The following is a 70,643-nucleotide window of genomic DNA, read 5'->3' on the forward strand; positions in this document are numbered from 1 at the left end:
CGTGATGACGAAACTCTTCCCCGACACTTTGCTGGATCGGAGTCCGGGGATCGTCATCGAGCTGAACGTGTGCTCGAACTCGGAGGTGCCGTAGTTTCGGTGCTTGATCGGTTGGATCGTGAAGACGTACGACTACTTCCTCTACGTCGTGTCAATGCTTCCGCAGTCGGTCTGCGTTGGGTACATAGACAACACTCTCCCCTCTCGTTGCTATGCATCACATGATCTTGCGTGTGCGTAGGAAAATTTTGAAATTACTACGAAACCCAACAATTTGTTCACCCACCGTAATACTTATACTATCTTGAGAGAAGCCACTAGTGAAACCTATGGCCCACGGGTCTATTCTCCATTATATTAATCTCCCCTCAACTAGCTATTTATGGCGCCATTTATTTGCAATCTTTATTTTCCAATCTATATCATAAAAATACCAAAAATATTTATCTTATTATCTCTATCAGATCTCACATTCGTATGTGACCGTGAAGGGATTGACAACCCCTTTATCGCGTTGGTTGCGAGGTTCTTGTTTGTTTGTGCAGGTACTAGGCAACTTGCGTGTAATCTCCTACTGGATTGATACCTTGGTTCTCAAAAACTGAGGAAAATAATACTTACGCTACTTTGTTGCATCACCCTTTTCCTCTTCAAGGGAAAACCAATGCAGTGCTCAAGAGGTAGCAAGAAGGATTTGTGGTGCCGTTGCCGGGGAGATCTACTCACAAGTCAAGACATACCAAGTACCCATCACAAACTCTTATCCCTCGCATTACATTATTTGCCATTTGCCTCTCATTTTCCTCTCCCCCACTTCACCCTTGCCGTTTTATTTGCCCTCTCTTTTTGTTCGCCTCTCTTTTTCCGCTTGCTTCTTGTATGCGTGTGTGTTGGATTGTTTGTCACGATGGCTCAAGATAATACTAAATTGTGTGATTTTTCCAATACCAACAATAATGATTTTATTAGCACTCCGATTGCTCCCCTTACCGATGTTGAATCTTGTGAGATTAATACTGCTTTGCTGAATCTTGTCATGAAAGATCCGTTTTCCGACCTTCCTAGTGAAGATGCCGCTACCCATCTGAATAGCTTCATTGATTCGTGTGATATGCAAAAGAAGAAAGATGTGGATAATGATATTTTTAAATTGAAGCTATTTCTGTTTTCACTTAGAGATCGTGTTAAAACTTGGTTATCTTCTTTGCTTAAAAATACTATTGATTCATGGAATAAGTGCAAAGATGCTTTTATCTCTAAGTATTATCCTCCTGCTAAGATCATCTCTCTTAGAAACGATATTATGAACTTTAAGCAACTAGATCATGAGCATGTCGCACAATCTTGGGAGAGGATGAAATTAATGATTCATAATTGCCCTACTCATGGTTTGAATTTATGGATGATCATACAAAAAAATTATGTTGGCTTGAATTTTGCTTCTAGAAATCTCTTAGATTTGGCCGAAGGAGGCACTTTTATGGAAAGCACTTTAGGAGAAGCTACCAAACTCCTAGATAATATTATGGTTAATTATTCTACTAATAAAAATGTTCATGCTATAGAAGAAATTAATGTTTTGAGTGGGACGATGGATGAACTTATGAAATTGTTTGCTAATAAGAGTGTTTCTTATGATCCTAATGATTTTCCTTTGTCTACTTTGATTGAGAATAATAATGAATCTATGGATGTAAATTTTGTTGGTAGGAACAATTTTGGTAACAACGCGTATAGAGGAAATTTTAATCCTAGGCCTTTTCCTAGTAATTCCTCTAATAATTATGGTAATTCCTACAACAATTTTTATGGAAATTATAATAAAATTCCCTCTGATTTCTAATCTAACATGAAAGAATTTATTAGTTCACAAAAGAGTTTCAATGCTTTGATTGAAGAAAAACCGTCTAAGATTGATGAGTTGGCTAGGAACGTGGATAAAATTTCTCTTGATGTTGATTCTTTGAAACTTAGATCTATTCTACCTAAACATGATATCAATGAGTCTCTCAAAGCCATGAGAATTTCCATTGATGAGTGCAAAGAAAGAACAACTAGGATGCGTGCTAAAAAAGATAGCTTTATAAAATCATGTTCTTCTAGTTTTGATGATAATAAGGATGAAGATCTAAAAGTGATTGATGAGTCTCCTATTAAATCTTTGTTTTGTAATATGAATCTTGATAATGATGGGACTCGAGATGAGTCAACTTTAATTAAAAGGCGTCCCGGTGAGTCGGAGTTTTTAGATCTTGATGCAAAAATTGGTAAAAGTGGGATTGATGAGGTCAAAACTTTACGTAGCAATGAACCCACTATTTTGGATTTCAAGGAATTTAATTATGATATTTTTTTTCTTTAATAGATTGTATTTCCTTATTGCAATCCATGCTAAATTCTCCGCATGCTTACAATCAAAATAAAGCTTTTACTAAACATATCTTTGATGCTTTAATGTAATCTTATGAAGAAAAGCTTGAATTGGAAGTTTCTGTCCCTAAAAAACTTTTTGATGAGTGCGAACCCACTATTAAAATTAAGATTAAAGATCATGAATGATATGCTTTATGTGATTTGGTTGCCAGCGTTTCCACGATTCCAAAAACTTTGTGTGACGTGTTAGGATTCCGTGAATTTGATGATTGTTCTTTAAATTTGCATCTTGCAGATTCCACTATTAAGAAACCTATGGAAAGGATTAATGATGTTCTTATTGTTGCAAATAGGAATTATGTGCCCATAAATTTCATTGTTATTGACATTGATTGCAATCCTACATATCCCATTATTCTTGGTAGACCTTTCCTTAGAATATTGGTGCAATTATTGATATGAAAGAAGGGAATATTATATTCCAATTTCCATTAAGGAAAGGCATGGAACACTTTCGTAGAAAGAAAATTAAATTACCTTATGAATCTATTATGAGAGCCACTTATGGATTGCATACCAAAGATGATAATATATAGATCTATCCTTGCTTTTATGCCTAGCTAGGGGCGTTAAACGATAGCGCTTGTTGGGAGGCAACCCAATTTTATTTTTGTTCCTTGCTTTTGGTTCTGTTTAGTTATAAATAATTCGTGTAGCCTCTGTTTAGATGTGGTTTTATGCTTTTAATTAGTGTTTGTGCCAAGTAGAACCTTTCTGAAGACTTGGGGAAAGTCTTTGCGATTTTGCTGTAAAAAACAGAAACTTTAGCGCTCACGAGATTTGCTTCCATTTTTTTACTGGAGAGTACGATTAGGTTGATTCTTTTTGAAGATGATCACTAGATAAATTCCTCACGTCCAGCAATTTATTTCAGAATATTTGGGGTTACAGAAGTATTCGAAACGTACAAACTACTACAGGTTGTTCTGTTTTTGACAAATTCTGTTTTTCGTGTGTTGTTTGCTTATTTTGATGAATCTATGCCTAGTATCGGAGGGTATGAACTATAGAGAAGTTGGAATACAGTAGGTTTAACACCAAAATAAATAAATAAATAGTTCATTACAATATCTTAAGTGGTGGTTTGTTTTCTTATACTAACGGAGCTCATGAGATTTTCTGTTTAAGTTTTGTGTTGTGAAGTTTTCAAGTTTTGGGTAAAGATGTGATGGATTATGGAATAAGGAGTGGTAAGAGCCTAACTTTGGGGATGCCCAAGGCACCCCAAGGTAAAATTCAAGAATAACCAAAAGCCTAAGCTTGGGGATACCCCGGAAGGCATCCCCTCTTTCGTCTTCTTCTATCGGTAACTTTACTTGAGACTATATTTTTATTCACCACATGATATGTGTTTTGCTTGGAGCGTATTGTATGATTTGAGTCTTTGCTTTTTAGTTTACCACAATCATTCTTACTGTACACACTTTTTGGGAGAGACACACATGAATTGAAATTTATTAGAATACTCTATGTGCTTCACTTATATCTTTTGAGCTAGACAATTTTACTGTAGTGCTTCACTTAGGGTCACCGCAACCATGCATGCGAAGACGACAACGACGACGGAGTCGCACTCCGCATCCATCTGCTCCTCCGCCAGGCGATGCTCCTCGAAGAGGGACAGATTATGGTCTTGCTCTGCCAATAGTTGTCTGAGCTCCTAAAAGAATTGCCAATTTCATGCGTGCATCTTACTATTGACGGATGATGGCACTGTCATCGCTTCCTAGGACTTGTCTTCTACCTCAAGAGCATATACCATTTTTTGTCTTGAACCGAGAGGGCATCTCAGCGTTTTGGAGTTCGTCGTTGGAAATGGCGGATTCTTTCTTGTTTGAAATCTCCGGCGCATGCATCATGACTACGTGTTGAACTACGCCATCTGACAGCAATTTCGTTCCCGCAAAAACAACCTGCCCATGCTCGCCTATATATTCCGACATTCGTCTTCAGCTCCAGCTCCAAGTAGCAGCAGTCAGTGTCATCTTAACACTGATCCCTCTCCAATGGATTATTTGGCCATAGTCGTGGCACTCGTTGTTGTCACCGCCTCGTCCATTGCCATCCACCTCCTCGCCAGAGCCAAGAAAGCACGGCCGGGCAACCTTCCCCCGGGCTCCCTCGGCCTGCCGGTTATCGGCCAGAGCCTCGGCCTCCTTCGGGCCATGCGCGGCGACGGCGGCAGCCGCTGGATCCAGGACCGGATCGACAGGTACGGGCCCGTGTCCAAGCTGTCACTGTTCGGCAGGCCGACGGTGCTCCTGGCCGGGCCGGCGGCCAACAAGTTCCTGTTCTTCAGCGGCGCTTTCTCCACCCGGCAGCCCCGGTCCGTGCAGCGGATACTCGGGGAGAAGAGCATCCTCGACCTCCACGGCGCCGACCACCGGCGCATCCGCGGCGCCCTGCTCGAGTTCCTCAGGCCGGACATGCTCAAGGCGTACGTGGGCAGGATCGACGGCGAGGTGCGGCGCCACCTCCAGGAGAACTGGGCCGGCCGCGCCACCGTCACGGTGCTGCCGCTCATGAAGCGGCTCACGTTCGACATCATCTCAGCGCTGCTCTTCGGTCTCGAGAGGGGCGCCGTGCGGGACGCCCTGGCCGCCGACTTCGTGCGCATGGTCGAGGGCATATGGGCCGTCCCGGTGAACCTGCCGTTCACGGCCTTCAGCCGGAGCCTCAAGGCTAGCGGCAGAGCCCGCCGGGTGCTCCAGGAGATCACCCGGGAGAAGAAGAAGGCCAGCCAGGTGGAGGTGGAGCACGGCAACGGCAAGGCGTCGCGGAACAGCGACCTCATCACCTGCCTGCTCAGCCTGAGGGACGGCCATGGCGAGCGGCTGCTGACCGACGAGGAGATCGTCGACAACGCCATGGTCGCCCTCATCGCCGGCCACGACACGTCGTCCATCCTTATGACGTTCATGGTCCGCCACCTTGCCAGCGACGATGCCACCCTCGCCGCCATGGTTCAAGGCAATTGACTGATTGGTGAATCAAACTACCAACCCGCCATGGTCATGAACACATGAACTCATGATGTGTGTTTCGTTTCGTGATACAGAGCATGAGGAGATCGCCAAGAACAAAGGTGACGGCGAGGCTCTCACCTGGGAAGATCTGGCGAAGATGAAGCTCACATGGCGGGTCGCGCAGGAGACGCTCCGCGTCGTCCCTCCGATCTTCGGCAACTTCAGAAGAGCACTCGAGGACACCGAGTTCGATGGCTACCTCATCCCAAAAGGATGGCAGGTCAGTCCGTACCAATCACCATAGGCAGCTAGTAGAAACCTGATGCAAAATCTTGACGTTTTTCAGGTGTTCTGGACGGCAAACGTGACGCACATGGACGCGAGCATCTTCCACGAGCCGGCCAAGTTCGACCCGTCCCGGTTTGAGACCGAGAACCAAAGGGCGTCGGCGGCGCCGCCGTTCTCCTTCGTCGCCTTCGGGGGCGGCCCGAGGATCTGCCCAGGGATAGAGTTTTCCAGGATCGAGACGCTGGTGACGATGCACCACCTTGTGAGGCAGTTCAGATGGAAGCTCTGCTGCAAGGAGGACACCTTCGTGAGGGACCCCATGCCGTCGCCGCTGCTCGGCCTGCCCGTCCAAATCGAGCACAGGGCCTCTCCTTGATCCTCACCAATCCTCAAAAGTTACAACAATCTCCATATCATGATCGGTCGGTCGGTCAGTCGCACCACAGCATTGCAGACTTGCAGTAGAATAGAGAGATAAATGAAAATGTAGCGGGAGATATGAGAGGAGGCATATACGAATAACAAAGTAATCAACTATTTGTCTCACAAGAATAAAATGGGCAACAACAAAGATGATTTGCTTCACGGTTATTTGGTGTTCGTAGAGGCAGCATGTACACCACATCAATGGAGATGGTATGGATCCAGCAGGCTCACTCCGCAGTCATTGGCAAGTAGACCTCGTTTTGTTTTGTCTATATAGCATTGTTTTGCAGCAAAATGATTTCAAAATGTAATTTCTTTATAGCATTGCTCTTGTGTTTAGGCTCAATGGCGCAAAATCAAGAGAAACACATGAGGTGGAGGTCAGCATATCTGTATTCACTAGATTCCAAAGGCATTATGGTTTTGAAATCATGAGAGAGGTCCTGAATAAAGATGGAAAATCATAACTAGTAGTCTCGGTTTAACACAGTTTCTAAAGTCATCTGAAATCGTTTGCCTGAGTTCAAACTCTGAAATCGTTTGCCTGAGTTCAAACTCTGAAATAATTCTCTCTAGTAACATACTGATTTACTTCATTTTTCACAGACCGCTGATTTCCCGAATTAGATTTTCTTTTTGCTAAGCCATCCTGCCACATACCTTCTGTCCAAGACCAAACCTCGTAGGCTGGTCATAGCTTTCGAGCACGGAAGTGGATCAAGGAGCAACACACTCGACGGCAGCGGCACAGGATGCCTACGGTCCACCGCACCTTCCTTCCGTGCCGGTGCACTCACCGTGGAATATTCAGATCAGGGTTCTATCTGCAATTCTGCATCACTAATCATGCCAAGTTACATATGGTTTCCTAGGCAAAAACATACATAATCAGAAGTTCATAACCAGAACACAGCAATTAGCACACAAGATGGTTGAAATCTTCAAAAATAAAGGATTAGTCCACTTGGTTTGATTGAAGCACTCACGCCATAAATAAATCATGCTCAACACAATAGCATCAAACAAGTAGTCATCCTGAACACAACAAAACATGCATTAGCAACATTTCGTTCTCAGGATTAAACAAGCACTCATCCACACCAAGCAAACAGAATCCGGCGGGGCTCCGTTCTCATCAGGGACAGCCCCGGGCACCAACGCCAGCATCCCTCTCCGGTACTCTTCGGTGTTGCTGTACTCATCCATGAAGTTATCCATGCCTATGTACAAGGCCCTGCCCATCTCATGCCACAAGAAAAGGGCCATTGAGATTGGCGGCCTGGCCTGCTTGAGCTCCTCCGGCAGCTTATCCCCCACCTTCAGGCCAAGGCCAAGGTGGTGCTTGACGTAGGCGGCGGCGTCGCGGCGCTGGAAGGCGACCCGGCTGACCAGGCGCGCGGCCAGGCACCTCCGCCGGAACAGAAGCTCGTCGTGGTAGTCGCGCAGCTCCTTGTGTATGTCCATCAGCTCGTGCAGCTCCTCGGTCCCTGACGCGTGCAGCTCCTTCAGGCGGTCGATCCTCCACCGATCCTCGTCCGTCATCGGCACCCGGCGGCGCGTCTTCTTCCCTGCGACGACACCAAAATCAAAGACCATGGGATGGTGAACAAAACCTCCAATGGTTCTCATGGGCTGCGGAGATTGGACCTGGATTCGCGAGGTCCGCGGGAGCGGTTGCCGGTGCGGGGCGCGCGAGCGGCTTCTCCTTTCCGGCGCCGGCCGGCGGGAGCGGTGCTCCGGTGAAGGTGGCCATGGATGGTCGCAGGGGTAAGTTACCGGCGAGGAGGGTTTTGCAGTTGCGGCGATGGAGGGAGGTCAGCGATCGCCGCGACGGAATGAGAACCGGACCGAGTTGAACAGAACTACGTACTGGATCTCCTTTCTCGTGATGGGCTGCATGTGCGCAGCGGCAAGTATTGCTTGGTCTACTTTTTGAGATTTATCAAAAAAACTCAAACAAAAAAAAAACTTTTTGAGATTTATTATGGGATTTTTTCCCCTCGGAAAAAATATTATGGGATTTTTGTTCGATTATTATTCAACTTTGCTTTTTCCAAAATGCCTGAAAAACTGCTATATGAAAATGGGAAGAAAATCGAAAAAAACTGTCCCCTCACTATATGGTTTCTACTTAATTACAAGGAGCATGATTACGAAATAAAACTGAAGAATCCCGCCAACGAAAAATTGGACAAAGGGGCAGCTCATTCCAGCAGTTCTTTTGTTACTTCTCCGGTGTTCTTGACCATAGCGTTCTTTCAAATTTCTCTAGTTTCACTTGGTTTCATATTTGGTTGTGATTCTCTTAGGCAAAGTCTTTTGCAAAAATCATTGATGGATTTTATCGGGTAGGTCAACTGGACACGGATAGCCACACCTCTGACGAAAATAGACGTCCATGCGAATTGATTGGAAAACTACCGCAATATCTGGGGAACGATAGTTGGGGCAGCGGGCGATTAGTTTGCCAGGGAACGGCTCAGCGAGCGTCTTCAATCGCTGAAAAGAACCCCAAGAGCAAAACCCTCTGTGTACGAGAAACTGACCCTCACAAGCACGTGCCCCTAGTTGGGCAAAAACAAGGACCTAGTTAAGCTTAAACTTGTTTATTTTGGACCTGACTTAGATTAGCTACTCAAAAAATGACATGATATACAAAATAAAAATGCCACCTGAGTTCAAAAATGGATCACATACAGAAAAATGCCTTGAACAAAATCTAATTTCAATGCCTTAAGATACAAACGACCGGATAGTGGGGGTATGCTTAAACATAAGTTTCCAATGTCTAAATTTAAAAAAAAAACATCTTATTGTACACAAAAAGGTGCCCGTGATATTTGTACCAAAAAATGCCATACAATGGACGGATGGCCATGGACTCGCAAGCTTCTGATGTGATGGTGCCCGATCTCTCACGAGAGAGGTGGGGGAAGCTTGGTGCCTTGCTAGGAGAAGTGTTAGATGTAGATCTGATAGAACTGGCAGGATCCGTAATGAGTTTATTAGAGTGAGAGTGTTGCATGATGTAGATGAACCCCTCTCTAGGAAAATAGAAACAAGAGAGCGTTGTGCTGGAAGCATTTTCGACTATTCTATGGTACATTCACACGGTGTGCCCTCGGTCTTACTATGGTCGAAAAGACATTCATCCAGAAGATCCTTCAGGAGCGTCCAATCTTTGTCCGGGCTCTTCGGGGAGTCCTTGAAGTAAGAATGGGACGTCTTTGGCTGTAGCACTAAGAGAACCAAGTTGTCCTTGTGCAAACAAGTGAACATATTGCAAATATGACCAAGTTTGGAAGTTTGACACGTCAAAGCATAATGGAAAAACTACAAAAAAAAATAAAGCAGACAATCACTTACTCGGGTCGGAAGGGCACGAGTAGGTAATCCTTGTCCTTTGTAGTTTGCATGAACACAAAAAGGTGTTCCTTCATGGACATTATAGTTGAGAAGGTTTTTCTGGTGCATGGAAAAAGCTTCAGCTACTGCGACATTCCTAATCTTCATGCGTTTGGCCTCTCTGGCTTGATAAAGTATCCATAGTATGATCAGGCAAAAATCGAGTAAACAGAAGTTGAACAAATAGAAGAAATCCAAATTTACTTTGTTCGCGAGGAACTCTTCATAATAACCATAGCCCTTTGGCACCTTCATAGTGTAATGTGTTGGATTGACAATGCCTCCAAACTTACGATTGACTACTCCAATTGTTTGATGTTGTCATGCAGAATCTTCATCACAGCCCGGTGGGTTTTGTACACATCCCACAGTACCATTAGTTCACTCTGGATATAACAGGAAGTGGTTGTTTAACACATTCTTTATATAAGGACTTCTTTGTCGAATCCTTCTAACACAATGCTTTATCATTTGAACGGGTGATGGTAAACTTTTCTTGCTCTTCACTTCCACGTTCGTCTGCCATCTCCTATTTTTAATCGGTTCCATGCAATAGGCTGGACAAGACATCATGGATTTGGTCATATCAAGGAGTGTATTTGGAGTAAACTTTGGTTTCTTGCATGGTTGCGTCTTGGACTAGATTGGCGGCATATCCTCAACTAGTGAGTTGTCAGCAAAAATGAGAGCTTTTTCGTCATCATAAAGACTCTAGATATCTTCATGCATGTCATGCTCCACGCCCTAATCCGACACATCCTGATCAGATACGGGTCGACAAAGAACCAAAGGAGATCGTACTAGTTGTCCTACTAGGCCGGCATGTTAAGGCGGTGTTCCATTTTGGCGAGCCCTGGTCCCCAAGCGGAACATCCTTCGCCATCCACTTGAGGAAACACGTCATGCAATCTTCTAGCTAGCCTACAGTTCCTCGTCCTCTTTGAACGGTGCTTGAGACAAAAATCAGGTACTCGTGGCCTGGGAGAACTCTAACCAAAGTGGCCTTCACCATGCCTGTTACTAACTAGCAGATGTGCATGATCCGCCTTGAAAGGAGTCGGTCCCTTGCAATCGCCTTCTTCTCGCTGCCTACTAGGGTGAGGAGAGTGCAAGAAATCTGTTCCTACGAAGCATGTAGAAGTGTGTTAGCTAGATACCTAAAAATGCAATTTGTTGACCCATCGACGCTTAATTATTTTGAGGTCCTCCATTTGAAATTAGAGACTAAGGAGTTGCTGCTCTTTCTAGATTATTTTGAGGTCATCCACTTGAAATTAGAGACTAAGGAGTTGCTGCTCTTTTTAGGATAAGGAAAAAATCGGATAGAGTCATCTGTGACACCAACTGGGTACTATTATTTGTCGATTGTGTCACTCCTAGAATGCCAAGTTTAATCTTCTCGAGCATTATTGGGTATAGTGCGTCAAATTTGGCTATTGACTAAGGCATTGACTCTATCCGATTTTTTCCTTTGCTGGTGTGCTTCCTCTTTCGTTAGCTTGAGATAGTGGTTGTTCCGGTTAGCATTGCCCCGACGTCAAAGTTATGACCTCTAGTCTGGTCCTTTTTCCTGCTGAGAGCCATTAAAATTGTGTCGGATTCTCACCTCGGGCCATCCGCCGAATCCTGGGAGGGACCCTAGGTAATCACTACCTACAATATGAAAGCGTACGGTTTAGAAACATACCTACTTGGTAAAAAAATATATTATGAAAGTTGTCGGGACCCAGGATCGACGATATGCAAATCTAGCTATTCGACTAAAGAATGCATACCATGGTACCATGCAAAAAAAATTAACAAATGCATATCAAAGATTCCAAACTCATCCACATATTGTGCACGTTATATCCATAACGCAACATGCATGCCATGTAGGTCAGAACAATAGATAACACAACACAACTCTACAGCAGATGTGCACCATATATATATAACAACTCTGAAACGAGTAAAATGTCACCCGCAAAAAAGAAGAAACAAGTAAAATGTAACAACTCAATACAAAACAAAGGTCTCGCCATCAAGGCTCTCAGCTAAGGCTCATGGTCGTGGTTGGTTGTGCCACGAGGACTCACAAAGGTGCCGGAAACGGCATGGAGATGGATTGCAATGTTGGCAGGGTAGCAATCGAGCTTAGTCCATCAGAGGTGTTTGAGAGGTGGTGGCAGAAGCTTGGCAAGTTGGTGGCGGCGGGAGAAATCGAAGGGCACATGAGGAGGTTGGGTTGGTGCCACACTCAAGATGTGTTCATAACATATACACTACGATTCGATTTTCTTCAAACTTACTCCTTCTGTCCCAAAACACTCTTATATTATGAAACCGAGGGAAGAGTAAAAAACGCTCTTATATTATGAGACGGAGGGAGTATAAATTAAATGAGATGCTTTTTGGGTGATGTGTAAAATAAATAAATAAATAAATAAGGAATCAGAGTGCTAGAAAAAAAAATCCAGAGAGTGGCTATCTCTACTCCTAATGTCTGAGTTGGTAGGATTGCGTCCACGGTTTATTTTCGTCTGGTTTATTTTCGTCCGGTTTATTTTTGTCTCACATCCCATCAGCATATCTCCTCACGTTGATTTTTTTACCCTCAGAATAAAAACTTTCCTAATCTTTTCAAAGTTTCCTAACTAGACACGTTATAAATGGGCAGGAACTGATAGCGCGTTACCAATCAATAAAATTTAGTTTCATCACAATCAATTCCAAATCCTAATTTTAAATTTTCCTAACTAGGAACGTCACAAACAAGCAGGTAATAATATCACGTTACCAAACAATAAAACCTTATTTTCATAAAAATCAAATCAAAATTCTAACTTTCCTAATGCATCGATTGTTACCTTTCCTAATCTCTACTCTTAGTACGTCGTTCGTTCCTACCCAACGTACCATTGATCGAAGGCATCCCCGCTACCGATTCTTTTACCGCTTCTTTGATGGTCGTCGGTTCGTCCCTGCCCGCGCACACATACATGGGCCAAGCGCTGCAAAAGAATGAGATCCAACCCACGTCTCTGTGTCAACAAAAGCACGACACGCTAGGGTTAGTAGCTGCCAGCCACACCCGCCGCTCGATCGGCTCCTCCGCAGGCGCCATCGTGCTCTCGCGCATGGCGCTGGCCGCTGTCCTCAATGTCCCCTCGCACCCGCCAACACATCACCGGCCCACGTCGCTTTTGCTGCCTCTCCTTACCGATACCTCCTCGCCGGTCTTCCTCTCATCCTCCGTCCTTCGTTGTCGCGCAACACATCATTGCGATGGACTCGAACTTCTGATGCTACGGAGAAGCTGGATCCAATCCCACCCCGAGGGTTCGACCTTCTCGACCTGAGGCTGCGGTGAGTTGCAAAACTCCCCGGCGACAAGCCCAACGGCGATGTACTTCGCCCGCACAAGCACCATTGGGTCAACATCGTTGCCAGCGGCTGCAGCCATGCTTTTGAAAATTCCATGGCATGATGCATATAAATTGGATCTGTAGGTGGATTAGGATAATAGGGTTCATACGATGATTTTCTTTGTATGCTTCCCCTATGGTGGGTTCGGTTTTGCATTATTGAATTTTGCTAATCTGTTGTTTCTGCAATGTACCTTACATTTTTTAGTATACTAATTTCAAATAATTAAATCATTTTCTATTGATCAGATTCATTAAGCTCCAACCGAGCAAGAAGTTTCAGTCCACCTATACTCATGGCCTCCCCTTCTGGTTTGGTAACTCACGTGCCCATTTTGTCCTGAAGATAGCACAAACTAATCTTTTATCAGGCCACAAATGCCATGTCCTAGCACTGGCCAAAATCCTTTTTTCATGTGTGAACCATATACACAAAACTGCATGATACATGCCGAAATCTGGAGCTCACTTTTATAATAGCTGATTTTTTTCACCTAGCAAGTGAACTTAGGAAAGCTGTTTTTTTTTCTTTTGTAATGAATTTTTTTTCAGTCCTTTGGGTTAACAACTGGATTTTTCTTTGCCCTTTAGGTTGCAGAAGTGCAACTGCAACTGTATGCGTTCACTAGCAACAACACTCATAGATAACAATACACGTATATTACATGTTGATGCTGCCCGCTCTTGTTATACATTTATTTTGCAGCAGTCGCTCTGTTCAATCATGGTCCATGCTATGTTTAATGCATATGTCGGATCAAAATCAATATGAGATTATTGCAGCTTGTCTAACCACATTCGGACTCCAAATTTCAAGTTTTTGTCTTGCTGTCAGGTGCAGCCGGGCCTTGGCAATCTGAACAAGCTTTATGCGACTGGCACTCTTGTTGATCCCTTATCACTCTTTCAAGCCGTTTTGAGCGCAAGGTTGAGATAGTTGGGGCCTGTAACTGTGTTTTGGTGAGCTTCTTCCTTTCTTTGAGGGTTTCCCAATCCCTCCTCAATCCTAAGTTTTGGCTCAGGCTGTGATTATAATGCTTATTTGCCTAGATCTGATGGTGATAGTTAGGAATAATTCAACTTTTTTTAGAGTATATTGAACTGCACACATAAGTAATATATATTAACCTATGTTAACACTAATATTTGTAATTTGTTGCACCATGATGTTTAATATCGCTAGGAGAAAGACATGCTGACAGCACATCCGGTTCCAATTATCATCACACTGTGTACTAATATATGCTCTCAATGATAATATGCCAACTTGCGTTGACGACACACATAGCATGTTCTTCTTTAGTATAATTATACACTATAAAATTATTGTATGCTTACCTTTTCTGGAATTTCAGAGTTGAAAGGACATGAAGTTTCGATGTGAGTGGAGTTAATTTTTGTTGTCCTTTGTTTCATAAAAAATGTTGGTAGCATTTAGAACTATGTTTAGTTGGTGTAACAAGAAGTAATCACTGGTTAAAATATACAAGGAGTCTCTCTATTGGAAGGGATAAAAATGTTACACACCATTTTTTTTCTGCTCGCTTATGCATGAAATGTATCATTTGGCCTTGATTTAATGTACTGCACTTTTTTTCGTTGCTCTCTGTTCTTCAATAAGTTAGAATCATATAGAACCTGATATTTTCTTGGTGATGTCTTCAGAACCCATGAATGTCATTTTGCACTGAAGGCTTGTAACCACTGGGAAGTGTTTGCCCTGATGTATCAAGTTGCCATGGGGGGTGAGGAGGTGAAAGCTAGCAAGCCATCTCCTGATATTTTTCTTACTGCTATAAGGAGGTTTGAGGTATTAGAATTATTGTTTTAGAGGTCCTTTTGTTACTAGCAAGCTTAATGCGGAACACTTATATTTCGGTACTTGTTTTTTTAACTGTGTTATTTATCTGCGGGTCTCTTCTTTGTCCAAAGTATGTGGTATTTATATTCCATTAATTGATACACCATTTGATACATGTGTTTACAAAAATAAATCTGAACATCTTTGTAGTAGTTACATTGAATAGCTACCTACTTACCTTTAATTTCTTTGTGAATTACTGTAATTTTATTCCAACAAAGTTTGAGAAAAAATATAGTAGCAGTAAGTACATCTTGATCATTGCTGATAATGAATACTCCCTCTGTCCTAAAATAAGTGTCTCAACTTTATACTAGCTTTAGTACAAAGTTGTACTAAGGTTGAGACACTTATTTTGGGACGGAGTGAGTATGTATGACCATGGTTTAAAGAATCTCTACTATATTCAAATGTGCCAAGTTATTTCTGGGTTATATTGAAGCTTACCTATTCTCCAATTGATATAGACATCAAATATTCTAAGCTTTCCTTTTGTTAGCAAACAACTTCTCAAACAAGTCAGCATTATCATTCACTCAGTAGGTTATTGCAAATGGAGCTGGGAGGAACTTCCTCCTACCGCTCAGAAAAACTCACCTCTCTACGACCCAAATTGGTGACAGATTCTCTATACTAAATTATTTCTTGCGAAGCACAAGTGAATACAGCGGTCAAGGCCTTTTCTAGGTTGTTAAAGATCCTCTTCATAGTTTTTTTTACAATTGGTCAAATTAGGGGTAGTTTTCTTTTTTTTTACCACAACAAAAAATTCGGTTATATGTAGCTTCAATGTAAATTATAACAAGATGTACCTTTCCATTAGCTTTATTTATTGAGAACTATGTATATTTCATATTCATCTCAATATAGTTCTATGAATCTACTAAAATATATTGAAATTTGATTGTTAGCTGGATGTGCCATTGAATATGGTTGCAAGAATGTATTAGATAGGCGGAGATGGTGGGCAGAGGAAGAAGAAAAAGGGTGATGAGTTGGTAAATAAGTTGACAATACTAAAATACATGGTTGACACAATTGTTTATGCCCTATTTGCAACACACGGGCAATAACCTATTTTATTAGAATGCCTCTCCATCTCATGTTGCATCCTGTAAGTTTTTCTTCCTATTTCTTTGTCCATATTGCGATTATGGCTTGGCTCTCCCTTCTTTTACTATGGGGAAAAAGTTGACACTTTAATCCCATATGCTCGAACAATTTTCATACTGTGATGATTTTAGATGAACAACAATTGTACTATACTCGGCATTTTTTTGCCGTTTACTCTAACCCAGTTCAGTCCATTTATGCTTGTTATTGCAGAGAACTGTACTTGACCATGAATAGAAAATGCATGTTAGGATGAAAATCCACCTTCAATCTATAAAATTTTATTCTCACACATACTCTAGGAAAAAAACTGGAAAGAAAATGTCTCAGTAAATGTCTGCGTATTACAAAGGTTAAACTATTTACTCACTCCCTTGGAGGTTATATTCCTTGTAGTTTACACAACCGGTCCCTTTTATTAAGTTGTTGGTATTCTTATCACAGTGCCTCGCTCCACTTGGAAAGCTCACACCTCCATGCTCGAAGAACAAAAATGCTGGTACATTATTTGAAAATATTTTGTGTTCTACTGTTGTGTTAGAGCCCGGGACGAATGGTGGGTCCAATTTAGAATTAGGAGGTACTAGAACTAAGATAGGAAGGTGTCCTTGTCCCTTGTTGTCCTGCTGCGGCGTCATCGATCACTGGCTCACTAAGAACATGAGTTAGTGGATTTTTTTTATAAGAGTGAGGGCTTAGAGTGAGCGGGGCGGGGGTTGGGATTGGTCTATTCAGTTATGAGCGGAATAATTTCCATACTTAAAAAAATATGGCAAATTGCATTTCATTAGAGATTGCTTTGAAGCAAATTGCATGAGCAAGCAATTCATATATTGTTTTTGATCAAGTCATACAATTTTCTGGTTAGGATCGAAAGGTAAATGCATTGGTTGATTACTTCAAGAGTTAATAATGGACATGGTAGCATATCAGTTGCAAGCCCAATAATGGACATCATATTTTGTTTCATGATAATGCACGACATTCAAATGTATCTCGTCCTCGTTGATGATGTTGGCGGATCAGCATGAACACGGGGGGGGGGGGGGGGGGATCAGGGCAGAGAGCTGGGTGGTTGGTGGGGAGGGGGCTCCTCCTTGACGGTCTATGGGAAAGTACAGTGTGAAGGAAAGAAGTGCCATGACGAAGGTGCCGTGGGCGTCATACGGTTTTAAAGGATATGGCTCTAGCGGGAAATCGAGTGGGAAGGAAAGGGTTCGGCAGAAAAAGGGAAAGTGCGTCGTGGGGTTGTGTTTTTGTTGTGGGCACCATGTGTTTGAGATAACATGGTGAATTATTCGATTAACCAGAACCCTCTATATGAGTTTGAATTGGGGGTCCAGGCGGTTGGATTTTGGGGAGTCCACTGGACGCTTATTTGGTGTTCGGACATGCCTGGACGTATGAGGAAAAAATGAGCTTCGACCTTAAAGATGACCTTAATCATTTGTTTATTTTATTTACATGCATTGTAGCCCGTAGCAACACACGGTCATTTTACTAGTTTACTTTAAAAGAACAGTTTTTATGAAAAATACAAGAGGTTTAAAAAGTGTGGCAAAGATGCCTATAGCCCTGCCCCTGCTCTAGTCGACGTCTCCACGAAACGTCGAAACCCCAGAAAAGCCCACGGCGGCCGCCAAGTTCACCCGGGAGCTCAGGTATGGCGGCTGCGGCTGCACGGCTGCTGCTCCCCAGGGCGACCAGGGCTGCGGCCTCCTCCTCCTCTCTTCTCCAGCGCCCTCTCCATTCCTTCTCCAGATGCTTCAGAAGCCTCCTCCCGCGGCCGCCGCCCGCCGTCTTCCCGCGGCACCTCTCCGACGCTGCCTTCGACGCGCAGGCGCTGGACAACCGCGTCCCCGCTACCGTCATCACCGGCTTCCTCGGCTCCGGCAAGGTCCACCTCGCTTACTCACCTTTCCCCTTGTAAAGTCAGTCTTACTAGTTGGAGCGGTAGGCCTATAGAAGCCTGTCTAGTCTGAACTCTGAACTCACTGCATACTCTTTTCTGCTCGACCAATGTAAGATCCGAATGTCCACTCATGGCGCAACTGATGTTAATATGAATTCAGATTTGAGAAACTGACGCGCATCAGTAAAACAGTACGGCCGGCGTGGATTTAAACCCACGAATGTGCTCACTGCCATAGTGCCATGATGCTATAATAATCTGTATAGGACTGATGCTTGTTTATTAAGGTTGGCTAATTGTTTTCAATCTCTCTTTCGCAGACAACCCTCCTGAATCACATTCTAACATCACAGCATGGGAAGAGGATTGCTGTCATCGAGAATGAGGTTAACTGAAGATCCCTGTTTCTCGTAGCACTTTGTTATGCGTGACCAACATTGTTCAATATTATGTTTTGCAAGGGGCCGATATTCGCACCAAATTAGCTCCATTTTAACATGACGAGACTCTGATGGTGCTATGTAGAATAAGCCATATTGTCTTTTTTATCTGTAGTTTGGTGAGGTGGATATCGATAGCTCACTTGTGGCTAACCATTCATCCGTCGCTGAAGACATTGTGATGGTGAATAATGGCTGCTTGTGCTGCACTGTCCGAGGGGATCTTGTAAAGATGCTTCTGAAGCTGGTCAAGCAAAAGGGAGACAAATTTGATCATATCGTCATTGAGACAACAGGTAAATCTCATTGGTTAAAAATCTACCAGACTACCAGTATATGGCTATCATTTTTTAGTCTAAAGATGTGTCAAAGTTCTGGTGCCTGACATAGCTAATGTCACTGTCCAGGTCTTGCAAAGCCTGGTCCTGTTATTGAGACCTTTTGTTCTGATGAATTGGTCTCGAAATATGTGAAACTTGATGGTGTTGTTACTTTGGTTGATTGTAAGCATGCCATGCAACATTTGAATGAGGTGAAAGCAAGGTGGGTTGTGAACGAGGCAGTAGAACAAGTTGCTTATGCAGATCGGATTATATTGAACAAGGTATTTAGTCAGTCTATAGAACTACATACAAGGTTCTGTTGCAAAATTTGTTATTTAAGCACGTCTTTTTTCTGCATTTTCTTCTTCAAGAATACAGTATAAAAGTGCTTGCTTTTCTAATGCTCTATAATTGCTATCTATGCAGACTGATTTGGTTGATGACACAGAACTTGAGGTTTTGACCAACAAGATCAAGGTAGGTTGGTACAATGCCTTCAGAAAACAGTTTTTTTTGGTCAAGTGCAAGCTTATTTTGTTAGTTTTATCGTTGCAGCTCATAAATGGGATGGCGCAAATGAAAAAAGCAAAGTTTGGTGATGTTGACATGGATTTTGTGCTAGGAATTGGCGGTTATGACCTTGATAGGTTAGTATCATTATTTTCTTGTGTGTTAAAGAATATTGGGCTGTAATCCTGAGAGTCAGATGTCATATCTTGTTTCCCTAATTGAGATAAAAATATATCTGCAGGATTGAGGCTGCAGTCCAATTGAATGAAAACAAAGAGACAGGGCATTGCCACTTGGGACATGAGCATGGTATAATGTTCAGGCTCCGGTATCCATGCGTTCTGAATCCCACCATATTAGAGACATGCTAACTTTTATATCTAGGGCTTAAGACAGCAGTTAGTGGCTTCCTTTGGATTTTTACCTTTTATCGAAATTCTGATGGAGACATATAAATGCTCAATAACTGAGATGACACATCCAGACTTGCAGTTTGCTCTAAATTTTCTGTATGCATTCATTTTTATTCAACTTTCTCCTTTTCTCAGCCAGTTTGTTAACTTTGCTGACTTGTAGGACGCCATCATGACCATGTCCATGATACAGCTGTTACCAGTGTAAGTATTGTTTCAGAGGGATTACTTGATCTTGATGAGGTAAACGAATGAAGTTAAGATTTGCTTGAAATATGGTTCTTCCTTTTACCACCAAACTTTTCCTCAGCAAATGAGCTAGTTTATCACTAATGTGCAATGTCTTTTGAAGGTTAATGATTGGCTGGAGAGACTGGTTGAGGAGAAAGGCGAAGATCTGTACAGATTAAAGGGTGTTATATCCGTCAACGAGTCAACTGGACGCTTCGTGTTTCAGGTTTGCCAGCCAAACCTTTCCTCGGCAAAGAAACCAGTTTATCATCTTCTGCTATGCTATCCCTTTGCTTGAATGAAGTCGATCCGTGTGATCAGAGCTACGTGTTGTTCTAAGCTTTTGATCATCCTTTTGTTGCCGTATAAAAGCTTTTGTTCCGGTGCCTCTGCAGTCTCGCCCGTTCTAATGTATGCCATCCTGCTGCTAACTCCTACTCGAAATTGCAGGGCGTGCACTCCATGTTGGAAGGTTGCCCAGCGAAGCCGTGGGAGGATGATGAGAAGAGGATCAGCAAGCTCGTGTTTATCGGCAGGAATCTGGACGAAGGCGCGCTAAGGAAGGCCTTCAAAGGTTGCCTGTTGTGATGAACCCTCTGATCATGTGTTTATCTCATTGGGATCGTGGTTGAGGCTGAGAACGACTACACAAGTAAATCGGGCGAAAAGGGCGAGTGCAAGGCCCTATGTTTTTTTTTGGTGTTGATGTTTGCCTCAGAGTTCTCTGAGAAACCGAGTAGTGTATCTTGTACTAGACTAGGCTAGAAGTAGAGAGTCGAATTGTGTGGTATCCATGTCTTGATGAGAACCATAACTGTATGCTGTTGTACTTTTCTTGCGATTTATATAGGTCAAAAAGGAAACCATGGTGAGTTTCCTGTGATGAAACTAGAGAGAGAATTTCATGTGTCAGCTCAGCCGTCTGAAACTCTGAATACGTACATGCCTTTGCCATGTCTTGGATGTCATTCTGTTGGAATTTGGCCGTGTGACCGGCTCTATTTACCTCCAAAATACCGGATATTTTGCCAAAAAAGAAAGGACCCTCTTATCTGGCTGGCGTTCGCTGTGAGGGGGTGACATTTGCAAACGTTTTCATAGCAGTTTTAGGTGTGTATGTGGTGACGGTTCCTTCAGAGCGACATAGTCCTCCTCCCCAAAAATCCCACGTCGCTCCGAGAAAACAGCCACCTCCGGTACAACTAAAACCGCTAGCAAAAACATTTGAAATGCCATGCTCTCCCAACGAACGTCAGCCAAATAAGATTTCTGAAAAAAAAGAACTTCACATGAACTTTGCCGTGCGACAGACTTGTACACCTCTCCGCCAGAAGTAGTCACGCGTTTCTATCCGCCTAACGAACACACCACAAAATCGAAAACCGAGATTTTGCATGAATTTTGCAAGAAAACAATAAAATTCTGTCACGAGATTTGAGAAAGGAAAATCGATTTCGAATTCGAAGCAAACAACCGAATTCCGCGAGACAATTGCTCGTATGGAATCCCACACGGGAGAACGAGTAATACGGCACACGTGGCGTCCGCTGATTTGCGGTGCGCCCCTACGCTACGCGGCTGCCCGTGCCAGTTCCCCCAACGGCTATATCATTTACACCCTTCCATCTTTGCCTCCCCCCATACCACTATTTCCACCCCACGGATCCTCCAAGAACTCCCCGCCCCGCCCCCGCACAGAACCAACTCCGCCGCCAGATCAACCCGCCGCCCTCCCCCGTCCCCGCGAGCCAGCGAATCCGCCGCGCGCTCGCTCGCTCGCTCGCTCGCCCGGGGGGAAACGCCCGCCGCCTCGACCGCGCTCGGAGCTCCGCAGGACCCTCCTCCTCCTCCCGCGCTCAAAGCTCGTTTCTTTTCTTGGTTACTGGTTGCGATCTCGTTTCTTGGTTCTCGTCCGCGCGCTGCTAATCTCGCCGTGTTCCTTCTTTTGGTAGAAAAATTCCTCTCCGCGTTAGGGCGTCCGTTATTGCTTTCCGGTCCGAGTTGATTTGGTTTGTTATATATACTCGTCTGCCTGCGAATCCGTTGCTCGATTTAGGGCTACTTCCGTGCTGATCCCCGGTTCGAATTGCATTGCTAATCTTGCTCGCATCAGTACTACCGCCGTTTCTTGTTTGTTCTGATCCATGGACGCAGGTTCCGACATGATGTCGCCGGAGAAGAGCGGCAGGCGGGGCGCGCGGCCGCCGCTCCGGGAGGCCGGGTTGACGCCCTCCATGCCGCCGCTCCACGAGCCCGGCTCCAGGCCCAGGCCCTACATGCCGTCCCTCTGCTCCACGCCCCGCAACCCTGCCGTCAAGTGCTATGTGAGTCCCCGATCGATCCCGTTTCCCCCTTTCGCCTGTTGTCCTGTGCGTGCGCGCCACTTGTTCGACGGAATGACTGAACGGGTGTGAATCTGCCTGTTTGTTTGTCTGGCAGGGCGACAGGTTCATCCCCGACAGGTCGGCGATGGACATGGACATGGCGCACTACCTGCTGACGGAGCCGAGGAAGGACAGGAAGAACGGGGCGACGCCGTCGCCGGCCAAGGAGGCGTACCGGAAGCTGCTGGCCGAGAAGCTGCTCAACAACTGCACCAGGATCCTCGCCTTCCGCAACAAGCCGCCGGAGCCTGACAACAGCATCCTCACGGAGCTCCGTGCCGACGTGGCCTCCGTCCAGGCCAGACCGGCGAAGAAGCGTCGATACATCCCTCAGGTACGGCACGCTTAGTTTGTGGTACTGCTCTCATTGGTGTTGCAGTTGTAGTGGTAATTCGTGGTGATGATTACTGATTTGATGTAAATTGGAAATCTGATGCAGTCCGCAGACAGGACTCTGGATGCGCCAGACCTCGTTGACGATTACTACCTCAACCTGCTGGACTGGGGAAGCGCCAATGTGCTGTCCATTGCACTGGGCAACACGGTGTACCTCTGGGACGCCGCAAGTGGGTCTACGTCCGAGCTTGTTACCGTTGATGAGGATGATGGCCCTGTCACTAGTGTTAGCTGGGCTCCTGATGGCCAGAACATTGCTATTGGCCTCAACTCCTCTGCTGTCCAGATCTGGGATTCCAGCTCAAACCGACTGGTTGGTACTTCTTGGCCTCTCTCTCCTGTTATAATTCTCTGTTAGCAGCATTATTATTTGTGCTTTTTAGTTGCTGATCATGATTCATTCTGCAGCTGAGGACACTGCAAGGTGTGCATGAGTCGAGAGTCGGATCACTGGCATGGAACAAGAGCATCCTGACCGCTGGTGGTATGGACGGCAAGATCGTGAACAATGATGTGAGGATTAGGGACCATGCAGTTCAGACATACCGCGGGCACTCGCAGGAGGTGTGTGGACTCAAGTGGTCCGGATCAGGGCGGCAGCTAGCGAGCGGTGGTAACGACAACCTCCTCCACATATGGGATGTGTCCATGGCATCCTCTACACAATCTGCAGGCCGCACCCAATGGCTACACAGGATGGAAGACCACTCGGCTGCGGTGAAGGCGCTCGCATGGTGCCCATTCCAGAGCAACCTGCTGGCGTCGGGTGGCGGCGCAAATGACCGATGCATCAAGTTCTGGAACACACACACCGGCGCATGCCTCAACTCAGTCGACACCGGGTCACAAGTCTGCGCACTGCTATGGAACAAGAACGACAGAGAGCTTCTGAGCTCACATGGATTCACTCAGAACCAGCTAACGTTGTGGAAGTACCCGTCGATGGCCAAGATGGCCGAGCTCAATGGCCATACTTCCCGTGTCCTCTTCATGGCTCAGGTAATCTTTGCTCGCTCCCTATGCTTTGTAGCTAAATTTGAAACACATACTGTGTGCACCACAGATGGCTTATGGTTATCTTTTGTTGAACCTTTGCAGAGCCCTGATGGTTGCACGGTGGCATCTGCTGCAGCAGACGAGACCCTGCGCTTCTGGAACGTGTTTTCCGAGGCTCCGAAGTCTGCGGTGAAAGAGAAGACTTCACAGAGCAGAATGTTCAACAGCTACAATCACCTACGCTAAGGGAGCAGGTCCCAGCAACTGGTGTAACTCTGAGAAGAAGTAGCAGGCTAGGCGCAAAGAGTAACTGCATCATGAGCTGATTTTACTTAGAAATTCTTTGTGTGTATTGAAGTATCTGTGGGTACTTCAGTATGCTGGTAACTCTAGTTGTTGTTCTACATTGATCCAGATGAACATCAAGACCAGTTTGATGTATTATATTTACTACTTTGTCAGTGATATATAGTACTCCCTCCGACCCATACTAATTGTCGCAACTCTCTAGTACAACTTTTGTACTAAAGTTGTACTGAAGCTGCAACAATTAATTTGGATCGAAGGGAGTATATATTTTTCTTATGAACAATGCATGGTCTCAAAATCGTGTGTCGCTTGAGAGTATCTGTATTGTTGCCTCAAAACTATTCTTTGTTGCTTTTGATGTTTCCTGTCGACTGTTTTTGCTGTTGACGTGAGGCTGGTCTGGAGGTGCTTCTCTTTTGGTTGCCTTCTTTATGCAACCTGAAGCCACCACACCACTATTTTACCATGTTATTCTTCTTCTCGGGTCATACATGGACCTGCTTCTCTGCAATGGAACCTGTGTGTGTACTCCCACTGAATCCAGACCTAGCAAAATTGGAGCAGGGTTTCACCTTCAGGTTAGATGTGTGTGTCAGCTTCAGATGTTGGAGGACCTGCTGTCTTGTGCCAAGCTGAAGCCAAAGAAATGTGGCAAACCATATGTTTACCCTCTTGTTCTTCTTTCAGTCAAAGAAATGTGCATCTCGTGGTGGGTTGGTTCAGTTTCAGTGGCAGATGGTGTTTGTGCCGATCAGATCACAACCAAACAAGCATTCGCAAAATCAGATTAGCAGCGCCTTAATCCCATGATGAGATTACCAGTGAAATTTACCATTTCTTCTTCAACCAAAAGTAGCACGGTAAAAGATTAGCGGTGCATTGACACAGACCGTGGTACTACTAGTGCGTTTGCAGCTGGTGCCATATCGGCCGTCAGATCTCGCCAGAGTTGACCCTGGCCGTCAAATGGTAGCACACATGGTTCCTCTTCCTGCCTACCGACCGGCCATCACCCACCTCGCCGCCCACTTCCTCTCCCTCCTTCCCCGCACGCGCGCGCCCTCCGCCCGGCAGGCCGTCGACCTCGCCGTCCGTCGCGAGGGTTCGCCGCTCGCCGGGATCGGGGGAGCCGCCGCCGCGCCTCCATCCCATCCAGACACAGCCTCCTAGGCCACTCGCTCGGCTGCCGCTGCCAGCTCAGCGCCTGAGAGCCCAGATCCCCCGGTATATAGAGTCCCCGGCGACCCTTCGCCGCCGCGCCGGCCATGGATTTCATGAAGGCCTTCGATCAGACCGTGCGGGAGATGTAAGTTTTCTCGATCGGGCCACCCACCGGCCACGATCCCGCTAGCCGTTTTACAAGGTTGCGGCCTTTGCTGAATTTGATCCGTGAGAGGAGTGAGATCCTGATCCGTTTTCTGTGCGCGTGCTCTTGCAGCAAGAGGGAGGTCAATCTCAAGGTGCTCAAGGTCCCCGAGCTCGAACAGAAGGTTTGGATCTCGCCCAGATTTTAGCTCTGCTTCTCTGTAAAATCGTTTCCTCTTGCTGGTAGTGGAGCTGTGAATTATCGGATTAGTTCATGTGGTGGAGACTGTAGGATGGAACTTGAATTTTGCCTATGCTTGCTTGTGATACCACTCTTGTCTGTACACTCCACGCTAGTGCTTTAAGGAAACTGATAAATGTTGTAACTTTTTAGGAGCAATAAATAAAATCATGTTCCTTAAAAAAGTCAAACTCTGCGCTGATGGTTTAGTTAAATTATTAAGACCTGAATCAGAGATCAATCGAAATACACTACCGAATGCACTCCTCACACACTGCTTTTGATTTGCCTGTAATCAGGCTGGATTCCTCGATGATTACATTTAGAGCTAGAAGTCCGACGAGGAGTGATAGCTGACAAGACTAGTCCTTTCGATCTCTCATTGTATCATATTTCGTAGTTTATGTCTTCTCCTAAAAGTTTTGCTTTCAAATCAGGTCCTTGACGCGACAAGTGATGAGCCTTGGGGTCCACATGGGTCTGCTCTTTCAGAGCTAGCTCAGGCCACCAAGAAATAGTAAGTTTTAATGTCTTGTTTGTGTTGTGCTATCCCACCTCCCTTTTTATCTGTGCTGAAATGATGCCTATAACTTCTAAAATCTGCAGCTCTGAGTGTCAGATGGTGATGGGTGTCCTCTGGGCCAGGCTGGGTGAGCGAGATGCAAACTGGCGTCATGTGTATAAGGTTATTGCCTCTTATTCCCTAATGACCATCCTTTCAATAGTATATTGGACCAATATTGAGCTTGTTAGGAATCACTTCTACAGTGATTGATCACATTAACCAGTAACCACCAAAGGGAAACGGACCTTTGTATCGTGCAAATTTTTATGAGCAATGCATTCACTAATTAAAATTTGTGGATGCACAGGCACTGACGATTATTGAGTACTTGATAGCGAATGGTTCTGAGCGGGCAGTTGATGACATTCTCGATCATTATTCAAAGATCTCAGTATGTGTTGTCTGTGCTTTTGTTTACAACTCTTTCTAGTTAAGGCTACATCGAGTGATTAAACATTTTCTTGTCGTATCCTTTAAGGTTCTTTCGAGTTTTGAGTTTGTGGAACCTAATGGAAAAGACTCTGGAATAAATGTGAGGAAGAAAGTGGAAACTCTGGTGGGAATCATCAATGATAAGGAGAGAATAAAGGCTGTGAGAGAGAAAGCGGCCAGTAACCGTGACAAGTGGGTTCTGCAAAATTATTAAATGAGATCTTCTAACTTTATTTAGTTGTGTACTTATCTTTGACAGTCTTAAACCGTAACGTATATTTGCTGTGGATGAAGGTACGTTGGGTTATCATCAACCGGGTCATACAGATCAAGCTCAGCCTCTGGAGGTAGCAACTACAGTTCAGGTGAACGCTATGGCAGTTTTGGTGGCACAAGGGAGGCTGATTCGTTCAGTAACAGTTACAGGGACAAAGAACCTGTTAAAACCTCTTCAAGTAGTACTGGCAGGCGCAAATCTGGCAGCAAGATAAGAAAGGACGCGGATCATGATAGAAGGTATTTTAAGGCTGCTTTACTATTTTTACTTAGTTAAATGACTGCTGCTGGTTTTCAAAAACTACAGCCAGTAGTATTTTACTAACAGCCAGTGGGATATGGTGGGTTAATTGTAGGTAGCATTCTTGGTTGCATGATTGGTGAGTTAGGTCCCAACTCACACGGGATGAAGTAGTATCTAATTTGCTATTGAAACAGAGTTAGTTTAAAGCGGCTATTGCCTATTAGAAGAGGTCCTCATGTTGAATCTTGTTAAGTATGGTAAATGCAGCAATATTTTTCAAAGTGAAATGCAGCAGTATCAGTTCGGCTCTAGATTTTTAGCCTCGGGGCTTACCTTTTATTGTTATACATTTCACTCCTTCACTGAAGTTTTGTATCCACGCAGCTCCTCGAAGTCCCCATCTAACACCAAAGGCAATGAGGATGAATTCGATGACTTTGATCCTCGTGGATCTTCCTCAAACGGTAAAATATTATAATGTATTTTCCTGGTTCTGCTACTTCCATGCAAGGAATTTCTTTAGCTGTAGTACTGAATGCATGTTCATGTCTTGTCATGTAAGTCTGTTATAATCTGTAATGTTTTGACAAATAGTTCACTCTTCAGTTTGCATGTACGCTATAACTAGATTACCTTTCATGTAGCACAATTATAATATTCTCTTCTGCCTAATTGTAAATAGAAATTCATAGATGAACGTCAATTCAAGTGCTCAATCAGTTTTTACTAAAAGGGATGACCTGATAGTTTGTTGAGACTGGGAGTGCTATGCTTTTTTTATTTTTGAATGAACTAATTTGTTGGATTTGGAAACTCAAAGAGATGACTATTTCTATCTTGTTCTACAGGTGCAGCTAATACAAAGACTGCTGAGGCGGATCTTCTTGGCCCAAATTTGATGGATGATTTCCTTGGCGAGCCCGCAGCCACTCCAGCAACAGAAAGTGCTGCAGAACCTCCGGTTGATCTGTTTGCTGATGCAGATTTCCAATCGGCAATCCCAGGTGCCGAAACAGCTGCGCATCAGGATGTCCAGGTTTGGTTTTCCTCTCTGTATATCGAAGCTGCTAAATATGTTAGAAGATTATCTGACACAGTGCCAGAAACTGCCAGTATTGTGCTTTGACATTCTTATAAAATCATGTAGTTTCTCAATTTCGTTGATCATGATACAGTGTTGTCATCCAAATGATACTGCAGGAAACTGTTGACCTTTTTTCGGGAAATGCAACCTTTGCTTCAGCATTTCCACCACAGACTGGGTTTATCCCACCACCAACTTCTGGGACATCTTCTAATGCTAATACTTCCGTGTCCAAGAACACAGTACCTGAACCATTTGATCCTTTCGGTGATATTCCTTTAAGCAGTTTTGGGGGATCTGACCCATTTGGTGACTTCAGCACCTCTAGTGCACCACCACCACCTGTACACAGCTCCACTGGAAATATCAGCACGTCAAGTCAGAACCTTGAGGCAGCATCGGACTTTGGTGCCTTTGAATCAAACACCGTGGATACAGCTAAAGACCCCTTCGACTTTTCTTCCACTGGCAATTTTGGCAAAGCAGATGTAGCACCTTTGGCTGCTCCCAAAACTGGTGCCTCTGATTTTGGTGCCTTCGTTGCAAACACTCAAGAAGCAGCTAAAGACCCCTTTGATCTTTCTTCAAGTATTAATGGAAGGGCAGACCAAACACCTTTGGCAGCTCCCAAGCCCAACACCAAGAAAGAAAATTTTCAGGTCAAATCTGGCATATGGGCTGACTCTTTGAGCCGTGGATTGATTGATCTGAACATAACTGGACGTAAGTTCCTCTTCTCATTTCCTCCTCGCCCTGTTGGAAACTTGATTTCAGAAGTGTTGATGTTTCTCTTCACTGCAAATTGCAGCAAAGAAGGTGAACTTAGCCGATGTTGGGGTTGTTGGCGGCCTTAGTGATGGGTTCGACGACAAGGCTCAATCCTCATGGACCGGAGGATCTAGCCAACCCTCATGGAACATGGGTGCCGGAGGATCTGGCCAACCCTCATGGAACATGGGTGCAGGGGGATCTGGCCTAGGAATGTCTGGAATTCCTCCGTCTACGCAAGGCGGTGGCATCGAGAGCTTGGCAAACTACAACAAGTATCAGTTTGGTGGCTTCAAATGAGCTCCATAGGAGAACATTTCTAGCACCTGGTGTTTGTTGCTTTTGCTGGACTGTGCCTTTGGGCGCTTATTATCTTTTTATTGGTTTTGTCACCTCGCTTTTGTTGACGGTCACATTGCTTGTAATTGCTGCAGTATTCAAGTATCGTGGTCTTTGTCCAGTGTTGTCAAGCATGTGTTGTGTTTGTCGGGTTTGCAGATACGCTGCCCTTGTGTCACATCATGATTCGATTCAATCTTATGTTTAATATGTGCACCTTCTGTAAATTGTAGGCCCTTTTGCTTCTGTAATGCTTTGCGGTGCTTGCATTCAATTCCTGGGTTTCTGAAATACTACTTCGGAAACCATCAACATTACATTGAACACTGTTTTGGAACCACCGGAATGTGGTATTCCGTTTTATTCAAAAGCGTCCGAACACTGATGGCATGGCATTCGTGTTATAATTGGACTGATTCTATGTATTCTGACATTCTACCCTTGATTTTCTCAGAAGTTGTCGCGACCGGATTTTCGGAATATAATTTCCAGAAAATGGCCGTTGTGCTCACCAGCCCTAGGATTACTGTTAGCTGATGAGGCACCAACTTGATACAGAAATTCCAAGCAAAAATACAAAATGTGTAGTACAAGACCATTCGGGTCTGAGAGTACAATAATTGGTTTCTAGTGGTCGATGGTGGAAGCGGTTTGTGGTTCACCACGGTCTATGGGACTCCATTTCCCACAGGAACAGCTGACCAGGATAACTCCTATCTTCGCGAGGCTGCTATCTCCATTGCGTAGGTTCCGGGGCTGTCATCGCAATGCTCCTCTCCAAGCAAGCAATCTGGCCAAGACAATAGCCAGGGACAAGCCAGTGAGTACTTTGAATGTACTCGCAAACATTAAGAACACAGGTATAATATAATTGATCAACATACACTGAAATATTCTATGATCACATCGTCAGTCATAAATAAAATCTTGATGCATGCAAGCAGGTTATTTATATGCAACCGGAATATGCAATGACAGAATAGAAATAAAATGCACCGATCGGATGTCTGAAGCGACGTCTCGAAAGGATAGTAAAAGTGAGCATGCCTCAGTCGGGCGTCTTAGCGACACCACATAAGGGGCTTATAAAGTAAATAAAATAACAAGCATGGCACAGTCGGGCGTCTGAGCGACGCCACATAAAGGGCTTATGAGAGAATGAAATAACAAACATGCCTCAGTCGGGTGTCTGAGCGACGCCACATAAAGGGCTTATGAGAAAATGGAATGACAAACATGCCACAGTCGGGCGTCTGAGCGACGCCACATAAAGGGCTTATATGAAAATGAAATAACGAACATGCCACAGTCGGGCGTCTGAGGAACGCCGCATAAAGGGCTTATAATCATAGTGAATATCCAGGAGGTGGTACCGTCCCAGGGATATTCATTATTTCAAACAATGCAAACGGTTAGTCCATAATGATAACAATCATAACCATCATATATCACATGTCATCATCAATATTCGAGTTTAGTGATTTCTCCTCCGAAGACCGACACTAAGACCGACACTTGACCCATCCCAGACTGTAATCCTTAACCATGGACACAACTATTCGAATAGGTTTAATATCTCTGCAGAGAGTGTACTCTTTACCCACGAGTAACGGATTCCTTTAGTCCATCGGACTAATTCCGTCTACGGTCTTTTAATTGAAACACACCTGACTTGCACACACCAGCTTTTACTCGTGTCTGGAATCACCCATGACACCTGTTAAGCAAAACTCTAAGTGGGGAGGCTACAACCTCGCGTAGCATGGGATCAAATTTCTATCGCGCGCTCTAAGGGGTGCCCCCTCTCGGTCCCAACCGGATACACCCATGCCCCCGGACCAGGTGGCATGCCTACCGGCTACAACCGGTATCTTCCACCATGGCCTCTCTGTACGGTGTGTGCCAAGACAAGGGTTAACAACTTACTGAACCATACCCCACCTACGGTAGGGACCAGTGGCAGTACGAAACAAGTATGGGGGTTACCGGAACAAGACTCGATCTATGGCCGACTCAGGAGGCTTATGAGTTCCCTGCATGACATGTATATCAAATATACACTACTAGGAAAGGGGCTATAGATGGGATTGACACTAATGGCGCACCAGAAAGATGGTGCGCCATTAGTATATACTAATGGCGCACCACAATCTGATGCGCCATTAGAGTTTAAACTACTAATGGCGCACCATGCTACGGGTGCGCCATTAGTATCAAACTTTTTTTTTAACTAGTGCGCCTGTCCAAACATACTAATGGCGCATCCGGGCAAAGTGCGCCATTAGTAGTTGTAACTACTAATGGCGCACCAGGCAGCAGGTGCGCCATTAGTATAGAATTTTTTTTTGAACTAGTGCGCCTATCCAAACATACTAATGGCGCATCCTGCCCAAGTGCGCCATTAGTAGTTGTAACTACTAATGGCGCACCAGGCAGTGGGTGCGCCATTAGTATAGAATTTTTTTTTGAACTAGTGCGCCTATCCAAACATACTAATGGCGCATCCTGCTTAAGTGCGCCATTAGTAGTTGTAACTAGTAATGGCGCACCATGCAAGAGGTGCGCCATTAGTAAGTGGGCAGCAACAAGATATTTGGGACAGCCTCTCCTACCCACACACTCACTTTCTCCCCACTTCATTCTCTCCACCTCCTCCTTGTCTCGGGTGCCTCCTCTTTTTCACCTCATTTCCACCATAGATTCATTCAAATTAAGTGGTTAAATTACCTTGTTTTAATAGGTAAGTAAGGGGGGAAGCTATATTTAGGTTGTTCTCCTTACAACAATGTGCACATGCACTTTTTACGGCCTAGCTAGATCTATGTATGTTCGTGGTGTTGCATATGTTTGTGGTGTTGCATATGTGTTTGTGTTTGGAGGTGTACCGGTATTTGATATGCGATAGTTGCCAATATTTTGCCGGAATGTTGATTCATTTCCGTTTCGGCGAGAATTTTGGCATTAAGCATTCTTTTTGGTCCTATTTTTAGGGAAAGTCATGCCAAATTTTTGTTTGGTTCTAAAATATCGTTTTGCTCTACCCCGCAGGCGACCATGGTCCGCACGATGACCGAAGGCATCGTGAATAGGTTTTTGAGGTCCGCGAAGGCCGAGATGCTTCAAAAGAACGAGACGGAGATAAGATGTCCGTGTCGAAGATGCAAGCTGAAGAGCCTTATTGCGGACCCGGATTCCGGGCAGGTGCGGGACCACCTGCTGTTGCGTGGTTTCATGGATGGCTATCGGTGGCAAGGTGATGAAGATGACTACGAAGTCGTCCATGCGGGCCGGGCAAGAAATGAGGAAGGGCAGCAAGACAACCACCGCGGCTCGGGCGGGCGAGAAGACGAAGAATCCCCAGGAGATGATCACGACTGTGATGCTGTACACAGTCATCATGTAGAAGATGCAGGACATGATGATGAGGAAGATGCCGGAGCAGGCGACGGGCATGATCATGAAGATGATGATGCCGGCGGAGCAGACGACGCTGGACCATCGATGGGCTGGGTGCAGGACCCTCATATTCAAGAGCTGCTTCTCAAGCAGACGGATAACGCAAGAGCTGCCGCCCGAGAGAAAGCCAAGATGGATCAACTTGAGTTAGACGCGGTTACTCCATTGTATGAAGGATGCAGGCCCGAGGATACCCGCCTGAAAGTAACGCTCATGGCCCTGGAGATGAAGGTAAAACACAAAATGACCGACGCATGCTTCGACGAGAACATGTCATTCTGGCACGAACGTCTTCCCAAGGGGAACAAGTGCCCGACCAGTTTGGAGGAGGCGAAGAAAATCGTGTGTCCTCTGGATTTACCGCACGTGAAATACCATGTGTGCATGAACAATTGCATCATTTATCGGGACGAGCACGCGGAGTCTACAATATGTCCGGTGTGCGGTGTCACTCGATACAAGAAGAGGAAGAAAGCTCCTCGAAAAGTGGTGTGGTACTTTCCGATCACTCCTCGTCTGCAGCGGTATTTCGCGGATCCTAAGGTAGCAAAGCTCCTGCGTTGGCACGCGGATAGGGAGGAGAAGAAGCGAGAAGATGACGCAAATGATCCGGAGATAGATAAAAAAGACAAGATGCTGAGTCACCCTAAGGATGCGAGCCAGTGGCAAGCATTGAACTTCGAATACCCAGAATTTGGGAACGATCCAAGGAACATCGTGCTGGGCGCGAGCACCGATGGAGTCAATCCGTTTGGCAGCCAGAGAAGCACACATAGCACCTGGCCTGTGTTTGTGTGGATGTACAACCTTCCCCCCTGGTTGTGCATGAAGAGGAAGTACATTCACATGAGTATGCTAATTGAAGGGCCGAAACAACCAGGGAACGACATCAATCTGTATCTGGGGCTGCTGAAAGAGGAGCTTGACACGCTGTGGAAAACGCCAGCCAATACGTGGGACGCCGCAGAGAAAGAATATTTCCCTATGAGAGCCGCACTGCTCACGACGGTGCACGACTATCTCGGTTACGGATATCTTGCGGGGCAGGTAGTCCACGGATTTTCTGGATGCGTAAGGTGCATGGATGACACAACGTATCGCCAGCTAGATAGAGATCCCGGGTCTTCGAAAACCGTGTTCATGGGACATCGAAGGTGGCTTCGCGACGATGACCCGTGGAGGAAACGCAAGGATCTGTTCGATGGTGAAACCGAACCCCGAAAACGCCCGTGTACGAGGAGCGGCGAGGAAATAGACAAGCTGTTGAAAAATTGGAAAGACTGCCCACTGCCGGGAAAGAAGCAAAAGGCGCCAGAGCCGGGAAAGAAGCGAAAGGCGCCAGAGCCGCTGCTGAAGGTATGGAAAACGAGGTCTGTTTTCTGGGACTTGCCGTACTGGAAGATCCACCGTGTGCCTCACAGCCTTGATGTCATGCATATCACGAAGAACGTGTGCGAGAGTCTGCTTGATACCCTGCTCAACATGCCAGAGAGGACCAAAGATGGGTCGAAAGCAAGGGCAGACTTGAAATCAATGGGCATCAGGCAGGAGCTTCACGCTATATATGATGATGATGATGATGATGACGACGATGATGATGATGATGATGATGAGGCGAAGCAGGACACAGAAAGTCGTCGCAAAGGCAAAAAGGCCAAGAAGACCGGAAATGACTACCCTCCCGCGTGCTTCACTCTAAGTCAGGAGGAGATCGAGCAGTTTTTCACCTGCCTCCTAGGAGTAAAACTTCCTTACGGTTACGCGGGGAAGATAAGCAGATACCTAGACCCAGCGAAGCAGAAGTTCAGCGGGATGAAGTCTCACGACTGTCACGTGCTGATGACGCAGATACTTCCAATTGCAATCCGTGGGATCATGGACGCGCACGTCCGTGAAACGCTATTTGGCCTATGCAACTTCTTCGATGTCATCTCTCGGAAGTCGATTGGCGTGAGGCAACTCAGAAGGCTACAGAAAGAGATCGTGGTGATACTATGCGAGCTTGAGATGTACTTCCCTCCCGCATTCTTCGACGTTATGGTGCATCTGCTGGTCCATATAGTGGAGGATATCATCCAACTCGGGCCGACGTTCCTGCACAGCATGATGCCGTTCGAAAGGATGAATGGTGTCATCAAAGGATACGTTCGCAACATGTCACGTCCAGAAGGAAGCATAGCCAGGGGCTTTCTGACCGAAGAGTGCATCTCCTACTGCACGAATTATCTAGGCATCGAGAACCCCGTTGGTCTGCCCGTCAACAGGCACCTCGGCAGGCTCGCTGGATGGGGTCACCGTGAGGGTCGCTGCGAAATGCATGTCGACTTCGAGGGTCGACTCGCCGACTTTGAAAGAGCAAACCTAGTCGCGCTACAACACATAGACGTGGTCGATCCTTGGGTGGTAGAGCACAAAACCTTTATTAAAAAGACGTACAATGACCGAGGCCAACAGAGGACGGACGGAGATACACTCAAAGAGCACAACTCATGTTTCACGCGTTGGTTCAAGCATAAGCTTCTGTCGTACCCTTTACATGAGGATTCTTCCGCGGAAGAACAACTCATATTCGCCTTGTCACAGGGCGCCGAGCACAACCTGATGACCTATGAGGCGTACGATATCAACGGCTACACATTCTACACCGAGGCCAAGGACATGAAGAGCGATGGTTATCAGAACTCCGGGGTAACGATGGAATCCTACACCGGTAACGACAAGGACAGATACTACGGAAGGATCGAGGAGATCTGGGAGCTGAGCTACGCTGGAGAGAAGGTCCCGATGTTCCGTGTCAGATGGGCCAAGAACGTCATAAAAGAAGACCGGTATTTCACCACCATGGTTATACCCGAAGCCAAATCCAAGACCGCGGGCGCAAACGTCACCGCGAAAAATAAGCCATGGGTACTGGCTTCCCAAGTGGACTAATGCTTCTTCATTACCGACCCGCCAAAGCCCAGTCGTGTTGTCGTGAGGAGAGGCAAAAGGAAGATCATCGGAATGGATGGAGTAGCCAATGAGCAAGACTTCGACAAGTACGGCGGCATTGGTGTCTCCGACGCCGGCACGGGAGCTTAATGCACCCGGGTGTACGCCGGCCGGCACCTCTTCAGCAAGCGGCCGCTCCGTCAACTGCACGCCCGCCGTTGGCGGTGCCTCGACATTAGCCGAGCTCGACGCCATCATCACGGTAACTAATTAAGCCTCTCTCGGCCGAGGACTTCATCTCCTTGCCTTTGACTGGGCATCCCTGACGCCCTACATGTTTTCGCAGGGCGCCGCCGACGTTCCGTGCACTCTCCTCCACTTCGTGAACAACGAGTTGGTCGATGCCGCCAAGGGCAAAATCGTTCAACCGGGCAACCCCTTGTTCCACGGTACCCATATGCCACCCAACTTGTTTAGGGTTCAACTGGTTCGGGTGCTGCCAGGCTGCGACGACTTGTTACCTCCGATTCGACCCGTCGGGGCCGACGATGATGACGTGATGACCCTCAGCGCCTGCCTGAGCTGGCCCCTGCTTTGGCCGAAGAGCCAGATTCGTTTGGGGGCGGGGGACACCACCCCAAAGACAACACCGCCAGTCGTGCCGGCGCCAAGTCGGCCCCATGGCAAGACCGCCGTAACGGTGCCGGACATCCCTATGCCACTGGATCCAAACATGCATATGGCACAGGATCAGAACGACGACGACGACGACGATGATACATTTGGCAACGTCGATCAGTACTTTGCCGAGCATGGGTACGATGGCGACTTCATGGGGCCTCCTTCTCAAGAACCAAACCCAACAAAAGACGTGTGCGATCTAGCTCGTACCGCGGAGAAGCCAAGTTGCAACAGGCGCCGTCTGGCGTTCAGCTCTCAGGAGACGCCTCCAGCTGCCGACTTCACCGAGCCTCAGATAGGCGAGGTGCGAAATATTATCAGCCCCAACACACTCAAGAAGGCGGTCTGTGAGCAGAACTCGGTCCCATTACAGGAGAAGAAGAAGGCACGCAAAAGAAAGACTAAGAAGGGTGCGAGCCAGCCGGCACCGAGTACGATCCGTGCTCAGGACGGGCCACCTTCACCGCAGGATATCTCGAGGAGGGTGCATGTGGCGGGTAGGGCGATGCTACCACCAAATATGCTCAATGCTGCAACCGGTGCTATGCGGAGTCTGCACGACAGTGTTCTTTCTTTGGAGAAGCGGCGTCTCAGAGAGAAGGATGTGGCATACCCGGTTTTCGTGGCCAAGGTGCCAGAGGGCAAGGGCTTTGTGGATGGCGACATCGGGGGTACGATCGTCCTGCGGTTTGATGACATCTTTGCTATGTTTAACCTTCATCCGCTGCACTACACCTTCGTTCGGCTATTTTCGCTGAGTATGGAGATGCGGATCATTCGCGACAAGACCCCGGACATCGTGATAGTCGACCCCTTCTACATGCGTGCCAAGATCTTGGGCAGCGCTGGGGACCGGCAAGTCGCGAGTTCTTACCTCGAAGGCGTCATTCTGGCAAACCAAGATAAGGATAACTTCCTCGTGCCTTACTTTCCCGAGTAAGTCCTCCCCTCAACCGGCCCGTAACATATGAATTCTTACTTTTCGATCGTTTTTCTTTTAACATTCCGTGTTTTCTGCAGTGACACACGTTGCACGCTCATCCTCCTAAGCCCCAAATATTCCATGGCCACGTATTTCGACCCGGACCGTCAGTCGAACGTAGACTACACAAATGTCAAGAAGGTTCTTGATGATGTTCTCCCCGGCTACGCCCAATCTGGAGGCACCTTCACCAGGCCTATTCGTAAGTACGGCAAGCACGTGTTCTCCCACAATACGATGTTCTGCTGCGTCAAGCAGCCGCCTGGCGGTCAGAAGGGTGCCTACTACGCCATCCATCACATGCGGGCGATCGTACGGGACCATCATCAACTTCTGCTACCGAGTAAACTCCAAGATTGGGCCGCGAGCGTGTCGGCAATCCAGGACGCGGACCTCCGACAAGAATTCTTTCGCATCCAGTCGGAGTTTGCGGAAATCATCCATCAAGATGTCCTTCGTACCTCGGGGCAGTTCTACCTCAGAAATCAACCGTCCAACAGTGACATCGACACAATGCTACAAATGCAGGATGACAACGCCCGTTCTTTCATGACTCCCACGATAGACGGCGGCTTCATCCACGCTCCGGTCCCTTGAGTCGAGTTGTCTAGTTCTGAAACATCGATTGGCTCATGTTGTAATTAAACTTTAATGAACTTGTAGTATGTCTCTTTGGTTTCGAGAGTCGTTCAACTTAGATGTAATCGATGCTATTAATGTCTTGCTTTTCTCTTCCGATCGTTCTGTTGCATAATTATATATTGCTTATGTATTGTCTGTGAATTGGTACTAACGTTTCGTTTGGCTAGTGCATAGCGATGCCGACGTATGTCGTGTACAAGGGTAAGGTTCCCGGAGTCTACGATGACTGGGAGGAGTGTCGGAGACAGGTTCACCGATTCAGCGGTAACAGTTACAAAGGGTACACCACTAGGGCCGAGGCCGAATCTAGATACGCCCGCTATCTAGCGGGAGAGGGGAGGGAGCGTTGGAGGAACCGGATGAAGACGAGTTTCATCGTGATGATGCTCATCGTGATGACCGCAGCTCTCTTCTATGTGATGGTAGTTTAGATGATCGATATCGACTTGTAATGCGAAGACAAACTCGCTACTCGCGGTCTCGAGACTTGTAATATAATGTTCTATCTTTGTTCGGTCTTTTTAATTCGGAGACTAATATGATGAATTGTATTCGGAGACTAATATGATGAATTGTATTCAAAGACTAATCTTCTATTGTATTTGATGAATCTATTGTTGATGTGTGCTGTCTATATTTTGTCAAATTATACATTTTGTAACCTGTGCAAAAAACAGAAAATAAAAAAATAAAAAAAACCTAATATTCATACTAATGGCGCATCACACGACAGTGCGCCATTAGTATGACAGTGCATACTAATGGCGCATCACCGGGTGGTGCGCCATTAGTATGCTGCGATTACTAATGGCGCATCCAGAGGTGGTGCGCCATTAGTATGCCAAAGCACCTGGGTATACATGCCCCCTGGGAGGCATACTAATGGCGCACCCTCGCATATACTAATAGCGCACCAGGTGGTGCGCCATTAGTATACCAGATACTAATGGCGCACCAGGTGGTGCGCCATTAGTAAAAATTACTAATGGCGTGCTATCAATGGCGCACCAGTGATGCGCCATTAATGGCCATATTAGGTGCGCCATTAGTAGTGGTATTTCTAGTAGTGATATTTCAACCGACGAAATCACCACCCATTATACCTTACTATGCCATACCGGACATGACCGTCCCGACGGGGACCGGCGACAAGCTCACTCCTACCCAAGGCAGAGGCTTTCCCGGATTCCTTTCCGGCATGCATGCAAGGCACATGAGGATGATTACCATCACAAGTATATACATTCCCAACAGCAAGGAAAATCACTAATATGCATTCATGCAAATGATCGTATCACCACATAAAATAACGAGTTCTCCGAAATGAGGTGGTGTTATAAACGTGTCAACTGACACACCAGAAATATTATGCCAGGGTTCAGAATGCTTGCCTTCATGGTGTGGAAAGGCAGGGTGCACTCCAAATCTTTTGAAAGCTTTCTTCTCTTCAAAAATCCTATTTTCAAAAATATGCAAATAACACATATTTCAAAAACAGTACAAAAAAGTTGTTTGGAAAATTTTCAAATAGATCTTAAAATAAAGTAGACAGAATTTGAGAGATGTAGGAAAAAGAATCAATTCATTTGGAGTTATATTTAAAAAGTTATAGACAGTCAAAGCTCTGGTCAAAATCTGTTTTTAAAAGAAAATCCAGAAAAGAAAACAGTTCGAATGGAATTACGCTTTTGCATAGAGGAGACGTACTTGAGCCTTTACGCCTCCACTTATCCAGTGTGGGCGGCGCGTGAGTCACTGACAGTGGGCCCGGGGGACCCACTGGTCAGTTTTGACTAGTCGACCTCCCTCTTCCTCTGCCCCGAGAGGAGGTGGGACTCCGGCGATGCTCGCCGGCGAATGGCGGCATCGTTCGGGAAACGGAGGTCACCCGCGGGCTCAGGGGATCGAGACGGTCACTCCGGTAGTCGTTACGGTCTCGGGGGTGGACGGAGCTGCCGGCGGCGAGCTTCGCGGCGGACGGTGGCCGTCGGGCAAAGTGATTTTTCTCCCGCGGTGAGTCCCGATCAAAATCGAGCAGGGGGAATGGTTCACGGGAGGAAGAGGGAGTTCTTGGTGAAGAGAACGGAAAGGGGGAGGCCCTGGTGGTGCCGGAATGAACGAGGCAGTGGCGGCGGCCGTGGTTGCCGGAGATGGGGAAGGAGACCTCCCCGGGTCGATTGGCTGCCAATGGGGGTCCTAGGGAGATGGCTTGGGACTGCCTGCGTGCGGAGACGAGCTCGGGGCTCCTTAAATAGGCGATCGGGGTCGGTTCCGACGGTGGCCGCGGATAAGGTCGCCGACGACCGCCATTCTGTAGCTAGGGCATCGTGGCGGCGACGAGCGCTAGTGGACACGCTTGTGGATGAGCTCGCGCTGTTCCAGGGGGTAGGTGGCGAGCGGGAGAGGCTCGGGCGGCGCCGACATGAGCAGGGGCTGTCGGGCGGTCGTGGTGGCTAGCTCCTGGCTTGCCGGGGACGTGGCGAGGGGCAGCTTGGTGTGATGCGGTGAGAAGGGGAGTGCGTGGCGCGGCTCTGCAGTGGGTAAAACCAGGGGCACGACGCGTTGGCTCGGGCGCGGCACGTGCAAAACGCGTGCTCTGCTCGCGCCCAGAGCACGCACGGAACGTGCTCGACGAAATGCCAATGCATGCCACAGGGCTTGGGTGAGGCTGGCACTTAGCAGACCTAGGTTAGGAGTAACTGGGAGTCTAGTGGACATGTTAGTTTGATCATAGGTGCAAGTTCACAGTGCAATGACGAAATTCATGTCAAAGCTGTTCATGCACTTAAGGTGTTTGACAAAATGCCACAGGCACCTAGGCATTTCTAGGAGGGCCAAAATCTCCAGATGGTGGTCTCATTGGATGCATAAGAAAGTGGTGAGGTTAGTTTGTGAAAAGCACAAACTTGTTAGTGCAAGTTTTGCAAAACTACAATTCTGGACAGGAGATAAATGGCATTATTCCATGAACCAAAAATATTCAAATGGGTGCATGCTCCTAGACTTAGGGGTCTTGTAGGGTTGACTACAAGTAGGAGAAGGAACAAGGTCACTGGAGCAAAAATAAATAGGGTTGTAGTAGAAATCACAAGGCTGGACCAAAATGAAAATGAGGTTGATTCACTCAAATTTTTCAAATAACATCACTGGGTTTTTGCATAAAGTTGAATCATATGCTACTACCAACATCCCATAATTTTGGTGGAGGCCAGAAAGAAATATTTAAATGGGTTGCAGTGCAAAATTGCACTCTGGACCAGAGAAGAAAAATTGATGCAGAGCTCAAAATATTACATGAATAAAAGATATTTTTGCATAAAAGTGATTTAAAAACATCACATGACATCTCCAAATTTTGGTTGTAACTTTAAGTGAATTTATCAAATGGTTGTAGTTCAAATATGGCCATATAACCTTGGAAAACCATTTCTCAGGAAAATAAAAAAAATCAAGCAAATTAATTATGTAATTAGTTCTACTAATAAAAGAAGAGTTTTTCTTGAGAGGTTAAACAAGTCCAAAAACATATTTGAAAAGTTTTCACTTTGGGGAAAAACTCCATAAATCAAGGGAGGAAAAGGTTCAAAAATAAAAAGGGAGCCCAGAAAATAAAAGTTTTAATTTCCTGGCAAAATTTTAATTAATAAAACAAGGTCAAAAATTTGGGGTGTCACAGAAGTTTATAAGCGTCAACAGGGACAAGACAACAACATTAACGTTTGATTTTGTGTGTTGTGTGAAAGACAGCTGACAACACTGAATTCATATTTTGGGTTCTCTGTTTCGCGGGATAGGAATATGGTAGCATTGTGATGCAAATTATTTGGCTGCATTGCAGGAGAAATATGTACAAGTTTACTGAAAACTAGGCGCATTGCATAGTTGTCGTGGAAATAAGAAAAAGAATATGTGAGGTTAAACACACATGAATTATTTTCTTTGAAATTGCAGGTAGCAAGAAGGAAAAGTCATACGGTAGCAACCCTACAAACCAGAAGGAAATATTAGCAAGAAATCCTTGAAATTCCTATGAAATTCTTTTGAACCATATATGCCCTTACAAGTACTTAAATTATTAGTTGTGTGATTTTGTATCTATGTACAAGGAGTATTATAAAGAAATCGATGGTCAATGCTTATCTTAGAAAACATGCATCAAACAGACTGCTACAACACTTCTTAGGCTTCAGGAGAACAATGCATGAGCAACTAAGCAAGCATGCATGTATCATTTCAGTTCATTTATGATTTCCAAGATATCTGGAAGCATCTACCAGGTACTAGTAAATGGAAGGAAATGCAGGACTCCTGTTTTGCATAACCCAACACAACGTCTATGCCACCATGCTCACTACTTGCTATGTGGTTTCAGTTTGGAGGTGTGGTGGTCCTAGGTAGGTGCGTGCTCTCGATATCCTCTACTATTGCCCCAACCAAATGCAAGGGTTTTCTCATATGTAGTCCCCCAAAAGAGCTACACTATGAAGTTGAATTGGTAAAATGTATCATCAGGGAGCTACTTCACCGAGGGAGGGGCACACACAACAATAAAAATCCGAGGCTCACACCCCGCTTTATATATAAAACAAAACACACAACAACAAAAAATCACTCAATTACCCATGTGCTCATTACAACAGTATTGAATTGCATGAAAGCGTCCATCACATGGTTGTTACACCACAAAATGTCCCTATTTAAGTGTGAGAAGAAAGATGGAGCAAGAATTCATAAAGTATCTGTCATGTGTCGACCAAGGAGTAGAGCTTAATTAGTCATTGCTATATTCATTTCAGCCTACCACATATACAATATATGCAAGTTTTGCACTTAATTGGAGTGCCTTTTCAATGTTGTTGAAACCCATCTACATCCTAGGACTGGGAACCATCAGAATTTACAACCGTGCGGGCTTGGATTTCTATTGGTAGTAATATCATTAAGATGGTCAGGCGGAGATGGACTCTCAAGAATTTTCCATCATACTACATTTTATTGAGTAGGCACAACTTAAGAACCGGATTGATACCTGAATACTATCAAGGCAATGGTGCAGTCTTCTTGCCACTCTCTGTGTCTTGGAGCAAGTTGGGACGCATCTTTGAATTACACTAGAGCCAGAGATCGTTGGGATGTAGACTTCCAACTATTGTGTTTGGAGCACAAGAATGCAATATCTTGTTTTATGCAAAATTACTAGTACATTATTGCATTCCAAACACCATATTGTCATAACTAAACTAATTCAAGTGTATTATGGCATTCTACCCTTGGTTTTCTCTTTGAATTTGGGAACATCAACAAAGACAAGACTGCAATTTCTTTTTAATTCCAAGGTTAATGCTTGATTTTGTGTGCCGTGTAAAGAAACCTAATACCTCCGACTTCCTATTTAGGGCCTCTTTGTTTCTTATAGTTATAAAATGTGGGATTTCTTTGCAGGGATGAAAATGTGAGAATTGAACGAATTCTAGTGTGTTCAGGCATTCTACCCTTGATTTTCTCTCCAAATACCATAATGTCATCGCATTCACGTGATAATTGAACTAATTCTAGTCTGCTGGCCTTTATTTTCTGCCAGAAATTTGTGAGCGTCAATAGGGATAAGACAGTAATTCGCTTTTTATGTGTCCTAAGTTGTGTAACAGAAAACTGATGCAGCTGAATTCATATTTAGGGTCTCTATGTTTCTTAGGATAGGAGTACATATATTAGAATTGAGATGTAAATTATTTGCTTGCATAGGAAAAAAATTGAATTCTCCTCAAAGCCTATGCATGTCATAACTGGTATTGAAACAAAGAAAAAATTCCGTGAGGTTTAAGACTCGATGGAATTATTTTTCGTTGGAATTACAAGTAGAGTACATCATAAAAATCATACAGTATGAACCCTACAAGCCAGAGGAAAGATTCTTAAGGAATGGAATCCTTAAAATTCCTATGAAATTCATTTGAACCATAAAGGCCCTTACAAGTAGTTTCTTTATAGTTTGCGATTTTGTATATATGTACATAGTATGAGTATTATAAAAGAAATTTATAGTCCATGTTGATCTGTAGAAAACATGCACGTCTTACATTATCCAACGGACCGCTACAAAATTTCTCAGGCTTTTGGGGAAGTCTCTAAAACGTAACAGTGTGTTGTATAAGCAAGACCCTAAAAAACAATGTATAAGCAAACATATAGCATGCCAATTCATTTGGAATTTTTAGGTGATCCCTGGAAGCATCCTACCAAGAACTATGTTGGAAACGAATATTTTGGCAATGCAAGTCGATGTATTGATCGGTGCATAGCGCACGTATATATGGAGTACAAGGTGGGCCACAACCTCAACTATACAATGACTAGGAGGTGGGCCGGACTATACAATATACATGCACAAACCATATATTCAACCCCCCTCCCCCCCCCCCCCCCCCGCAGTCGAAGCGTCGCCGGAGACGCAAAGACTGGACCTGAACTCCTCGAAAACAGAAGTAGGCAGTCCTTTTGTCATAACATCGACAAACTGTTGCGCCGTCGGGACGTGGAGGACCCGGATGCGCCCAAGGGCCACCTGCTCACGAACAAAGTGTATGTCGAGCTCAATGTGCTTCGTTCGTCGATGATGGACCGGGTTGGCGGAGAGGTACACGGCGGAGACGTTGTCGCAGTAAACGAGTGTGGCCTTGTGAACATCACAAAGCAACTCCTGGAGCATCTGAGGAAGCCAAGAGCATTTGGCAACGGCGTTAGCCACTGCCCGATACTCTTCCTCGGCACTCGAGCGAGAGACTGTGGGCTGTCGCTTGGAAGACCAAGAGATCAGAGACGGCCCAAGGTAGACACAGTACCCCGAAGTGGAGCGCCGTGTGTCCGGGCAGCCAGCCCAGTCCGCATCAGAGTAGGCGACGAGGTCGGTAGAGGCGGAGGCCGCCAGTATAAGTCCCATGGACGTAGTGCCGCGTATGTAACGGAGGATACGCTTCACCAAGGTCCAGTGAGAGTCACGCGGAGCATGCATGTGAAGACAGACCTGCTGAACGGCATACTGCAAGTCGGGGCGCGTCAGAGTGAGGTACTATAAGGCACCCACAATGGAGCGATAGAAGGCCGCGTCGGATGCGAGAGAGCCCTCCAGAGCTGAAACCTTGGCCTTGGTGTGGGAGCAGGCTTGCAGTTAAGCATGCCGGCATGATCGAGAAGCTCATGGGTGTAACGCTGCTGGTGCAGAAAGAACCCATCTGGCCGTCGAACCACCTCAATGCCGAGGAAGTAGTGGAGGGGCCCCAAGTCCTTCAGGGCAAACTCATCGCGAAGACGAGCAGTAAGCCGCTGGAGAAGCGCGACAGTGGAAGCTGTCAGGATGATGTCGTCGACATAGAGCAACAAGTAGGCCGTGTCAACCCCGTGATGGTACACGAAGAGGGACGCGTCAGAGCGGGTCGATATAAATTCGAGCATCTGCAGGAAGGTAGCGATGCGCTGGTACCAGGCCCGAGGCGCCTGCTTCAACCCGTAAAGAGAACGGGAGAGCAAGCACACATGGTCTGGATGTGTGGCGTCGACGAAGCCGGTGGGCTGCTCACAGAACACCTGCTCGGCGAGGTGGTCGTGCAAGAAGGTGTTGGAGACGTCCAACTGATGCAGGGGCCAAGCTCGGGAGACGGCCAACTGAAGCACGGTGCGGATCGTGCCCGGTTTAACAACCGGAGCAAAAGTGTCGGTGAAGTCCACGCCCGCACGTTGCCGAAAGCCTCGAACCACCCAACGAGCTTTGTAGCGCTCGAGAGTCCCATCGGGACGAGTCTTATGCCGAAAGACCCACTTGCTCGTGATGATGTTGGCACGAGGTGGCCGGGGAACAAGCTGCCAGGTGCGGTTCCGTTGGAGCGCATCGAACTCTTCCTGCATCGCAGCGAGCCAATAAGGGTCCCGAAGGGCGGCTCGAGCTAACGATGGGAGAGGGGACGGCTCGGAGACGGAAGCGGCGAGAAGATACTCATCGCTGGTGTACCGCGTACTCGGGCGGAAGGTACCGGCCCGAGAGCGAGTCATCGGGTGGAGCAGCGAGTCCGGGGCGACGGGCGAGGACGAAGAAGCCCGCCGCCACTGATGCCGCGGGTGAGACCGCGGGTGAGGCCGCCACGGGCGAGGCCGCGGGTGAGGCCGCTGGCGAGGGCGCGGGGAAGGCTGCCGCCGGCGAGGGCGCGGGGGGCGCCGAGGAGGCCCGCGCCGATGGTGGCGCCGGGGGCGTCGCAGGCGCCGGGAGGGGTGCAGCCCCTAAGGAAACCGGCCGGGGAGGAACTCGACCCGGGGCACGGGGGGCACCCTCAAAGCCAGGAGGCGGCCCAAGAGAAGCATCCGAGTGGCCGTCACCAGGAGCAGGCAAGGCCACAACATCCGAAGGCACCTGCTAAAACGGAAAAACCATCTCATCAAAGTAAACGTGTCGGGAAGTGATGACCCCATGTGAGATAGGATCATAGCAGCGGTAGCCTTTGGTGTTGGGGGGATAGCCAAGAAAAATACAGGCCACAAACCGTGGTGCGAGCTTATGAGAAAGTAGTGGAAGCGATGCTAGGGTAGCACAAGCAACCGAAAATGCGAAGCTCGGTGTAGGAAGGTGGCGTGCCGAACAAAAGATGTTGAGGAGCAAAATTCCCGCGAGTGCGACAGGGACGGATGTTGAGGAGTAGTGATGCGGTGGCGAGCGCGCCAGGCCAGAAACGTGGTGGCACATTGGCGTGAAAGAGGAGGGTGTGAACGCAGTCATTAAGAGTGCGAAGCACGCGCTCAACGCGGCCATTTTGTTGCGAAGTGTACGGGCAAGTGAGACGAAAAATCGTGCCGTGTGTGGCGAGAAGGTTGCGGATTGCAAGATTATCGAACTCCTTCCCGTTGTCTGTTTGCAACGCATGAATGGGGCGACCAAACTGCGTGGAGACATAGGAGTAGAATGCGGTGAGAGTGGCAACAGAATCCGACTTTCGCCGCAACGGGAAGGTCCACACATAGTGCGAAAAGTCATCAAGGATAACAAGATAATAGAGATAGCCCGTGTTACTTGCAACAGGAGAGGTCCAAACATCACTATGAATTAACTCAAATGGGTATGAAGCAACATGCGAGGAAGTGCTAAAGGGTAAACGAGTATGTTTGCCGAGACGACAAGCATGACAAGTGTGATCGTCGATCTTATTACACGTGAATGAAAAGCCGCGAAGAATATGACGAATGGTGGCAGGGTTGGGATGACCAAGACGAGCATGCCAAAGGTCCACTCTAGCGGAAAGCGCCATGGGTGCAGCGACGGAGGATGTGGAGGAGTGGACCGGGTAGAGATCGTCGGGGATCTCACATCGGTGGAGCACCATCCGGGTACGGGCATCCTTAACAGAAAAGCCAAACATGTCAAATTCAACGGTGACAGGATTTTCACGTGTAAGAGAACGAACAGAAACAAGATTTTTAATGATGTCAGGTGAAACGAGGACATTAGAAAGATGTAATGGAACGGAGTTAGAAGGAAAAGCAGCATGGCCGACATGAGTGATGGGCATGGAAGAACCGTCGCCCACGGTAATGCGAGCAGCAGTGTGAACAGGGTGAGCGGTAAGAAGGTTACCGGGGTTGGCGGCCATGTGAGCCGTGGCTCCGGTGTCCATGTACCAGTCGCCACCGCCGGTGTACTGCTGTGGCATGGGGGCGGTGTGGAGGGCCGCTAGCAGCGCGGGGTCCCATGGTGCCGGCGGGAGGGCCGGGGCCGACGGCAGAGGCTGTGGCGGCGGCGCCACGAGCCCACCGGCCGGAGGCAGCCCATAGGCCGCCGAGGGGCCGTAGAGCGGCGCCGACGGATATGCCTGAGGGGTCACATACAGAGCCTGATGAGGGGCCGGGCGGGCGCCAAAAACACCGAGGACGGGGGCGCGCGGTATGGGCATGGAGTATGTGTGAACAACCCCCGTCCAGGGGTTCTGGCCGGCCTGCCAGGGCGTCGGCGGGAGCGGGTGCTGCGGCTGGCGCGGTGCCCCGCCATGGGCAGCTGGCGGCTGCTGCTGCTGCTTGCGGCCACCTCGGCCGCAACGCCCGCCCCGGCGCTGCTGCTGCTCGGCGGGGGGTGGCGGCGGCGACGACGCGGGATATGGGAACTCGGGCGGCGGCTGCATGTGGAGGGGCCCCTGGGCGGGCCGCGGTGGGGGAGCCGGAGCGGTGGGCGGCGCACCGCCGCGGGTTCCGGCGGTGAGAGCCGTATGGGTGGCACGGGCGCGCGACATCTGCATCCTCTTCTCCTCCAGCTTTAGGTACGCGATGACCTTGGGGAAGGTTGGGTTGGTGATGAGAGGGATGTTGGAGGCGGCGTTCCCGAAGTCTTCGTTCAGGCTGGCGATGATAGTGCTGAAGAGGAGCTCGTCGAAGACCTTCTCGCCGAGGTCACGGAGCTCGTCGACAAGCTTCTTGAGGCGCATGCAATAATTGTCGACCGACGAGTCAAGCTGCTGGCACCCAAAAAACTCGCCGTGCAAGAAAACCTTGCGTTGGAGCGCGTTATCGGTGAAGAGGCCGTTGAGCTTAGTCCAAACGGCGTGAGCGTCATCATCGGCGGAGACCACCGTGTGAAAGAGGTCCTTCGAGATGGTGGTGTAGAACGAGCGGATAAGAGTGGCGTCGATGGACGTCCACTCCTCATCATCCTCCATGAAGCGGGAGTCCACGGAGCCATCGATGTGATCTCGAAGATTGTACTCACGGAACACAAGGGAGAAGTACGTCTTCCAGGCATAGTAGGTGGAGGTGAGTTGATCGAGGACAACGGGAACCCGAGCGAGGATATTGAGATCACGGATGACGACGGGATCGAGGCCGTCGAAGGGGTTGGTGCGGCGGCTGCGGGTGGTACCGGTGGAACCGGGGGATGCCATGGCCGAGAGAGGAGGGCGGCGGCGCGTGTTGAAGCGGCGCGGCGGGAGGGATGGCGGCGCGGCGCGGGTGGCGGCGCTGCGGGTTGCGGGCGGAAGCGCGAGGCGGCGGCGGCACACAGGGGGGCGGTGGCGCGGCGGCACGAAGTGGCGGCGGCGGCGGGAGTTAGGGTTAGGATCGTAGGTATGATACCATGTTGGAAACGAATATTTTGGCAATGCAACTCGATGTATTGATCGGTGCATAGCGCATGTATATATGAAGTACAAGGTGGGCTACAACCTCAACTATACAATGATTAAAAGGTGGGCCGGACTATACAATATACATGCACAAACCATATATTCAACAAACTACTAAATGAACATGTACTAGAATGCTGGAAGGGAATGCAGGACTCCTGATTTGCATAATCAAACACAACGTCTACGCCACAATAGTTCACCACTTACTAGGTGGTTTCAGTTTGGAGGTCCGATGATCCTCGGTGAGGTGTGTGCTATGGAGACCTTCTACAGTTGACCAAATGCAAATGGTTTTCTTACTGAAGTGTGAACATGAATTGATATGAGCACAATATATTACAGTGGAGCTACTTTTCTGAAGGACGGACACTCACAATAAATTAATGCCCAATTACCCATGTGCTCATTATAGTACTATTGAATTGCATGAAAGCATCCATCACATGGTTGTTGTGACAGGCAATGTTCCTATTTAGGTGTGAGAAGAGAGGTGGAGCAACAATTGGTAAGAAGTCATTGTGCAATCAAGGACTAGAGCTTAGTTGTTGCTAGGTCCATCTTAGCCTACCACATATTCAATGTACACAAGTTCTGTATTTTATTGGTATCGCCTTTTCAATGTTTCTGAAACCCACATTCATCGTAGGACTGAGAACTATCAGGATTTGTGACTGCACTGAATGTGATGTTTCAACGAAGTAACATCAACAAGCTAGTCAGGTGGAGATGGACTCCTTCGGAAATTTGCCATCCGAGTGCAATTTGTTAAATAGGCACGACTCGGCTGTTGGATTGGTATCTCGATATGAATGAAGCTGCAATGCTGCCTTGCTTCCACGTCCCGTGTCTTGGAGGGAGTTGGGGTGTGTCTTACAATTACACTGGAGCAAGAATGTCCCACCTAGTGCCGTGCCGTGGCATGTAGACCGCCAAGTATTGTGTTTGAAGCATGAAAACATGCCATCATGTTTTATGCAAATAATGATAGTAAATTATTGTGGCCCAAACAACATGATGTCCTTGCATTCACGTGAGAATTAAACTAATTCTAGTGTATTCTGGCATTCTAGCCTAAAAATCATGAACATCAATAAGGACAAGACTGCAATTCCCTTTTTAATCTGTGCAAAGTGCCATCGCTTTCCAAAACTAACGCTCCAGTTCGTGCATTGTGTGAAAGAATATTGATACTGCTGAAAATGCACAACATGCATGAACAAGGAAAACAATAAAATTAGTATGTACGTTATTTGGTTGCACTATAGAAAAAATACACAACTTTCCTGAAGAACTAGGTACATCGCATAGTTGTTATAGAAATAAATGAATATTTCTTCGAGGTTAAATTGAACGTAATTTTCTCTTTGAAATTGCATGCAAAATAGACCACATGAGGAAAACAATCATACAAACCAAACAAGCTCTATTTTTTAGGGTTCCTCAGCCTCTCGCCGGTGCCGCCGTCGGTCTGCCTCGTTTTCAATGACCTTTAGGGCAATGGCGGCGTAGTGTACCCGGTCCTTGCCGTTGGGAGGGCTATGTTTTTAGATGTTTCTTCGAGTTTTGTTAGGGTTTGTGTCCTGCTCAGGAAGACGAGGCGGCGGCAACTCCCTGAAGATGAAATAAGGTTCTCATCCTCGGTGGGCATGTGGAGGTGTGTCTCCGGCGGAATTGTCCTTGGTGGATTTGCTCGAATATGGTCGTAGTTCGTCAATGTTCGTGTGCCTTCGGGTTAAATCCTTCTGATCTACGCTACTCTTTATCGACGGCGGTTGCTGTTCAACTATGCTAGTCCTATCAGGCATTAGCACGACGACTTCCAGACTGTCTACTACAAGTTTTGCTCGAATTAAAAACTTTTGCCCTCATGCATCCTTCATACATCTTACCAAACACACTCTCAGCTTTTTAATACGGTTTCTCAGTCGTCCGGCCGATGCAAAATTCTGGAAGTATGCCATGTTTCGGTCGCCAAACTGCAGCGCGGCGATCCTGCTACGCTGCCCCCAATATAGTTCCCTGAACTTCAGCAACTTTTCAACCTTTGCTGCCAAATCTTCTATCTAGCCATATTTACCTCGGTCTGGTCTCTCCTGTGTACAACGCAACTTCTTCTTAGTGCTTCTCAGTACTGACCGATCCCATGCGTATAGCTGCTTGCGTATGAGGGGAAAATTTCAGGTGATACTGTGATACGGATTTTTTGATCGTTGGATCGTAGATCTGATGACATCTAAAGAGTTATTGTACCCGTGCGCAATTTTAAGACTCTTAGATGACTTTTTCGTAAAATGTTTAAGAGTTCCGATAGTCATCGGATCTGAGAACAACTCTTGGGATCTTGTATCATGGTACATCTATGTCTTGGTATCACCTACTATCTGCGTATGAGTATAAGCCTATCAGCAAGTGAATTGTTTTTGGTTCAAGCGCCTGACCTGTCCCATGCATCTTGTGCTAATTCCACAAAATTCTTTTCAGTCAGCCAACGCGCTTCAAAACGAAGCAAGAATTTTCGGGGCCGGTCGATGATCAGACTTACTCCACCTGTTCCTAGATATAAGCCCTTTTAGGCCTCATTTGATTTGAAAGAAATCAAAACATAGGATTTGGAAACAGTGCAGGAAGTTGATAGCATACTACTTGCCATCCTAAGAAATTGTCCTGCCTCGTTCCTATGCACAATATGAGTTTTGAGTGGATGTGTAGATTCCTTTAAAAACACATGAAATGAATAGTATTCCTATGAAATTCTCGTACGCGTTTCCTACCAACAAGATGCATCGATAGGAAATTTTCTCTGGAATCTTTGTTCCTATGCTTTTTCTGTAAAAATCCTTCAAATCCAATGAGACCTTGGATTACATACGGAGCTAAATAAGTGAATGTACACTCCAAATATATACATATATATATGGCGTCGTATCTTATGCATCCGGGATGGTCTGTGAATCCCTGTATCCATTGTCTCCTCGACCGGCCGATCGCCATCCCACGCACGCAATCAAAATCGGAAGGAAATTGCAAATACACGCCCGCAGCAGCTCTTAGTTAAACCTGCTTATTTGCTAATAACCCCTCGGCCAAGCTAATCCCCGCTCGTCTTCCTCCCAATCCCTAATCACGGCCGCAACATGCATCCCATTGGCAGGCACAGCCGGGACGGCATGCATCTGGACGGACAATCGCGACGACAGAGTTCATCTGCCCTGACGATCTCCGCTACGGCCATGCGGGATGCATCTCTGGTTCCGAACGCCCTTTCGGCAGGATGGAAAAATCTTTGTCACGTGATACGCCGCAACTGCTTTTGGCGGCTCCTGCTGTTATGGATGTCCAATATGCATCAGCAGTGATCCATAGTTCAAGTACTGATCCTGAGTATGCCTCTGCATCTAGCCGGTTGGAGGCCCATCTCAGTTTCCTGTTATGGCTGTAGAAACTGTTATGGCTGTAGAAAATACTACTACTGCAGAATACGAATCAGATTTCAGTACTGTACATGGAGCTTCAGGTAATGACCAGGTTGTGTATGACCCAGACTATTTGTGTGTTGTACATGCGTACTACTTGTTATCTAGAGACTAACCATGTTGATGCATGTGCAGTGCAGCTACAGAATTAGGCAAAAGCCTGGAAACTCAAGTGAAGGAGGGAGAATTTGCTACCCCAAGAAAGAAAGAAAGCATTCTTCTATTTGTGAGTTTAATAAATTTTCGTTTGCCATGTCCCTGTTCAGTTCAAAGAGATATGCATGATGATGATTATTGTCATTCATTATTTATTTTTTAGTGCTCCTCTTTTACGCAGAGATGTGACGAGAAGTTGAAGCCAGTAGGGATGACATTTGAAGGCCTTGAGGCCGTGGAGGAGTTCTACAAGTCATGCACATCATGCGGGTTTTGGAGTTCGTGTTGGACAGCAAAAAAAGTTGGACAATGATGTGGTTCGGACAAAGTGTTTCATGTGCAATAGGGAAGGATTCAGGTCTGAGAAGAGCAAGGAGATTAAAGTTCAAGGCAAGGGGACCGAGATTGTGCGACCGATGAAGCCAAATGGTGTTCTATGATGGCCCTAGTCTACTAGAACACATGAATTTATATGAGTTATTAATGTTTATTCCTCCATGCACTGGATTATTGTAATTGATGGAATTATGTGTTTTGTGAAACTGTCTTCCTTTTATTTACCCTGACTTGATGTGTATTGAATGGAGTGTAGCAATCAGCAAGAGCACCAGCATACATTTTGTTCACATAAACCTGAAGCATCCTCTGTTCTTTGATGCAAACAATCAGCAGCTATCACCCAAGGGATTAATCTAGAAGAAACTTTGTCAGCCTGTAGCGTTCATCCCTTTATTCAGTTGTATAACAGTAAAAGCATCGAGTTCATTGAGTCGTCAATTATTACCAGATGTATTTACCAGCAGTAGTATGTTTCAGGTGTGAAAGTTTAACAACAGCATATGAATCACGCAAGGAGCAAACTCAGTTGGCAAACCCATGTCAACCTCCACAATAGCATTCATGAAAAAAAATTAAACAGGTGGGCGTTCAGAATATTGACAGTTTGGGAAGGTTGCAGCAAAAGCAACATTTTCTTGTTTGTCAATATGTAAATGACAAATAGGAATGCAGAGGAATGATAAGCGCCAAGTTATACTATGCCCTTGTTCAGCTGTATTGCATCACATATCGCATAACACCACAAATCATCGGGAACTGAGCAATAAGAAATTTGTTTATTTCTGAATTGTGCATTCACAACAAGCTACATTCACCTGTCTCTGAACTCACAAGCTATAGTCTGCAATGAATAGACTCACAAGCTACAATCTGCAAGTACTTGAAACATTAAACAGGAACAATAAAATTCAGGACGTGGTCCTTGTTTGCTATGCAACGGGTTGTGCTCGCTTCCTACACGAGTCTCTTGCAGCAGGCGGACGTCGTCAGGTGGAGCAGCAAACGGCTGGATGCAGGCGCGGTGCAGTAGATGGTCTGTAGGTTGCGGCCGGTGGCGGACTTGCGTCGGTGACCGGCAAGAAGGTGGACGGGCGCGGTGCTACGCCAAATCGTGGTGGATCCCGCCGTGGCCGCCGAACGGATCCCCGAGGGCGTTGAGCCATTTGAGGCGAACAGGCGTGGAGGCAGGCCAACGAGGGACGACCATCGTCGTTGGGATCACCAGGTCATGGAGCCGTTTGAGGCGGACATACACGGAGGTGGCCCATGCGCGGCTGCCGTCCAAGGATTCATGGCTCCGTCTTCCGTGCCGCCATGGAGGGATTGAGTGCGATTGGATTGGGAGGAAGACAAGCGGGGATTAGCTTGGCCGAGGGGTTATTAGCAAATAAGCAGGTTTAACTAAGAGCTGCTGCGGGCGTGTATTTGCAATTTCCTTCCGATTTTGATTGCGTGCGTGGGATGGCGATCGGCCGGTCAAGGAGACAACGGATACAGGGATTCACGAACCACCCCGGATGCATAAGATACGACGCCTATATATATATATATATATATATATATATATATATATATATATATATATATATATATATATATAGTGTTACTATTCATCATCCAGGATGCAGAATAAGTTATTCTTTATCCGAGGTAATCTTACGACCGCTTCTTAAATAAATTACGTTTAAAATATAAATAGTTACATGTATATTAATTTAATATGTAAAATTTGGTATAAAAACAAAAATATAGGTTATAAGACCAGAAAAATCACATTTTATATATGTTTTATACTATGTTTTTACATTCGTAATTTTATGTAACATAAAATATTTTTTACGGTGAGTACATATTTTTTTGCGTTTTCTTTTTATGTATGAAATAAGACAAAATTTACGAAACGTAAAAATACGGTGCATTGATGTCAAAATAGAGAGGGGTTGAAGAATAATTTACCATCAATGCACCGTAATTTTACGTTACGTAAGTTTTGTCTTATTTACGACGCAAAAAGTGACTGTAAGAAAATATATAATCGCCGTAAAAAATATGTTATATTATGTAAAATTACAAACATAAAAATATAGTCTAAAATACACAAAAACTGTAAATTTTCTTGTCTTATAACTTATATTTTTATTTTTTATGTCAAATTTTACGTAGTGAATCAATAGGAATGTAATTATTTGAATTCGAAATGTAATTTAATTATGAAATAATCGTAAGATTACCTCGGATGAAGAATAACTTATTCTGCAGTCTGGGTGATGAATAGTAACACTATATATATATTTGTCTCTGCTGAAATCTTTAAAATGACTTGTATTTAGAAATGTCGCAAGAGAAATCCTGCGCAAAAGAACGCGCATGCAAGGCATCGACGTCGCCGTCAATTTTTTCCAACCGTCCGATGCTTTGACCTTTACCATGTCTGGACGGGTATTTCCTGCCTCCCACGACGGCCCACCAAAGCCTCACGGGAACCCCGTTCTGCCCCCCGTGGCCCGTTCATCATCCTATTCTTTCACTCGGAACCTCGCTCATCGCCCGTCGCCTCTCTCTTGTGATCTAGAGACGCCGTCGTCGGCCCACGCCGCACTCACCCCGCGCAATGGACCGCCTTTGGGGTTCCCGACGCGGCCTCCCGCGCCTCAGTCTGGCTCCTCCGTACGTCCCCTCCGGTGCCGCTTAGCCTCGTGTCCGTGACCCTTGCGACCCGCGCGTGCCGGCTTACTCGGTTGAGGTGCCGCCCGTGGACAAACGACACGGTCGACGGTGACATGGTTGAACAGTACACCCAAGCGAGCGGCCACTCCCACACCACACCGGGCACTCGGGAGGTTCTGCTTCTGCGCCGCGCCATCGAGGGTGCACGCTGGGGGGCTAATGCTCATCCTTGGAGTGCACCCGATGGAGAGACAGCAGCACGCGGAAGGGATCCGGACTTGTCTGCAGTGGCATGCGCATGGCGAGACGCCGAGGTGCGCTGCCACCGTCGAATCTCGGAACGCGATGCAGTGCAGTGCCCTCTGCGAGCGGCGGAACGCACCGAGTGACCGGCAGACTCGATCGAGCGCCGTGCCCTGCGCTTCGCAACGGACAGAGCACGCACGCACGTCGTAGCGAAACTGCAGCTGAAGCCTGAAAACGAGTTGCTAGACGCGGCACTGGTACATAGTAGGAACCAAGGGCTAGACGCGGTGGCTGTAGGCTTGCAGGGAACCCGGCCATTTCCTCCAGTTGTTAGCGCTGCAGCCCCTCAAGCACGCCGCGTACATGCCCGCCTGCATGGAAGAGTAGAATAGTCCAGACGCACGAGATTAATTTGAGTGAGGAGAGAGTACGCGAGTACAGGCTTGTTGCTCATTCTTGTTGATCAGTGTTGCAGATAAATAGCAATGTCTTGTTACTGATTTTTGTAGTTCGGGTGAGGAGTTGAGACCCAGGCACCGGATTCGATATGCCCGGTCCCTTGATGAACAGCTCCAGTAGATGCATGCAACGCTGCTATGAAAGCCAAATGATGCGCTCGCCACGGCCTCCAGGATCTACCCTCTGCGTGCTACACATGCTTGCATGGCGAGGACACTGCCATCATATCACGTGCTTCTACGCACTGCAGATCAACGTCCTCGTCCCTGCCAGTGCCGAAACATTCGGAGATTTTGACTCTCTGGTCAGGGATTTCCAGGGCAAGGAGAAGCGTGGTTTTGACTCTCTGGTCAGTGAGACGTCTTGGTGATTGTGGAAGCAAAGAAACGCTAGTCTTTCATAGGCCCGATCAGTTTAAGGGGCCACGAGAGGTACTTTGCCATGTTTATCCTAGATGAGATCAAATATTGGAAGCCAGCGGGAATTGGTGTAGGGGTTTAGATGGATTCGCGACGAGTTTGTTTAAGTCTATTTTGGTTGGTGTGGGCGTTCCGACGATTGATGTTTGCATCAATTGAAGGTTTCCTATTTGCTCCCTTGTATAGAAATATGATACGTCATTGCCGAACATGGCAAAGCTTTGACACGTCCCGGATGCTCCACCACGACGCAAATTAATGCCATTAACAAAAATTATAACTGACTGTCTATAGATGCGCGCCAAGGCCCTCCTTTTGCACTAGTAATAATCCAAGTAAGTGGCGGAGCTTCATGGGGCTAAATGGGGGCCATTGCCCCCTACTCTAGAAAAACTGCTAAGTATATCCTTAATTATTAGCTTCAATATCTAAGGTCTCTCAGAGTTTGTGCATAATTTATCTTCTTCTTCGCCCCCTCTATTCTGATTAGCCCCCTCAACAATCTTTATCAAACTCCGCCACTGATCGAGATTGTGTAGTTTATGTTTAACCAAACTAGTGCAAATTATTGTGCATCGACCAAGGAGTAGAGCTTAGTCGTTGCTAGGTTAATCATAGCCTACCACATATTCGATATACACAAGTCTTGTATTTTGTTGCTATTGCTTCTTCAATGACGTTGAAACTCACATCCATCATAGGACTGAGAACCATCAGGATTTGCAACAACACCGAGTTTGATGCTTCTGCGAAGTAACATCAGCAATATAGTTTTCAATAAAGAGAATATATTAATATCGCGATGATACCAAATACACCTTTGAGGATTTGCCAAGTGCATTTTGTTAAGTAGACACGAGTCAGTTGTTGGATTGGTATCTCAATATGAATGAAGCTGCAGAGCTCCTTTGCTTCCACGTTCCATGTCTTGGAGGGAGCTGGGGTGCGTCTTACACTACACTGGAGGCAGAATGTCTCACCTGGTGTCAAGTATTGTGTTTGAAGCATGAAAATACGCTAACATGTATTATGCAAAAAAATAATAGTAAATTATTATGGTCCAAATTGTTGGAAATATGAGCAATTTACCGAATGATTTTATTAACAGAAATACTAGATAAAGCATGACTAATATAGTAGAGATAAAACAAGTCATGCGTTCTGACAGAGAGAAGGAAAATAGCTTCTGCATATATGAACCGTAGCCTATCATATCTAAAGCAGACAGTATAGCAAGTAGCATATATGAAGTAGAACCTAACATGTGTAGGACAAGGACTAGAACAAGGAACTGCGGCAGAACCTTTAACAGGAAAGACAAGAACACGTACGGGATAGCAGCAGCAGAAGCGCTGGACTTGGGCTCGGTGTCCTCGCCTGCCATGTCGTCGAGGAGGTCGTGGACGTCGGGGAAGTAGTCGTCGGCGACCGGATCGTCCATGATGAAGCAGCCAGTAGTCGCGCCGAGCGCTCCCCAAAAACCTTATCACCCTTCTCCCGTACAGGACTCAAAAGGTGCGGTTTCGGAGGCCTACTTGTTGGGGAACGTAGCATAAATTCAAAATTTTCCTACGTGTCACCAAGATCTATCTATGGAGTCGTCTAGCAACGAGGGATGAGTGGATCTACATACCCTTGTAGATCGCGCGCGGAAGCGTTCAAGAGAACGGGGTTGATGGAGTCGTACTTGTCGTGATCCAAATCACCGATGATCCTAGCGCCGAACGGACGGCACCTCCGCGTTCAACACACGTACGGAGCAGCGACGTCTCCTCCTTCTTGATCCAGCAAGGGGGAGGAGAGGTTGATGGAGATCCAGCAGCACGACGGCGTGGTGGTGGAAGTAGCGGGATTCCAATAGGGCTTCGCCAAGCGCTGCGGGAGGAGGGAGATGTGTCATGGGAGGGAGAGGGAGGCGCCAGGGCTTAGGTGTTGCTGCCCTCCCTTCCCCCCACTATATATAGGGCCAAGGGAGAGGGGGGGGGGGCACAGCCTTTGGCCCTTCCTCCAAGGAAGGGTGCGGCCAGGGAGGAGTCCCGCCTCCCCAAGGCACCTCGGAGGTGCCTTCCCCCTTTAGGACTCTTCCTTTCCCTCTTCTCTTGGCGCATGGGCCTCTTGGGGCTGGTACCCTTGGCCCATATAGGCCAAGGCGCACCCCCTACAGCCCATGTGGCCCCCCGGGGCAGGTGGTCCCACCCGGTGGACCCCCGGGACCCTTCCGGTGGTCCCGGCACAATACCGGTGACCCCGAAACTTGTCCCGATGGCCGAAATAGCACTTCCTATATATAATTCTTTACCTCCGGACCATTCCGGAACTCCTCATGACGTCCGGGATCTCATCCAGGACTCCGAACAACTTTCGGGTTACCGCATACTAATATCTCTATAACCCTAGCGTCACCGAACCTTAAGTGTGTAGACCCTACGGGTTCGGGAGACACGCAGACATGACCGAGACGACTCTCCAGCCAATAACCAACAGCGGGATCTGGATACCCATGTTGGCTCCCACATGTTCCACGATGATCTCATCGGATGAACCACGATGTCAAGGACTTAATCAATCCCGTATACAATTCCCTTTGTCTAGCGGTACGATACTTGCCCAAGATTCGGTCGTCGGTATCCCGATACCTTGTTCAATCTCGTTACCGGCAAGTCTCTTTACTCGTTTCGTAACACATCATCCCATGATCAACTCCTTGATCACATTGTGCACATTATGATGATGTCCTACCGAGTGGGCCCAGAGATACCTCTCCGTTTACACGGAGTGACAAATCCCAGTCTCGATTTGTGCCAACCCAACAGACACTTTCGGAGATACCTGTAGTGTACCTTTATAGCCACCCAGTTACGTTGTGACGTTTGGCACACCCAAAGCACTCCTACGGTATCCGGGAGTTGCACAATCTCATGGTCTAAGGAAATGATACTTGACATTAGAAAAGCTTTAGCATACGAACTACATGATCTTGTGCTAGGCTTAGGATTGGGTCTTTGTCCATCACATCATTCTCCTAATGATGTGATCCCGTTATCAATGACATCCAATGTCCATGGTCAGGAAACCGTAACCATCTATTGATCAACGAGCTAGTCAACTAGAGGCTTACTAGGGACATGGTGTTGTCTATGTATCCACACATGTATCTGAGTTTCCTATCAATACAATTCTAGCATGGATAATAAACGATTATCATGAACAAGGAAATATAATAATAAATAATTTATTATTGCCTCTAGGGCATATTTCCAACAGTCTCCCACTTGCACTAGAGTCAATAATCCAGTTCACATCGCTATGTGATTAACAGTCAAGGTCACATCCCCATGTGACTAACACCCAAAGAGTTTATTTGTCAACAATCTAGTTCACATTACCATGTGATTAACACTCGATGAGTTCTGGGTTTGATCATGTTATGCTTGTGAGAGATGTTATAGTCAACGGGTCTGAATCTTTCAGATCCGTATGTACTTCGCAAATCTCTATGTCATCTTGTAGATGCAGCTACTACGCTATATTTGGAGCCATTTCAAATAACTGTTCTACTTGGAGCTATTCTAAATTGTTGCTCCATTATACGTATCCGGTATCTCTACTCAGAGCTATCCGGATAGGTGTTAAGCTCGCATCGACGTAACTCTTTACGTCGAACTCTTTATCACCTCCATAACCGAGAAACATATCCTTATTCCTCTAAGGATAATTTAGACCGCTATCTGGTGATCTACTCCTAGATTACCTTTGTACCCTCTTGTCAGATATGTGGCAAGGCACACATCAGGTGCGGTACTCAGCATGGCATACCGTATAGAGCCTATGACAAAAGCATAGGGGACGACATTCGTCCTTTCTATTTCTTCTGCCGTGGTCGAGCTTTAAGTCTTAACTTCATACCTTACAACTCAGGCAAGAACTCCTTCTTTGACTGATCCATCTTGAACACCTTCAAGATCATGTCAAGGTATGTGCTCATTTGAAAGCACCATTAAGCGTTTTGATCTATCCTTATAGATCTTGATGCTCAATGTTCAAGTAGCTTAATCCAGGCTTTCCATTGAAAAACACTTTCCAAATAACCCTATATGCTTTCCAGAAATTCTACATCATTTCTGATCCATAATATGTCAACAACATATGCTCATCAGAAATTCTATAGTGCTCCCACTCACTTTTTTGGAAATACAAGTTTCTCATAAACTTTGTATAAACCCAAAATCTTTGATCATCATCAAAGCATACATTCCAACTCCGAGATGCTTACTCCAGTCCCTAGAAGGATTGCTGGAGCTTTGCATACTTATTAGCATCTTTCAGGATTGACAAAACCTTCCAGTTTGTATCACATACAACCTTTCCTCAAAAAACCGTCGAGGAAACAATGTTTTGACATCCTATCTGCAAGATTTCATAAATAATGCAGTAATCGCTAATATAATTCCAACAGACTCTTAGCATCGCTACGAGTGAGAAAGTCTCATCGTAGTCAACTCCTTGAACTTGTAGGAAAACATCTTAACGACAAGTCGAGCTTTCTTAATGGTGTAACCTACCATCATTGTCCGTCTTCCTTTTAAAATCCATATGTACCTAACAGCCTTACGACCATCAAGTAGTTCTCCCAAAGTCTACACTTTGTTTTCATATATGGATCCTCTCTCGGATTATATGGCCTCGAGCCATTTTGGAATCCAGGCCCACCATCGCTTCTCCATAGCTCGTAGGTTCATTGTTGTCTAGCAACATGACTTCCAAGACAGGATTACGTACCACTTTGAAGTAGTATGCATCCTTGTCATCCTACGAGGTTTGGGAGTGACTTGATCCGAAGTCTCTTGATCAATATCATAAGCTTCCACTTCAATTGGTGTAGGTGCCACAGGAACAACTTCCTGTGCCCTGCCACACACTAGTTGAAGAGACGGTTCAATAACCTCATCAAGTCTCCACCATCCTCCCACTCAATTCTTTCGAGAGAAACTTTTCCTCGAGAAAGGACCCGATTCTAGAAATAATCCCTTATTGCTTTCGGATCTGAGAGAGGAGGTATACCCAACTGTTTTGGGTGTCCTATGAAGATGCATTTATCCGCTTTGGGTTCGAGCTTATCAGCCTGAAACTTTTTCACATAATCGTCGCAGCCCGAAACTTTTAAGAAATGACAGCTTAGGTTTCTCTAAACCATAGTTCATACGGTGTCATCTCATCAGAATTACGTGGTGCCCTATTTAAAGTGAATTTGGTTGTCTCTAATGCCTAACCCATAAACTATCGTGGTAATTCGATAAGAGACATCATGGTATGCATCATATCCAATAGGGTGCAGTTATGATGTTCGGACACACCATCACACTATGGTGTTCCAGGCTGTATTAGTTGTGAAACAATTTCCACAATGTCTTAATTCTGTGCCAAACTCGTAATTCAGATATTCATCTCTATGATCATATCATAGATCTTTTATCCTCTTGTCACGACGATCTTTCAACTTCACCCTAAAATTACTTGAACCTTTCAATAATTCAGACTCGTGATTCATCAAGTAAATATACTCAACATCTACTCAAATCATCTGTGAAGTAAGAACATAACGATATCCACTACATGCCTCAGCACTCATTGGATTGCACACATCAAAATGTATTACTTCCAACAAGTTGCTTTCTAGTTCCATTTTATTGAAAACGAGGCTTTCAGTCATCTTGCCCATGTGGTATGATTTGCATGTCTCAAGTGATTCAAAATCAAGTGAGTCCAAACGATCCATCTGTATGGAGTTTCTTCATGCATATCTACCAACAAACATGGTTCGCATGTCTCAATCCTTTCAAAACGAGTGAGTCCAAAGATCCATCAACATGGAGCTTCTTCATGCGTTTTATACCGATATGACTTAAGTGGCAGTGCCACAAGTAGGTGGTACTATCATTACTATCTTATATCTTTTGGCATGAACATGTGTATCACTACGATCGAGATTCAATAAACCATTCATTTTAGGTGCAAGACCATTGAAGGTATTATTCAAATAAACAGAGTAACCATTATTCTCCTTAAATGAATAACCGCATTGCGATAGACATAATCCAATCATGTCTATGCTCAACGCAAGCACCAATCTCGATGGTAGAGGGAGCGTACGATATTTGATCAACCTTGGAAATACTTCCAACACATATCGTCATCTCACCTTTAGCTAGTCTCCGTTTATTCCGTAGCTTTTATGTCGAGTTACTAACACTTAGCAACCGAACCGGTATCTGATACCCTGGTGCTACTAGGAGTACTAGTAAAGTACACATTAACATAATACATCCAATATACTTCTATCGACCTTGCCAGCCTTCTTATCTACCAAGTATCTAGGGTAATTCTGCTCCAGTGGCTGTTCCCTTTATTACAGAAGCACTTAGTCTCGGTTTGGGTTCAACCTTGGGTTTCTTCACTAGAGCAGCAGCTGATTTGCCGTTTCATGAAGCATCCCTTTTTGCCCTTGCCTTTCTTGAAACTAGCGGTTTCACCAACCATCAACAATTGATGCTCCTTCTTGATTTCTACTTTTGTGGTGTCAAACATCGCGAATATCTCAAGGATCATCATATATGTCCCTGATATATTATAGTTCATCACGAAGCTCAAGCAGCTTGGTGGCAATGACTTCGGAGAACCATCACTATTTCATCTGGAAGATCAACTCCCACTCGATTCAAGCGATTGTTGTACTCAGACAATCTGAGCACAAGTTCAACAATTGAGCTTTTCTCCCTTAGTTTGCAGGCTAAGAAAATCGTTGGAGGTCTTATACCTCTTGACGTGGGCACGAGCCTGAAATCCCAATTTCAGCCCTCGAAACATCTCATATGTTTCGCGACGTTTCAAAACGTCTTCGGCGCCTCAACTCTAAGCCGTTTAACTGAACTATCACGTAGTTATCAAAATGTGTATGTCAGATGTTCGCAACATCCATAGACAACGTTCGAGGTTCAGCACACTGAGCGGTGCATTAAGGACATAAGCCTTCTATGAAGCAATGAGGACAATCCTCAGTCTACGGACCTAGTCCGCATAATTGCTACTATCAACTTTCAACTAAATTTTCTCTAGAAACATATCTAAACAGTAGAACTGAAGCGCGAGCTTCGACATAATTTGCGAAGACCTTTTGACTATGTTCAGGATAATTAAGTTCATCTTATGAACTCCCACTCAGATAGACATCCCTCTAGTCATCTAAGTGATTACATGATCCGAGTCAACTAGGCCGTGTCCGATCATCACGTGAGACGGACTAGTCATCATCGGTGAACATCTTCATGTTGATCGTATCTACCATACGACTCATGCTCGACCTTTCGGTCTCTTGTGTTCCGAGGCCATGTCTGCACATGCTAGGCTCGTCAAGTCAACCTAAGTGTTTCGCGTGTGTAAATCTGTCTTACACCCGTTGTATGTGAACGTTAGAATCTATCACACCTGATCATCACGTGGTGCTTCGAAACAACGAACTGTCGCAACGGTGCACAGTTAGGGGGAACACCTTCTTGAAATTATTATGAGGGATCATCTTATTTACTACCGTCTTTCTAAGTAAACAAGATGCTTAAACATGATAAACATCACATGCAATCAAATAGTGACATGATATGGCCATCATCACTTTGCTCCTCTTGATCTCCATCTTCGGGGCTCCATGATCATTATCGTCACCGGCATGACACCATGATCTCCATCATCATGATCTCCATCATCGTGTCTTCATGAAGTTGTCTCGCCAACTATTACTTCTACTACTACAGCTAACGATTAGCAATAAAGTAAAGTAATTACATGATGTTTATGTTGACACGCAGGTCATATATAAATAAAGACAACTCCTATGGCTCCTGCCGGTTGTCATACTCATCGACATGCAAGTCGTGATTCCTATTACAAGAACATGATCAATCTCATACATCACATATCATTCATCACATTCTTCTTGGCCATATCACATCACATAGCATACCCTGCAAAAACAAGTTAGACGTCCTCTAATTGTTGTTTGCATGTTTTACGTGTCTGCTATGGGTTTCTAGCAAGAACGTTTCTTACCTATGCAAGAACCACAACGTGATATGCCAATTGCTATTTACCCTTAATAAGGACCCTTTTCATCGAATCCGATCCGACTAAAGTGGGAGAGACAGACACCCACTAGCCACCTTATGCAACTAGTGCATGTCAGTCGGTGGAACCAGTCTCACGTAAGAGTACGTGTAAGGTCGGTCCGGGCCGCTTCATCCCACAATGCCACCGAATCAAGATTGGACTAGTAACGGTAAGCATATTGAACAAAATCAACGCCCACAACTACTTTGTGTTCTACTCATGCATAGAAACTACGCATAGACCTAGCTCATGATGCCACTGTTGGGGAACCTAGCATAAATTCAAAATTTTCGTACGTGTCACCAAGATCTATCTATGGAGTCATCTAGCAACGAGGGAGGAGTGGATCTACATACCCTTGTAGATCGCGTGCGGAAGCGTTCAAGAGAACGGGGTTGATGGAGTTGTACTCGTCGTGATCCAAATCACCGATGATCCTAGCGCCGAACGGACGGCACCTCCGCGTTCAACACATGTACGGAGCAGCGACGTCTCCTCCTTCTTGATCCAGCAAGGGGGAAGGAGAGGTTGATAGAGATCCAGCAGCACGATGACGTGGTGGTGGAAGTAGCGGGATTCCAACAGGGCTTCGCCAAGCGCTGTGGGAGGAGGGAGATGTGTCATGGGAGGGAGGGGGAGGCGCCAGGGCTTGGGTTGGTGCTGCCCTCCCTTCCCCCCACTATATATAGGGCCAAGGGAGAGGGGGGGGGGGCGCAGCCTTGGCCCTTCCTCCAAGGAAGGGTGCGGCCAGGGAGGAGTCTCTCCTCCCCAAGGCACCTCGGAGGTGCCTTCCCCCTTTAGGACTCTTCCTTTTCCTCTTCTCTTGGCGCATGGGCCTCTTGGGGCTGGTGCCCTTGGCCCATATAGGCCAAGGCGCACCCCCTACAGCCCATGTGCCCCCCCGGGGCAGGTGGCCCCACCCGGTGGACCCCCGGGACCCTTCCGGTGGTCCCGGTACAATACCGGTGACCCCGAAACTTGTCCCGATGGCCGAAATAGCACTTCCTATATATAATTCTTTACCTCTGGACCATTCCGGAACTCCTCATGACGTCCGAGATCTCATCCGGGACTCCGAACAACTTTCGGGTTACCGCATACTAATATCTCTATAACCCTAGCGTCACCGAACCTTAAGTGTGTAGACCCTACGGGTTCGGGAGACACGCAGACATGACCGAGACGACTCTCCAGCCAATAACCAACAGCGGGATCTGGATACCCATGTTGTCTCCCACATGTTCCATGATGATCTCATCGGATGAACCACGATTTCAAGGACTTAATCAATCCCGTATACAATTCCCTTTGTCTAGCGGTACGATACTTGCCCGAGATTCGATCGTCGGTATCCCGATACCTTGTTCAATCTCGTTACCGGCAAGTCTCTTTACTCATTTCGTAACACATCATCCCGTGATAAACTCCTTGATCACATTGTGCACATTATGATGATGTCCTACCGAGTGGGCCCAGAGATACCTCTCCATTTACACGGAGTGACAAATCCCAGTCTCGATTCGTGCCAACCCAACAGACACTTTCGGAGATACCTGTAGTGTACCTTTATAGCCACCCAGTTACATTGTGACGTTTGGCACACCCAAAGCACTCCTACGGTATCCGGGAGTTGCACAATCTCATGGTCTAAGGAAATGATACTTGACATTAGAAAAGCTTTAGCATACGAACTACATGATCTTGTGCTAGGCTTAGGATTGGGTCTTTGTCCATCACATCATTCTCCTAATGATGTGATCCCGTTATCAATGACATCCAATGTCCATGGTCAGGAAACCGTAACCATCTATTGATCAATGAGCTAGTCAACTAGAGGCTTACTAGGGACATGGTGTTGTCTATGTATCCACACATGTATCTGAATTTCCTATCAATACAATTCTAGCATGGATAATAAACGATTATCATGAACAAGGAAATATAATAATAACTAATTTATTATTGCCTCTAGGGCATATTTCCAACACTACTGTCCCGACCTGCGGTGCACGCCGCAAGCCGGGATGGGGAAGATCGTAGCAGCAGCGCAGTGCTCAGGAACTTTGTGGCGAGAGGAAGGGGATCTTCTGGTGTGTCTCTCTGTAAAGGAACGACCTCTCTTATATAGGCACAAGAGAAGGACGCGAAGAGGCTGCGGCGGGAGGTGAAGCAACAATGGGAGACGAAGCGAACAACACTAGTAGAAAAAGGGTCAAACGTGAAGCACATTAGTGCCGGTTTGTATTTGAGCCGGTACTAACGGTACCATTAGTGCCGGTTCGAACGAATTTGCATTAATGCCGGTTCGTGTTGAACCTTTAGTACCGGTTCGTGGCACGAACCGGTACTAAAGGGGTGGTGGCAGGCTGGTGTCAGGCCAGGGCCCCACGATCACCTTTAGTACCGGTTCGTGGCACGAACCGGTACTAAAGGTCTAACCTTTAGTACCGGTTCGTGCCATGAACCGGTACTAAAGGGGTCTGACCTATAGTACCGGTTGGAGACACAAATCGGGACTATAGGGCAATTTTCAAACTTGAAAAAATCATAACTAAATCATCCTAATTCAGAAAAATACATATAATATATCAAAATTTGTAGAACAAAATGATTGATCCGCTGAAACTACCAGTTTTCCGTTTTGACAATTTTTTAAAATCGCAAAATTCCAAAGGGAAAATAGAGTTTTTGGGCGTTTTAGACGTTTTTAGCGTTTAGTGCTAGGGTTTAGATTTCAGCGTTTAGGGTTAGGTTTTATGGTCTAAACCCTTAGTTTTTACTGTTTAGCATAGAGTTTCCGATGTTTTAAGTCCCGGGTTTAGGGTTTAGGACAATTTTTGAAATGACAAATTGTAAAAGGAAAAAAAGATATGCTCTAATTTATGTTTTTTTTGAATTTTGGTTAAATCTTGTCAAACCGGTCAAACAAATGATTCAAGAAATATAGAGTGTTACTAAATAATTACGCAATAATATTAGTGTTACTAAATAAGTATCTTAGTTTTTTTGAATTTTGTTCAAATCTGGTTAAACTATGGTCAAACTATGGTCAAACTACTTATTCAAGAAATATTAGTGTTACTACATAATTATTCAAGAATATTAGTGTTACTAAATAATTATTTCAATTTTTTGAATTTTGGTCAAATCTGGTCAAACTATGGTCAAACTGTGGTCAAACTATGGTCAAACTTATTCAAGAAATATTAGCGTTACTAAATAATTACTGTTTTTTTAGAATAATAGTTTCAAACTCAAACGGTGAAATGTGTGACTTCATGCTCAAGCTAAACTCCTGAGGGTTAATAGGATTGACATCTTACAATTGTCAGGAAAACAACAAGTGCAGACTCAGAAATGAAGGAGAATAGAACCTGAAAGTTAAGCGTGCTTGGGCTGGAGTAGTGAGAGGGATGGGTGACCGGTCGGGAAGTTAGATGATTTGGAATGAGTGATTCACACTTGGGCAGTTAAGAGAGGTGATTAGAGACTAAATCATCAAATAATTCAGAAAAATTAAAAATAAAAAAATCAATTTTTTTTTCCAAAATTTTCAAATTTTTTTTCAGAAAAAACCTTTAGTACCGGTTGGTAACACCAACCGGTACTAAAGGTCCCCCGTACCAGGGCGCGAGCTCACGCCACATGGTGGCACTTTAGCGCCGGTTCGTGCCGAACCGGTACTAAAGGGCGGGGCCTTTAGTGCCGAAACTTTAGTGCCGGTTCCATAACCGGCACTAAAGGCCCTTACAAACCGGTACTAATGGTCCGTTTTCTACTAGTGCAGGCAGCGGCCGAAGAGGCGCGCCGTTCGAATTCAGCGTCCACTACAGAAAAACGTTTCAACTCCCACGTGACCTTTCGTATACCCGTCGTGCGTGGCAAAAATTTAGACATCGACTCGGCTCATTCCCGTAACCCGCATCGCGTTGTGGCGAGGCGAGGCGAGGTGTGGCGAGGCGGGCGGCGGAGGAGGAGCGCGCATGGATGTCCCTCTTGTTCTCATGCTCATACATGTGAGGAAAGAACCTCCCTTATAAAGAGGTCCAACTCCCTCTAAACTAACAATGTGGGACTAAACATTTGTTCCACCTCTTGCCTTGCACAAATGGGCTGCGTGGGCCTCTAGGATTTATTAGGAATTTCTGAAACTGCTATTGGGCTAGGCCCAAAATAGACAAAATTTCAGCACAAACAATGTGATGTCCTTCTGAGAAAGTCATGAACATCAATAAGGACATGACTATCACTACAGGAATCTGCTACTTTGCCGTCTGCCACGGCGGACGGCAAAGGCCTGAACGGCGGACGGCAAAGGTCTTTGCCATCTGCCGCGGACGGCTACAGGCTCTGGCAAAGTAAGGTCCGGCAAACAGCTACTTTGTCGTTCGCTTTATGCGGGTGACGACAAAGGGTCCTTTGCCATCAGCAGCAGACGGCAAAGAAAGTAGATGGCAAAAAATGCGCTGTTTGTCCGTTAGGTGGCTAACGACAGGCCTTTGCCGTCCACCGCTGACGGCAAAATTTGTCCTGCCTTTGCCGTCCGCCGTATGATGTCAGCTAGACGTCACTACACGATAGGCCTTTGCCGTCCGCCGCTGACGGCAAAATTGTTCACTCTTTGCCGTCTGCCACTGTAGGCAAACTGACCAAATGGGTCAGCTCCCAGGAAGCACAGTTGGCTGCCATGTGGCTTCTTTGCCGTCTGCGGCTGATGGCAAAGAGCCCGTTGCCGTCGGTGGCAGACGGCAAAGAGCCTGCATATTGGCTCTTTTTTCTGTTTTTTTGAATCCAACAATTGACACAACAAATATATATGACATATATAGATATATTTCACAGGGCTATTTAACAGCAAACATATCACATATCCAACACATAATTAAGTTTCATCCATTCATACATAAGCAAGTTCCATCAAGTTCCATCCATACACATTGTTCCATCCATATACATATTACAATGCAAAGTTTCATCAAGATAGGAAGTTCCATCATAGCAAGCTAGATACAATGCAAAGTTTCAGCAAAGAAAAAACAAGCACTCCATCATAGCAAGCTAGCTTCCATGAAGTGAATGAAATCTGGAAAATGGCAAATAAGAAAGTTAGAAATAGGTGACTAGAAGAAGAAGACTAGAACAAGAAGAAGACTAGAACAAGAAGTATATGTCATTTATGAGCTAACTTAGGTGAAATGGATCATATATGAACTAACTAAGTTGAAATGGGTCGTTTATGAGCTAACTAAGGTGAAATGGATCATTTATGAGCTAACTTAGTTGAAATGGGTCGTTTATAAGCTAACTAAGGTGAAATGGATCGTTTTTGAGCTAACTAAGTTGAAATGGATCGTTTTTGAGCTAACTTAGGTGAAATGGATCATTTATGAGCTAACTTAGTTGAAATGGGTCGTTTATGAGCTAACTAAGGTGAAATGGATCGTTTTTGAGCTAATTAAGGTGAAATAGATCGTTTTTGAGCTAACTTAGGTGAAATGGATCATTTATGAGCTAACTTAGTTGAAATGGGTCGTTTATGACCTAACTAAGGTGAAATGGATCGTTTTTGAGCTAACTAAGGTGAAATGGATTGTTTTTGAGCTAACTTAGGTGAAATGGATCATTTAAGAGCTAATTTAGGTGAAATGGATCGTTTTTAGCTAACTTAGGTGAAATGGATCGTTTATGAGCTAACTTAGTTGAAATGGATCGTTTATGAGCTAACTTAGTAAAAAACATCATTTTAAAGCTAACCTAGGTGTGATGGGTCATTTTGGAGTTAATCTAGGTGTGATGGGTCATTTTGGAGCTAACC

The 70,643-nt window shown here is 46.0% G+C and overlaps 5 protein-coding genes across 5 annotated transcripts; 4 read left to right on the forward strand and 1 right to left on the reverse strand.

Annotated features, from left to right (window-relative positions):
* Positions 1-4,411: 4,411 nt before the first annotated feature.
* On the forward strand, positions 4,412-6,249 carry LOC123185995 (cytochrome P450 716B1-like). The gene is made up of 3 exons (XM_044597797.1): positions 4,412-5,403; positions 5,492-5,679; positions 5,746-6,249. Exons 1-3 carry the CDS (start codon positions 4,440-4,442, stop codon positions 6,061-6,063), a joined length of 1,470 nt encoding a protein of 489 aa, XP_044453732.1. The 5' UTR covers positions 4,412-4,439; the 3' UTR covers positions 6,064-6,249.
* An 806-nt stretch (positions 6,250-7,055) lies between these two features.
* Positions 7,056-8,804, reverse strand: LOC123185996 (uncharacterized). Its single transcript, XM_044597798.1, has 2 exons — positions 7,761-8,804; positions 7,056-7,681 (listed from the first exon to the last, which is right to left on the reverse strand). The coding sequence occupies exons 1-2, from the start codon at positions 7,864-7,866 to the stop codon at positions 7,170-7,172; spliced, it is 618 nt and encodes a 205-aa protein (XP_044453733.1). The 5' UTR covers positions 7,867-8,804; the 3' UTR covers positions 7,056-7,169.
* Positions 8,805-17,489: 8,685 nt separating this feature from the next.
* On the forward strand, positions 17,490-20,728 carry LOC123190302 (P-loop guanosine triphosphatase YjiA). The gene is made up of 10 exons (XM_044602919.1): positions 17,490-17,796; positions 18,132-18,197; positions 18,367-18,547; positions 18,659-18,855; positions 19,001-19,051; positions 19,130-19,221; positions 19,326-19,393; positions 19,661-19,740; positions 19,850-19,954; positions 20,179-20,728. Exons 1-10 carry the CDS (start codon positions 17,563-17,565, stop codon positions 20,314-20,316), a joined length of 1,212 nt encoding a protein of 403 aa, XP_044458854.1. The 5' UTR covers positions 17,490-17,562; the 3' UTR covers positions 20,317-20,728.
* Positions 20,729-21,374: 646 nt separating this feature from the next.
* On the forward strand, positions 21,375-23,957 carry LOC123190301 (cell division cycle 20.2, cofactor of APC complex). The gene is made up of 5 exons (XM_044602918.1): positions 21,375-22,052; positions 22,168-22,446; positions 22,552-22,821; positions 22,917-23,507; positions 23,607-23,957. Exons 1-5 carry the CDS (start codon positions 21,873-21,875, stop codon positions 23,748-23,750), a joined length of 1,464 nt encoding a protein of 487 aa, XP_044458853.1. The 5' UTR covers positions 21,375-21,872; the 3' UTR covers positions 23,751-23,957.
* Positions 23,958-24,811: 854 nt separating this feature from the next.
* On the forward strand, positions 24,812-29,294 carry LOC123190300 (clathrin interactor EPSIN 1). The gene is made up of 11 exons (XM_044602917.1): positions 24,812-25,119; positions 25,252-25,303; positions 25,797-25,876; positions 25,966-26,044; positions 26,232-26,315; positions 26,403-26,548; positions 26,651-26,872; positions 27,261-27,340; positions 27,725-27,912; positions 28,077-28,683; positions 28,769-29,294. The coding sequence occupies exons 1-11, from the start codon at positions 25,079-25,081 to the stop codon at positions 29,026-29,028; spliced, it is 1,839 nt and encodes a 612-aa protein (XP_044458852.1). The 5' UTR covers positions 24,812-25,078; the 3' UTR covers positions 29,029-29,294.
* The last annotated feature ends 41,349 nt before the right edge of the window (positions 29,295-70,643 follow it).

The sequence above is a fragment of the Triticum aestivum genome, chromosome 2A (genome assembly GCF_018294505.1).
Source record: "Triticum aestivum cultivar Chinese Spring chromosome 2A, IWGSC CS RefSeq v2.1, whole genome shotgun sequence".
Classification (NCBI taxonomy): domain Eukaryota; kingdom Viridiplantae; phylum Streptophyta; class Magnoliopsida; order Poales; family Poaceae; genus Triticum; species Triticum aestivum.

What these genes read in the sequence shown, in the direction of transcription:
- LOC123185995 (XM_044597797.1), top strand. Translation starts at nt 4,440, where the DNA reads ATGGATTATTTGGCCATAGTCGTGGCACTCGTTGTTGTCACCGCCTCG. An exon ending in CCTCGCCGCCATGGTTCAAG is followed by an intron (nt 5,404 to 5,491) that starts GCAATTGACTGA and finishes TTCGTGATACAG; the next exon opens with AGCATGAGGAGATCGCCAAG. An exon ending in TCATCCCAAAAGGATGGCAG is followed by an intron (nt 5,680 to 5,745) that starts GTCAGTCCGTAC and finishes GACGTTTTTCAG; the next exon opens with GTGTTCTGGACGGCAAACGT.
- LOC123185996 (XM_044597798.1), bottom strand. Translation starts at nt 7,866, where the DNA reads ATGGCCACCTTCACCGGAGCACCGCTCCCGCCGGCCGGCGCCGGAAAG. An exon ending in CGCGGACCTCGCGAATCCAG is followed by an intron (nt 7,682 to 7,760) that starts GTCCAATCTCCG and finishes GTGTCGTCGCAG; the next exon opens with GGAAGAAGACGCGCCGCCGG.
- LOC123190302 (XM_044602919.1), top strand. Translation starts at nt 17,563, where the DNA reads ATGGCGGCTGCGGCTGCACGGCTGCTGCTCCCCAGGGCGACCAGGGCT. An exon ending in GCTTCCTCGGCTCCGGCAAG is followed by an intron (nt 17,797 to 18,131) that starts GTCCACCTCGCT and finishes TCTCTTTCGCAG; the next exon opens with ACAACCCTCCTGAATCACAT. An exon ending in TTGCTGTCATCGAGAATGAG is followed by an intron (nt 18,198 to 18,366) that starts GTTAACTGAAGA and finishes TTTTATCTGTAG; the next exon opens with TTTGGTGAGGTGGATATCGA.
- LOC123190301 (XM_044602918.1), top strand. Translation starts at nt 21,873, where the DNA reads ATGGACGCAGGTTCCGACATGATGTCGCCGGAGAAGAGCGGCAGGCGG. An exon ending in AGCGTCGATACATCCCTCAG is followed by an intron (nt 22,447 to 22,551) that starts GTACGGCACGCT and finishes AATCTGATGCAG; the next exon opens with TCCGCAGACAGGACTCTGGA. An exon ending in ATTCCAGCTCAAACCGACTG is followed by an intron (nt 22,822 to 22,916) that starts GTTGGTACTTCT and finishes TTCATTCTGCAG; the next exon opens with CTGAGGACACTGCAAGGTGT.
- LOC123190300 (XM_044602917.1), top strand. Translation starts at nt 25,079, where the DNA reads ATGGATTTCATGAAGGCCTTCGATCAGACCGTGCGGGAGAT. An exon ending in ACTGGCGTCATGTGTATAAG is followed by an intron (nt 26,045 to 26,231) that starts GTTATTGCCTCT and finishes GTGGATGCACAG; the next exon opens with GCACTGACGATTATTGAGTA. An exon ending in TGATCTGAACATAACTGGAC is followed by an intron (nt 28,684 to 28,768) that starts GTAAGTTCCTCT and finishes TGCAAATTGCAG; the next exon opens with CAAAGAAGGTGAACTTAGCC.